The sequence below is a fragment of the Phoca vitulina genome, unplaced genomic scaffold, assembly GCF_004348235.1.
Source record: "Phoca vitulina isolate PV1807 unplaced genomic scaffold, GSC_HSeal_1.0 scaffold4, whole genome shotgun sequence".
NCBI classification, from domain to species: domain Eukaryota; kingdom Metazoa; phylum Chordata; class Mammalia; order Carnivora; family Phocidae; genus Phoca; species Phoca vitulina.
The window spans coordinates 15,270,953-15,341,507 of record NW_022589707.1 but is presented as its reverse complement, the minus strand read 5'-3'; the positions used below and the strand labels follow the sequence as shown (position 1 = coordinate 15,341,507).

Below are 70,555 nucleotides of genomic sequence, written 5' to 3'. Positions count from 1 at the left end.
CTGGGCACATGAGGATGAATTACAGCCTCTGTCTTTTGGTTTCTGTCTTCTCCCTGACACCCAAGAGAATGAAAAACCAAGTTAGTCCAGGAGTTTCTTAAACCAGAAACACCATACATGTATACCTTTCCCCTTCAAGTATGTACTTGAGAATTCTACCCCCTGGTTTTAAAGTGTATGCAGAGGAAGAATTTGACACACAGAGGACAGAAGAAAATCTCCTTGTGTCTGTTTGTGGTTGATTCTTGCTGGGCTGAACATAATGTGTGTGAATGATTAAGTGCAATAAAGTATGATTCCTAAAAATAGGTAGTTTGATCTTTCTCTTTTGCAATGAAGAACAAAGTCAGATTAATGTAGATTTATGTTTAAATCATAGGAAAGATCACTTTTGTTTTTTTTTAAGATTTTTAAAAATTTATTTGACAGAAAGAGACACAGCGAGAGAGGGAACACAAGCAGGGGGAGTGGGAGAGGGAGAGCAGGGAGCTGAGCAGGGAGCCTGATGCGGGGCTCGATCCCAGGACCCTGGGATCATGACCTGAGCCGAAGGCAGACGCTTAACGACTGACCACCCAGGCATCCCAAGATCACTTTTGTTTAAAAAACCCTTTGCTTAAAAATCAGAATACATGGTATCATCTAATCTTCAAGAAAAAGCTCTAAAACATAGAGAGAAATTTGGAAAGATATGCACCAAATGATTTTCTTTGGGTGGAGGAACTATTGGTGGTGAAATAAAATATTCCTTTTTATCCAAACCTTCTATAACAAGCAATTTCATTGTCATAATCAGAAAGACATTTTCATTTTGGGAAAAAAACACAGAAACAAGGATATCAATTTGGTACAAATGCAGATGGATCACTTTAGAAACAGTCCAAAATTGAATATTAAAAGGCCTTCTGTTTTGTTTTAATATAGAGTGAGGACAGGAATGGGCCACCTCTACAGGGAGATTCAGCAGATGTGGACTGAGTGATTGTAGTGTTTCAGGGTAAACATTATAAAAATAAACAAATGAGCAAACTAATGGAATGTGATAGGATGCTTGCATAATTACTAGACATGCTGTACCCTTTTTGTTTTTTTGTTTTTGTTTTTGTTTTTGTTTGGTCAAAGACCCAGAAAGGACTTTAACCTCAGGTCTATTAATCTGGCTTCTATCACTGGTCAGAGTTAGTGGCACTTTATGTTCTAAATCATAAATACATGATTTGCCCTTGGTATGCTCTAGCAATTCTGTTTTCTTTCCATCGAAGTTTGTTATCTCATTGCAGGAATGGAAAATGTACGGATTGGTGATATCACACAGGTGAGTGTTTACAGCCTTGAGAATCTGACATGCAGGTGGGAATTTTACCATGTGGGCATTCACTTGAGTTCTTACACCACCTCCAGATCGGCCTCAGCCGTGGGCCCTATAAATAAAGTTCAGGAGTGACCGTGAATTCTGGACTCTGGGAACACCCTTGACCATGAAGTTGATCCTGGTTTTTGGTGCCCTTCTGGGGCATATCCACTGTCGAGAAACATTTGTGGGGTAAGTTATGCTTTCTGGTGCCTGTTTGAACTTTTTTTTACCTGATTCACAGGGTCTCACTGGATTGTCACAGAATAATGGGTGCAAGTATTCAGCATTTTCAGAGAGGTTCTCTTAGATTTAGAGAGGGAATAGTGGGAATAACAGAAATGAGTGACCCAAGAAAGAGATGAATGACATCTAAAGGAAAAAACAAAGTGAAGTCTGAACACATATACCTTATATCTCTCTCCCCCGATGATCTGAATGTAGGGATGGTGGGCGTCAGTGAAAATAAAGCAGCTTGGCCGATTGTCTCAGCGCATCTCAGTAAGTGATGGGTTACTCTCCCACCACCTCCTCCTGGCCATTCTGGGCTTCGCCCTCCATGTCAGCCCTTGTCCTCCCCATCTCCAGATCTAGTGCCCAGGCCACAGAACCTCACGAGGTGGGAGGACCAGGGTGTAGATTTCAGCCCAAATCCAACTCTCGTGGCATCATAGGATTCACCTTTGCTCTAAAGTACTTTGTTTTCAAGATTCTATGAAAGGCTTCAGGCAGCATTTCTTGAAGAGTGTTCCAGGGAATTAAGGAAGTTGTCAAATAAGTTTGGCCTTAAGAAGTGGGTGGTCAAATAAATTTGGAAATCAGCGGGTTTAACAAACTATAGGCTTTCTAGTGACTTTTACTAAATTTGTGTGCATTGTAAATCTATAAGAAGGGATCTAGGTTGCTGCATTTACCCATTTTTTGGATCATCAAACTCCTCCCCACTTTTTTTTAATGTCCTGAGCAACTCAAAGGGCAACTATTCCTTAGAACACACACCAGGAAATATTAGCCCAAAGCAGTACTTTTCTCAGTGCCTTCGCATTGCAAAGGAGGGCTCCTGGGCTCTCTGTACCAAAAGGAATGAGACTCAAACGGAAGAATTTTCAGATCATGGGGCAGGTGGATACTTGTAGGTAGAAGAGCCTTGAAGATATTTTACTAACGTTCCTTGGAAGTTGCATGGCACTTGGTTTCAGAAGGTCTGGTTTCTGGTCCTTGTATATGGGTCTTTGTACCAATCCTTTCCCCACCGCACAAATGCTCAGGACAGTGACACAGGAAGTCAGCCTACTTGGAGAAAGGACAGAGGAGAAGAAATCTCTATTGTTAAGGAAGGGCTCTACGAATCCAGATCTACTCCCCAACTTTTTTCTAAGGATATATGTTTGCTTGTTTTGCAACTTCTCTTTCCTGCCAAGGTGTCCTTGATATCCTTTATTCCTCATTATGCGTGTGTGTGGTTGTGTGTGTGTGGAGAGCACACCATGATTTTTCAGGGTCCTAGTTGTCTTTGGCATACCCCAAGCTTGGGCCACATGAATGGGGTTTGGAGATGGAATCTAATACATTTCAGTTAACAACAACAACAAAACATCCTAGGTCTACCCAGATTTGAATTCAATTTCCTCTTACAAGCACCAACCTAATTATTCCACTTAAAAAAAAAACAAAACCCACCTCATTTCTGAAAAGCAGGAAGAGACAAGTTTTAAAAGCTATTGCTTTATGACCAGCAGGTGTTATTTTATAAATAATCATTAGCTAGAGGAAAGGTAACTTTAATGGCAAGCTTCCTGCTAGGTGTAGGTACACCTCTTAATTATTATCTAGATACCATTTCCTTGGGGGGAAGTAAAGCCATTCTACCAAGTCCTCATTCTGGGGAAGTGGGTCAGTATACAATTTATTAGTTTCTCAATTGTCAAAGAGATTATTAACTGCTCCATTAACCTCCTACATGCAGAGAGTAACAGGAGCAGAAAGCAATAGGAAAGAGTGTCCAGGCTTTGCTTTTAAGATCATGTCTGTGGTTAATATTCTTAGGGACCAGGTTCTTGAGATCTCACCAAGGAATGAAGAACAAGTAAAACATCTGGTGGAATTGGAAGCTGAAGAACATCTTCAGGTATCTATCCTAGAGGGAGCTTCTGTTTCCCAAAGAGACTACTCCACAGTTAGACACGATGATTGGGATCTCTCACTTTGGATTGGATCTCATCTTCTCTGACATAGTGTGGAACGCTAACTCATGGAGCTGGGATACAGAAAGCTTGGGCTCTAGTTTTGAGTCTGTGACACTGGGGAAGTCACCTACCTTCCCTGTGTCTCATTATCCCATTCAGTATAATGAGGATAAATATACCATTCTTCTATCTCACAGGTTTATCATAAGAGTGAAAAGAGAGATCAATTGTGAAAGTTACTTTGAAAGATTGCTGAACAGGGGCGCCTGGGTGGCTCAGTTGGTTAAGTGTCTGCCTTCGGCTTGGGTTGTGATCCCAGGGTCCTGGGTTTGAGCTCTACGTCGGGCTCCCTGCTCAGCGGGGAGCCTGCTTCTCCCTTTGCTTCTGCCTGCCGCTCACCCTGCTTGTGCTCTCTCTCGCTATCTCTGTCACTGTCTCTATCAAATAAATAAATAAAATCTTGAAAAAAAAAGAAAAATTGCTGAACAGCTATAATGCATTATTTCCATCCTAAAATAATTTACAGTATTAATGTTGTTATGAAATGAATTGGATTGCTTGAATGTCAACTGTTAAAAAAAACTGCCATAGTTTTAAATAATCTTTGCCTTCTGCCAGTTTTAATATCTAACCATAGGGGGGACAAACAATATGACACATAGGCCCCTGCTTGGATATTTAAAAACCCTCTTGCAATATCAGTGATTCTAGTCTTGCGGGCTGGTAAAATAGATACAAATTGATTTCTGGAAACCTGTCCATTTCCCTGGAATGACCCACTATTGCCTCGGCCTTTTACCCCTTCCAGCTTGATTTTTGGAAATTACCCACGATCCCAGGGGAGACAGCCCACGTCCGAGTTCCTTTTGTGAACGTCCAGGCAGTCAAAGTTTTCTTGGAGTCCCAGGGAATTGCTTATTCCATCATGATTGAAGATGTTCAGGTAATTATCCCATTGACCATCCTTCCAGAGTCTTGCTGGTCTACTTGAACTGACAATCCATCCTTTTTTCTCCTTGGGTACCCTCTGCCAGGGAAAAGGACCTGTGGGTGCCACTGGGGCCTTCCTGCAATCTGGGCTCCCCCTGACACTGACCCTCTCCCTTTTGCATTTGGCATAAGTGGAATATGGTAATAAAAATCTTAAGGGAAAGGGCAAAACAGAATCTCTGGCAGAAATATAAAGTACAAACTGAAGGGTGTTCGTTTAAGTAAAAGTGAAACCTTATTCATTTAGTTTTTAATTGGGGGTTAGCTCGGGCCCTGGGTTCCCAGAAAGGTAGGAGAGCTGTAACACCACCACGGGACTAACTGTCATCCTATATTTGCTGCGTCTGGCTGGCCAGAAGTCCTGTTAGCGCCTCATCCCCTTTCAGGATGCTGCCAGAATAAGGGAAAGGCATGACCCCAGAGCCCGTATGACAGGAAGAGGATGCTTGGGACTGGGGACCTGAGTGTTGGCATTTCCCTCACAATTGTAGATGCAAATGGATTGCTATGAACTGATCATAGGTGTGACTGGTTCATCCTAGGTTCTGTTGGACAAAGAGAATGAAGAAATGTTACTTAATCAGAGAAGACAACGGGATGGTAACTTCAACTTTGAGGCTTATCATACTTTGCAAGAGGTAGGTGTTTCCAAATGAACATTGGAGGAATGGGCCGTTTTCTCCTCCGATGACAAGGCTTTCACTTCTCCCTGGTGATTTAATGGGGAGTATTCTCCTATGATTTCCTAGCTTCTCCGATTTTCTCTAGGATCTCACAGCCAGCATCAGTGTCAAAGCTTTAAGGCAGGACCCTGAAGCCCACTTGCCCATCCCAGGAGCCATTCCATTATTTGAAATTGTCTAGGAGTGTCTTTTTTTTTTTTTTTTAAAGATCTTATTTATTTATTTGACAGAGAGAGAGACACAGCAAGAGAGGGAACACAAGCAGGGGGAGGGGGAGAGGGAGAAGCAGACTTCCCACCGAGCAGGGAGCCCGATGCGGGGCTCGATCCCAGGACCCCAGGATCACGACCCGAGCTGAAGGCAGATGCCCAACGACTGAGCCACCCAGGCGCCCCTGTCTAGGAGTGTCTTAAGTGAACACAAACAGCCTCTCCTGCTCATGAGCCTCTCCCCTCAAGGCCCTTCTGCCCATTTCTGACCTGTGATGCCCCCGAAGCCACTTGAGAACTGTGCTTCCTGGCTGCCATTGATGATGGGATCGGGGGAGACCCTGACACCTCTGACTTTCTGCTGAGGGTTGGGTCTCCCAACCTGACCAACACTCCCAGACCTAGTAGTAGCAAAGTCTTGTGAGGTCTCTGCTGTTTCTCTGGAGTTTTGTTGGTGTGAAGACTGCCCCCTTCCTCCAGCTGGGTCACACACTGCCACCCGCACATCTGGGCAGGGCTGTACTTGCCTCTTTGTGACACAGAGCTTTTCTTGGGGTTCACAGGGGTCCATTTGCCTAAATGACTTGGAGTGGGCGAATGGAGGGGAGAGGATGAAGAGATGGGGGTTGGAGGGTAACAGGGAGAGGTGGGGGAGTAGCACAGAGCCAGAGAGGAGGAATCTGGTGGGTACTCATCCCCTAAACTATCAATTCTAAATGCAGAGAAGTCTGAAACTCATTTTTCCCCCTGACTGATTTGGTGGCAAAAGCTGACCTGACCTAAACTCATCTGGGGGCAAACTCTGACCTGAACTGACTTGCTACTCATTTGTTTCACTGCCAGAAATATATATATTTTTAAGATTATTTATTTATTTGACAGAGAGAGATACAGCGAGAGCGGGAACACAAGCAGGGGGAGTGGGAGAGGGAGAAGCAGGCTTCCCGCGGAGCAGGGAGCCCGATGCGGGGCTCGATCCCAGGACCCTGGGATCATGACCTGAGCCGAAGGCAGACGCTTAACGACTGAGCCACCCAGGCGCCCCTCACTGCCAGATATATTAATGTCTCCGAATATGGAGCAATGCCCCATGTGTAATATACAATATAGGCTTCCTCCAACCTTTTTTTTCTTTTTTAAGATTTTTATTTATTTACTTGACAGAGAAAGAGAGAGCGAGCGAGCGAGAGAGAGCGAGCACAAGTAGGGGCAGCGGCAGGCAGTGGGAGAGGCAGAAGCAGGCTTCCCGCGGAGCCGGGAGCCCGATGCGGGGCTCGATCCCAGGACCCTGGGATCATGACCTGAGCCGAAGGCAGACGCTTAACCGACTGAGCCCCCTAGGCGCCCCCTTCCTCTGACCTTTCTAAAAAAAAAAAATTTTTTTTTTCTTAACCTGAACTATGTCTGGCCCCTATGGGTTTCAGCTAAGGGACTGTGAACCAGTACCAAGAATGAGGGGTAAAGGGCGTAAGAGAGTGAGAGGCTCGCGGACTCGCTCGCTCCTTCGCCGGGCCTCACAGACTGGTGTCCGTGTCGTCGGGGCGGAAGCGCCGGCAGCGTTTGCACGCGGGTCACTCTCAGACTCGCCCAGGCACGTCCCAGTCCCAGCCACGGACCCAGCCTGGGTGCCCCGGCTGCACAGCGTCTCCATCAGCCTCCAAGGAGGAGCCCAGGGAGCCGGTGACGGAAGTGCCCCAGAGGCCAGCGCCCCGTCGCCCCCGGCCTGAACCTGCCCCGCTGCCTTTTGTAGCGCCGGCCTCCAAGTCCACCTTTTTTTGGGGGTGCCCCTGCCATGCGTGTCCCTCTGCTAGTGAGAGAGAAGGGAAGCTGCCCCTCCGAGCGGGGATGAGGAAAGCCACAGGCAAGCCGGGGAAGTGCCATTTTGTCGGAAGCACAAAGCGGGAACGAGCCGGCTCCGCCGCCACAAAATGGCTTCCCCCTTTGCCACCGCGGCGGACGCCCGGTGACTCATCAGGTCTTCGCTTTGTGTCCAACGCCCTCAATCCCGCAGCATCTGCCGCGCTGCCCTCTCCGTTCCCCGGAGGGAATGGAAATGGAGGCGGGAGAAAAGTCACTGATGGCCGCATCACATCATTCATTTGCAAATGTCTGCTTATTCTTACACATTTCAGATTTCCCGAGAAATGGATAACATCGTTGCTCAGCACCCGGGCCTAGTGAGCAAAGTGAATATTGGCCATTCTTTTGAAAAGCGGCCCATGAACGTGCTCAAGGTACACAGGTGCAGCTGCGGGTTTTCCTCCCGAGGTTTCTAGAATCTCGCTGCTCCCGGGCGGGCCGTCAGTCCCGGCTCTGCCTGCAGAGCAGTTCCTCTTTTTTTTTTTTTTTTCCCCTTCCCTTTTCTCCTCCTAACCGGTCCTTGCTGGTTTTGAGTATCCTCCTCCCCACTACCCCCACCCCCCTTTCTTTTTCCTTTTCTCTTCCCTGCGCAAGCTGACGCAGGTCTGCAGGAGTGAATTAATGCTCTCATCTTGATAGATTCGCTCGCAGGGAACCAGAGGCGAACGCGCCAATAGGAACAGAGGAAGGGGGAGGCGGTGCGGGCCCCAGGGCGAGGGGGGCGGATGGAGGAGGTGACGGGGGTCCCAGGGCGAAGGGGGGCGATGGAGGAAATGACGAGGGCCCCAGGGTGAGGGAGGTATGGGGGTGGTGGTCCGCCGTGAGGTGGGGGCTTTGGGGGAGGTGGTGCGGGCCCCGGGGGTGAGAGGGGAGGTGGACGTGGGGGTGCGGGCCTCAGGGTGAGCAGGCAGGGGGGGTGGGGGAGGTATTCTGTAATTAATCAAGGTAGGAGTTCTATACCTTGTTTCCCTTTTCTTTTCCCTCTCTCTTTTTTAAACCAAGAGATTAAAAAAAAAAAAAGAAAAGAAAAAAAAGGCGCCAAGTACTTGCCTGAGCTGCATTTGAAAAGAGAAGCGTCCCCGCAGTGTGCGGGAGGATGACAGGGCAGCTGAACCGCACAGGCAAATGCCCAGAAAACCAAGGCATTTGTTTGCTAGTTTGAAAAAGGTTAGGGTTTTACTCCAACCTGTAACCTCTTACCGTCTTAGTGCTGATAGTTTCAAGCTTTTTTACTTTGCCCCGAAGAAGTGAAATTTATTTACCAGGTTTCCTAGAAAGAGTTTGTGAAAGAGGGAAAAAAAAAAGAGAGCGATAATGTCACAACTCCCTACTAAATTTGGAAATGTTATGGCTGAGAACCAACGGACTCATTGGGACAGATGGATTTCTCCAGAGTGTTTCTCCCGAAGCAGGCTTGAGAGAAGTGGTTTGCCTACTTTATGACACCGTGGTACATTTGCTAATATTTACTACCTTCTTAAAAAACATTTTTTTTCCCTCTTCCCTGTTTCTCCTCCCGTTGGGCCAGGAAATCCCAGATTCTCCTCCCCCTCGGATTGTCCTGGCCTTCTCTTCTCTAGGGTAGTTCGTGGGTGAGAATGTTATGTGATTTTTGAAAGTTCCCCACTTTCTACAATTGAGCCCTTTGGAGGAAAAGACATGAAACACTTATAACTAAAACTCTCGAAGCCCATGAAATGTAATTTTTAGCAAGGATTTGCATTTCTCATTTACCTTATCTGCTATGTTTAGAATGCAGCGCAGAGATAGAAGTTGATGGTGCAAAAATAATCTTTTCCTCCCCATTTACTGATCCAATTGGCAAAGCCACTCTTCCAAATAAAACTGAGACACTTAGATCATAAAATTTAAACTCTGGAAAACACCTCCAGAGCCTACCCTGCTGTTTTTATGAAGGACTCAAAAGGTTATCACAAGCGTTTTTATTACAAAAATAACACAATCATTCAAAAATTGGAAAATAGAGAAACAAAAAAGGAAAAATATCCCCGAGTTCCACGGCTATGCGGTGATAGCTGTTAATATTTTGTTGTAATACATCTTGCTATTTCTCCCTTCCTCCCCTCTTCCTTTGTCTCATATGTTTGTGTGTGTACATATATAAACATACATACATGAACTAGCCTTTTAAGAGAATCAAAAAGGCATCATACTATTCTGTAACCTGTCTTGTAAAATTTACAACAAATGATTTCATGTCCTTACATTATCTGCAACGAGTTTTTACAGACATCACAGGAGAAAAAGTCTATGCCCTCTTGTTAGCCTGCATTTAAACTTCTATTAAAAGCAGGGGATCAGAAAAATCACGTGAAATAAGAGTTAATCGACAGCATCTCTGTCTACACCTCCTCTTTCTCTCTCAATCACATCAAGTACAGAAAGAGGGACAGACAAGGCCCCAGGGGAAAAGATCGGGGACAGGAGCCGGCAGCAGTGGAGTTGTGCACATTTCCACACTGTTTTACAGTTTAGCACCGGAGGAGACAAGCCAGCCATCTGGCTGGACGCCGGGATCCATGCTCGCGAGTGGGTTACGCAAGCTACTGCACTGTGGACAGCAAATAAGGTCATTTTTCCTATAATTCCTCGATTATTTTGACTTTCTGGGGTTAGGCCCCACCTAATCACGCAATGCTCTTTGTGGTCCTCACGGCTGATGCTCTCAGCGACCTTTTCTTTGCACCGGCAGCAAATAGGCCCGTTCAACCTTTTTGGGGATTGCGGTATTGCCCCAGCTAGCACATTGGCACTGTGCCCAGGCCTGCCGGCCACTGTGTGCTCTGTTAATAGGCACAGCCAGAAGAGATTGAGAGGGTGCTAAGTAAGGACCCCAGGAGTCAGATTTCAGCATAAGAACAGGCTCGAGAAAAATTGCGTTGCTGCCTTGGGCCCTGAGGGTTGAGGGACGATGTGCTAGAAATCTATAAAATCACCAAAGGGGCTCAGATGGAAAATATAAACAGGTGCTAGAAGAGTTTACTTTGCCCCATAGATCCAAAGTGAAATTAGTTAAGGGTTTTTGGGTTTTTCTGAAAATGTTCCAAATCTGATTTTGAAGTCAGAGTGTCGCGATACCTTTCCTCCACACGTTCATTGGAATTAAGAGTCAGGACAGTGGGCTGGGTGTGACCTAGTCTAGTATTGCTTAAGTAATTCAAAAATGACACGCTATAAATCAGAATGTTAATTCATGAGCAAAGGAAATCAATCCACATCAGATCATTCAAGCATGTGCAACCACGTGTATACCGACTGATACATTTTTCCCTTCAATTAAAATGCAGTTACCTTTAGGGTATTATGAAATGGATATTTAACAGTTGAATAATAATGCCTTAGGATGGCTGAGCACAGGAAATGAATAAATTTTAATCCAGCAGAAACTTCAACTCCACTGCAATTGATCGCAAGTAGAAATTTAATTCCCCAAATGGAATTTAACTGATCCTCTGTGTCTTCAGAAAAGTCTCTACACATTTAAGTAATCTGTTGTTTGTCATGAGTACTTTTGGAAAGCTAGTCTGTGTGATGATGAAGGAAAACTGAAAAAATGTCTTTGGTTCACAGATCCCTATAAGCCACATATACCATTGCAAAATGCTTCCTCGGAATGAATAGGAAGAATTCTACTTTTGAGAGAGAATGGATAAGTGATATCTGAGTTTTACTTAAGTAGGTTATTCTGACTGGAAATAAAAGTATAGATGCTGGCATATTAAACACATGAGCATCGGGGGAGACTGGGCTGTAGTCCTGGCAGGCTCTCATTGACCAGCAGTGGTATCTAGTTCACGTTTGAAAAAAAACACATTGCCTTAATATTCCATCCTGTGTTCCCCCGTGAAAGGGGAGTGTGAAATTGACGTCTGTGTTGTCTCTGCTCAGATTGCCTCTGATTATGGAAATGATCCATCCATCACCTCCATTTTGGACACGATGGATATCTTCCTGCTGCCGGTCACAAATCCCGATGGATATGTGTTCTCTCAAACCAGAGTAAGCCTGGACCTTTTTCTTCAACAAGAATTTACGGAGATGTGTAGGAACTTAAAAAACAAAAGTAACCTTTCTGTTCTTGGTTTACCAGAAGCGGAATGCGTAATTTCTCAGTAGTGGCCCTGAATTGAGGCACATAGTGGAGTTTATAATCACCTCTTATTCTGACACACGATGTCTTTACACATTGCCTCGGTCAGAGCCCATTTCAGCTGTTAGGCTGGGCTATTAGAGCTCAGTGTTCACCGTGAGTCACCTAGGAGATTTGTTCCAATTCTCTCTGCGTTTTTTGTGGTGGGATTGATGGAAAAGAGGAGGCGGATGTTACCTGCTGACAATTAGATTGCAGTAGGATTTGGGTAGGCAGTACAATGCATTTAGCATTTTACTTACAATCTGTAGAAGAAATCCTCTGTAATATCACTAAAAGGAGTTACGTAGATTTTTTCCCCCTTTAAAATCTTATTACAGAACCCCATTGTGGCAACTGTGACCCCACATATATTCAAAGTGAATCAGAGCTTCAAGTTTATTTTTGGAGAGAGCTGACTACGCTAGTGTTTTTCAACGTGTGTTCAAAAAGAACTCGTACAAATACTAGTACTCACCTCACGAGATATCCTGTGAATGGAGGGCCGCACAGTCAGGTTTGGGAAGTACCGCCCACCATATCCCTCTCCTGGAGCGGCAGAAAAAAACACGAAAGCATTAAAAAACTCTTAGAAGCGCTGAAGTACCTTAGTGAATTTAGCTCTATATTTTCCTGAAATATTCTATCACAGAACTCTTGCTCTCTCCCCACTTTTTGTTGTTGTTGTTATTATTTTTTATTATCGATAACACTGAATAGACCTGGTGTCCTATGGAAAATGGTTTGCCAGGTATTGATTTGAGGAGATGGGGGATTATTTACTTCTCATTTTGGTGAGACGACCAAGAAGCTCCTCGCAGAACCCCGTAGAACTGTTTGACACCTTTGTGGGCCAGGGAAATTAGTGTAATTCCAAAGGGGCCTTCCCAGGAGGGAGCAAGGAAAATGAACAGGATTCTAAAGGGACCTTCTCATCAGGTCGAGTGACCGTCATTCTTTATTTCCTGTCTTCTCTTTCGGTTGGATTTTAAAGAATCGTATGTGGCGGAAGACCCGGTCCAAGGTATCAGGAAGCTCCTGTGTTGGTGTTGATCCTAACCGGAATTGGGACGCAGGTTTTGGAGGTGAGCACAGGGACTTGCCCCCAGGGATGGCCCGAAGTTGTCTGGCCAACTAGCTATTTTTGCAGGGTTCTGCAGTGCTGTCAGCCTGCTAAGCCCATTCAGGATTGAAGCCATTTAAAAACCTATTTGAAAAACACTTAAGTAAATTCCCTTCACAGGCGCGTAGCGCTGTCACAGATCTCTGAGCAGCATTGAATATATTTTGTCTCACATCTTAGTTTTCCCACAAGCTGTAGCCCAGCTCGGCTTCGCTTCTGAGTTTTCAGAGCAAGACTTGGCGCAATGGCGGGAGGCCTCACTCAGGAAGGCCTGAACCAACCGCTAGAGGGGGTTAGGATCTATTCAGAGGAGAAGCATTACATCATCTCTGGATGTTTCGAGAAAGAAAACTAAAAAGAAGTACAAATAGGATTAAGAAATTGATTTTCAAAACAGATTCAAAGAGAAAATATTGGCTTGCCGCTCGGGTTTTGTTGACTTGTGGCTCTAATTTTTTGGGGTTCAGTGGCAGCCTGGTTGGGGGGCTCCTTTATGGTTTTAGGGACCAGTTAAAACTCCTATGTTTCTCTAATCACAGAACTGAAATTTGTTTGTTTTTTCCTCACTAGGTCTGGTCACAGTGAGGTTAGAAACTGTCTTTCACTGCACTGTCGCTATCACCTAGTACAGTGACCACAACATAGAAGGCAATCACTAAGTATTTGTAAGACAAATGAATTAATGAGAGTTATTGAACCAAGAAAAGACCCACTCAGGAATTGTGACAGGATATGGATGAGTGGCAAGTTCATTCATCGCTTTTATAATGGTTTTTTTTAGCGTAGGAAAAAAAAAAAAATCAAAGCATCAGATCCAAAATACTGAACAATGCCCAGGAATTCAATGTCAGGTATTTTTTTCCTGAAATATTATGGTTCTTATTAAATAATCTTGAAATAAAGTGACAGGTTGTATTTATACTTTGTCTACATCATTTAGAGACCCTGGGGAGTCCCAGCCCCTCCTGATCCCCTCGAAGTTTCTCTAGCATCCAGAGCCCTGGCCAGGCCACAGTGGACCACTTTAGTGGTCACGAGTAACTCCAGTTGCTGAGAAAATCAAGGCCGAAGGTGGCCTTGTTGTCAAGTGCAGTTGTGCTTTCCTCACTGCAGAAAGGGTGTCAGAGGTTCCTTGCATTTGTGGCTTTGTGATTTAGAAGTACAGTGCATAGAATCTTCTACTCTTGGACGCTACGAATTGGAAGAAATCCCAGAAAAAGAGCTTGCTCAACTCCCACCCAATGCAGGAATTCCATCCATAATGTTAAATCTAGCTTTCCTTCCAACAACTCCCACAGAGAGGAGATGATCTAATTTGATAGCTCTTTCTGCCATATAGAGGAACCATCTTTCTAAAGAAGAGAGGATGCGTCCAGAATCACTTCAGTTTGGCCTCCTGTGCCCTTAGATAGCACCTCCACCTAATGCAGGGATAGTCTTGCTGACTTCCTGAGGAGGAACTTAGTGATGCACGGTAAATGTATCCACACAGCATCTCCCTGAAGCTTACTGTTCCTACTGGGCTTCTTCTGCATCCCGTCAGGACCTGGAGCCAGCAGCAACCCTTGCTCTGATTCCTACCATGGACCCCGTGCCAACTCTGAAGTTGAAGTGAAATCCATAGTGGACTTCATCAAGAGTCACGGGAAGATCAAGGCCTTCATTACCCTCCACAGCTATTCCCAGCTCCTGATGTTCCCCTATGGGTATACATGTACCAAGTCAGATAACTTTGATGAACTGGTAAGTTTCCAAAATGTCATTTCAGCTCAGCCACAAAGGTCTATTGTGTGGACAAGTAAGTTTCAGTCATAAAGTCGGGTACTGAGATGGGGGTGTATTAGTGACAGGTTACAAAGATGAATAGGTCCAACCACTGAGAAGATTGTGATACAGGCAGAGGTTTGAAAGACTGGTTGTGGACTTTCCCAAATTAAGTCTCCTTGGGAAATAGAATTCATGAAATTACTGTTGCCTTAATCTAGATGAGCAGGAGCCTCAATTTGACCATAAATTCCCAGGATGCGCTTTCTGCTGCTTAGGAAATAAACACTTGAATTTGGACGTGAGGCTCTTAGATTTGTAGTCAGATGCTGTCAGATGCTGGATGCTAAACAGTGCTGTCTCCCAGCTCTTTGCCTCATAGCTTCCTGGTGCTTTCCACTCTGTGACCGGCCCTCATGCTGCACAGGTGTGTGATGTTGGGCATTAGACACTCCCTTCCCTAACTTGCTACCTTCCATCATCTTTCCTGTTTCAGGAATGAGCAAACTGGTGGCAGCCTTAAGTCAGATGGTGACATCTCAGGGGGCTACTTTACAGTTGAGCAAGAGCTATCCCCAGCTGAAGAGAACGTGCACATACTCCCAATTTGGCTTTTAGGCTTGATTTTTGAGACCCATATGTTAGAGATAAACCCTGAGATGGGACCTTTTGGTCAATTTACTTTCAAATATGTTATTGTCAGCAGCTCCTGGCAGAAATGCAACAAATTATTCCCATTCGGGTGTATCTTTCATCTCATCCGTTGGATTTTAGCCCTGTAGGGCAGTTTTCAGGGTTTTGTTGGTGAGTATTACCACTCAAGGCCAAATCAAGGGAAGAAGAACCTTAGGATTGAAAAGAACCTAAAAGGTACTTTTAGTAGACCTAGATGACCTTAAATTATCCGAACTGGGTGCTCATATCTCTGCCACATAGTCATCCAGCCTGTGTTTGGACAGTTTCCTGCCTCCCAAGGGATTCTGTTCCATGTTGGAGCAGATTTGATTTTTTGAGTTCTTCCTCATAGAGAGCCCAAACCTTCTCCTTATGGTTTTTACCTGCCAGCCCTGGTTTATCATCTTGCTGTCTTTGAAAAGAAGCAAATCCATTAATCACTTGAAGACCAGTAACCTGGTTCTGCTAGGTTTTTCCGTATCCCTACTCCATACCCACAGCTCCTTCAAGCACTCATTTTTTTTCTTTTTTAAAGATTTTATTTATTTATTTGAGAGAGAGAATGAGAGAGAGAGAGCATGAGAGGGGGAGGGCCAGAGGGAGAAGTAGACTCCCCGCTGAGCAGGGAACCCGATGTGGGACTCGATCCCGGGACTCCAGGATCATGACCTGAGCCGAAGGCAGTCGCTTAACCAACTGAGCCACCCAGGCGCCCCCCCTTCAAGCACTCATAATATGGCCCCAAGTTCCCTCACCATTCTGGTTTGCTATTTTCCGAACATGCTTTGGATCATCTCTGTTCTTCAAGGGTAGCTCCCAGAAGTGAACATAAAACTTGTGGGTTAACCAGCGCAGAGCAGAGCGTGACCATAGCTGCCCTCCTCCAGACCGTGCACTTCTGCTTAAACAGTTGAGGGTCACATTAGTTTTTTGGCAGTAGCACCGTGCCGTTGACTCATGTTGGGCTCATTGACAACTGAAACCCCCAGGCTCTCTGAGGATTCTGCCGAGCCAGGTTCCCCCATCTGGTAATTGTACAGTTGTTTTCCTGGACCCAAGTTCAAGACCTTACATTTATCCCTAGCAAGGACAGTAAAGCCCCAATCAGTCAAAATTGGAACCCTCAAATAATGGAAAATATTTTGCTGAGCTCTACTTCTTGGAAAAAGAGACAATCGTAAGGAGGTAAGCCAATGTAGGGATCTAGCAAAAAAAAAAAAAAAAATCAACTTCCCGGGTACATCATGGGGTCAGTACGTATTCTCTTTAGCCCCTTACTCCCACCCTATTTCCACCTACAGCCCTGAACAAGGAGGGATGGTGGCAAAATAATGACCCTGGTGTATTTATTGCAAACACCTGGATGATGAAATAAACAATGAAGGTCTGTGTGTTGTATTTTCGAAGCCAACAGAAGTGAACTAGTGTTTGCTTCTCAGTGAAAATGACTGAAACGAAAGGGCGTTGTGTTTAAGCCTGAGTTAACCAGAGAGTCCAGTTAATCAGACGGCCCGATTCTACATTCTGCCCTTGGGCATTTGATCTTCAAGAAGCAAGTGTTATCCATCTACCTTTCCTTGGTTCTCTCACTCTAGAATGAAGTGGCCAAAAAGGCTGCCCAGGCTCTGGCCAGCCTGCATGGCACCAAGTACAAAGTGGGACCTATCTGCTCAGTCATCTGTAAGTATCTAATGTGTTTTTACAAATGACCCACTAAGCGGGCACCATGTGATTTTGGGCCAGAGCCTTTCAGTGCCCTGATGTGAAATGGTTAGGTCTTTGTGTGTGGCGCCCAGCCCTGCCCGGTTTCCCCCAACAAGGTACTATGTGATATCCGGAACAAAGAGCTTCCTAAATATTTGAGCTATGTGCGTTGCTCTCTGCTTGTCCTGATCCTTCCAGCTCACTCTCATTATGTGGAATCTCTTTGCCTAAAAATAAGCTTTTGTCACGACTTGGCCCTAAGTCATCACTTTTATTAATTATTCCTTTCTTGGCTCAGAGGGGTTTACACCCTGAGTAATGCCGTGGACTGGGTTGTGGGGGCAGAATGGGGGCAACTCTTTAAAAGGACCCAGATATTTCAGTGGATAGACTCTGTTGCAGCCATTTGTGCATGTAGAATTTGGGGAGACAAAGGGGAGGTAAATCAGGAATACTGCTAATGTCAGGAATAAAGCTGGGGAGCCTGCTGTCAGACTTTCTGAGACTCCCCTCTCCCACGGTGGACTGGGATAGAAACAAGAAACAGCTGCAGTGCTGTGGGAAATCCTAATGCACCCGTGCAGAGTCTGAGTTCCCCAAAGGAATCTCCCCACTTGCTTATGGGCAAACCCAGAAACTCAAGAGCCCACAGTTGAATGCTCAGGAGTCTCCCTGTACTCCCACGCCCATGGACCCTTTGGAAACAAATACCTCTTACAGGCACACACTCTGTTCAGCATACTTTTATTAAGCCTCTACTATGTGCTAATCATTATGCCAAGTACTACGGACATAGAGAACCCACAGGAAACTCACTGTTTAATGTGGGAGACAAACAGGAAGACAAATGAACCTCAGTATGCTGTGTGCAGTAGTAGGCTAGACGTGATACAAAAGTGTTAGAAAGTTGGGAGGCTTAAACAGTGGCAGAATCAGGAAAAGCTACATACGGAAGAGGGCAGGATTTTGATGGCTGCTCACCAAATAGCTAGAGGAGGGGAAAAGAATGGGCCATTCTGGCTCTTTAACAGCACGGGCAAAGGCACAGAAGTAAGAAACTGCATGATGGACTCTGCAAACCACAAGGAGGTTTGGAACCGCTGGAAGAAGGTGGGAACAAGGGGAGTGGGGGTTCAGGTTTCTGGGTGCCATGGTAAGGAGTTTAAGTCTTAACCCAAAGGATTCTAGAAGCCATTGGAGAGTTTTCAGCAGGGAGTGAGTGTGTTGAGGTACCGTGTTTTAAATAAAACACACTAGCTACCATGGGGAGGATGGAGTGTGATGGGCTGGAAGTAGGAAATTCCCACAGGAAGAGTAGGACTTGTTCAGGGGGAAGTGGTGGTCCATGCTAGAGCAGTGCCATGGAGGACCTAGGGAGACATGAAGCAGGGAAAACCAAAAGGCTTTGGTCAGTCATTAGATGTTGAAAGTTTCTCACCAAAGGTCATTGAACGGGGCCATTAATAGAGGGAGACCTCCAGGAAGGTGAAAGACGGGGTGGGGTTGGAGAGAGAATGAGTTCAGCTCCGGGCAAGTTGAGGCTGAGATAACTGTAGTGTTTTTGAGTGGGGATGTCCCATAGGCTTTGGGCCACACAGCTCTGGGCTTCTGTGGAGAGAGAGACTTAAGAGTGGTTGACATAGAGAGGATGGTTAGAACAGGAGAGCAAGGACATCACCTGGAGAGGGAAGAGCCCTGGATGGAGGAGGGAAGCAAGCTGTCAGACAGCAGAGGGGGTTTGTGAGGGAGAGCCACACAGCGGGGCTGGGCAGAGGGGCCAAGAAGCTTGTGTTTCAGAAGCCGGTGGAGGGGAGCAGTCGTCGGAAAGGAGGTAGGGGTTAACAATGATGAAAGGCTATGAGAAGGTCAACTATGACGAGGACAGAATATTTACCACTGGATTTTTATGACGAGCTTATTGGTGACCATACCCAGAAGGTTTCAGAAGCATGGTGAGGGTCACTGGAGGAGCACAGGGGATGGGGGAGCGCGGAGGTCTGGTGTGTGGACTGCTCTTTGGAGGAGCCCAGATGAGAAGGGAAGGAGAGAGAAATGGAGGGTTTCTTTTCTGAGATGAGAGACTTATTTATTGACTGTGGGAAAAGGACCAATAGGGAGGGAGAGGTGGAAGATCCAGGAGAGAGAAGAAATGAGCAAGGCAGTGATACTTCAGAGTAGGGGAGAAGAGGGACAAGAAGGAGTCAAGCAGAGGTGGGTAGATCAGGCTCGACTCAGAGGAGCAAGCCTGCAAACAGGCTGGAGGTGCCAGCCCAGCTACATGTACGAGGGTGGTGCTGGGAATCTAAGGGAAGACATGCTTGTTAGTCAAGCTTTTCTTTTCTTTCCTTTTCTTAGATTTTATTTATTTGACAGAGACAGCGAGAGAGGGAACACTAGCAGGGAGAGTGGGAGAGGGAGAAGAGGCTTCCCGCCGAGCAGGGAGCGCGATGCGGGGCTCGATCCCAGGACCCTGGGATCATGACCTGAGCCGAAGGCAGACGCTTAACGACTGAGCCACCCAGGCGCCCCTAGTCACACTTTTCTTAATGGTAGTCTTGGAGAGCGAAGGAGCAAGAGTTCACTTAGCATATCTAGGACAATTGATGGAAATCCAAAAACTGATCGTGAAAGTTTCCCCACCCCCCGATTATGGTTTTTCTTTTCTTTCATTTTCTTTTCTTTTTCTTTTCTTTTTTTTTTTTGCTATTATGAGGCATTTAAAAGACTTTATAGAACAAAGAAATCCAATAATCATCGCATTTTATGTTTCAATTTCATTCATAATTTTGTCGACGAACACAAATATAATTATCTAGTTGTAATCAGTGTCTGTGTTCTATTTTGGGTCCAGCCTTTTTCAGTTAATATTATTTTGTTATTTCCTGCACGGTTCTATGTATTTCCACTCTAGGTGTTTGTTATTCCAGTAGATTGCTATACCCTGGTTATTGGGCCTTTGTATTGTTTGCTGGATGGTGCGACTACATGTTGGTACAAACATGTTGGTACAGACTTCTTTTTCTTTCTTCTTTCTTTTTTTTTTTTTTTAAAGATTTTATTTATTTATTTGACAGAGAGAGACACAGCGAGAGAGGGAACACTAGCAGGGGGAGTGGGAGAGGGAGAAGCAGGCTTCCCAAGGAGCAGGGAGTGCGATGCAGGGCTCAATCCCAGGATCCTGAGATCATGACCTGAGCCAAAGGCAGACGCTTAACGACTGAGCCACCCAGGCACCCCCAGACTTCTTTTTCTTTTAGACGATCCTTTTGGTGTATATTCCCAATGCAAGATTACCAAGTCAAACGGAACGAACAGATTTGGAGCTCTTGTTACATATTTTTTAGGCTCTTCTCTGGGAAGACTGATCTGCTTACAGTTGCCCCGACCTTTTAAACCACGTTCCATGGGGGATTGTCCTCCCCTTTGGCAGAGGAACCCCCAGGGAGGAGGGCCCTGGGATTGTTGGCGCTGGGGAGGAAGGCCAGGATGGCCACTTAAGGCCGAGGGTTGCATGCTTTCTGTGTTGGGCAGCCTCTGAGTGGAGGCTGGAGTTGAGAATGTCAGCAGAATGGCATCCTGTGCTCTCCACATGGGGTCTCAACCATCGTATTACAAGGAATCTAGTTTTTCACTTTCTTATGTGAAAGTGAAAGGTACACCTTGGAAGGCTCAGGTTTAGTGTATTTCTCTTGGTAAGTTTACAGATATTCCTAATAAGCAAGTATCAGACATGTGTAGGGTTTGCTGTCTGATCTTTTGGAACCTGACCATTAATGGTCAAGTAAGTTCGGGCTGCATTTTGCCCAGAGCTGACTCTGGTATCCTTGATTCTGGCCTCATGCCAGCATGGGCAAGCACTGCCTCTAAGGACAGGTCCCAATTAAGTACTTTTTGCCTCCTGCCCTAGATTGGTATGTAGCTCTGGGCTGAACACCTGCTTTACTCCACCCAAGAGGTGGCTGGACTCCTGTGGCGGGCGAGACATTTCCTGGGTAATTTCTCACCTGGAAAGGGCTCTGAGGAGCTGCACTACAATAGGCGAAGTTGTCACTTGAATTCTTTCTCAGAGAGGTAGAGGGTGAAAATCCCAGACCTTGGGGATAGAGGCCTGGGTTTGAGTTATAGTTCTGCCACTTTGGAACCGAGTAATCTCGGGTGGGTCACTCATCCTCCCTTGTGTTTTTTTTATCTGTGAAATGGGTTGTTGAGAGGCTCAAAAGACAGGATGTAGAATAAAAGTGTTTGCAAACTGTAAGGCACTATATAAATGTTGCTTGTTAGTTTCCTGGTGGATTACTCCCCTCCAGGTACCTCTTATCTTTCACGTGGTCTGGCTTTTTTTGATAGGATCCTAGTCGTTTATTGATAATGGTGGTTATAATCACAACTGAAATTTATTGAATGCTTATCCTACATACTTTATCCCAGCTCCTTCCCTTAATTTCTCGGAGCCTCAGTTTCCTTATCTGTAAAATGGGAATAATACTAGTATCCGTCTTGGGACCCATGTGAGGATTAAATCAACCGATTTAGCGTAGTACCTAACATATTTAGTAAGTGCTCAACAAGTGTTGGAATCATACACATAATGTTCTCCCATTTAATTCTCCCTGTGAAATAAGTACTATAGTATTATTCCTGTTTGACAGATGAAACCTTTGGGATTCAGAGAGGTAAGTGCCTTAGGTGACCCAGCTAATGATTTGCAGAATCAGGATTCAATCTGAAGCCAGTGTTCTGTCCACCATGGACCTCTTAGTGGGATAGGCTGTAGTCAGGTAGCGTAAGTTAGTAAATTTGGTACCCAGGAAGATTCAGTTCAAGTCAGCAACCATTCGGGTGAAGGCAAAGACACAAGTCACAGGCATTTATAGTGTAAATTTATAATATTAACCACTAATCCTACTTCTTCATGGTACAACATCCTGGTCTTCCCCTCCATCCAGCCCCATTCTTAGGGACTAGGTAATTTCCTCCATCTCTGCCCCCAACCTTTCCATTTGACCTCTACCCAACTTCCCTGGGAGGGGCCTCAGAGCCTGTCCATTGCTCAGCTCTCCTGAGTCATGATTGTCATAAGTCATGACAGGTTGTAGGTTAATGCCACCTTCCTTCATTATCTGTCACGTCAGCGGCCACACGTTACACAGGTGCACATTACTTTATTGGTATAACCCATCGTGTATAAGTCCTGGGCATATTATTTGATATCAGAATAAAACCTACTCCACCCTTATGCTGAAAGTTCCCAGAGGGCAGAGTCCAAATCTCTTACTCTATTTGTAATCCCTCTTCTCCCACAAGAGAAAATAATGTCTACATCTAGCACTCCTCTAAAGAAGGAAGTGGTGTGGCCTCCTTAAGGTGTAGAAGATGCCAATTAGGAGAGCAGGCAGGATTCCAAATGGGTGGGTGAAGCCAGAGGCTCCTAAAAACACCAAAGGAAGGCTAAGTATAGCATCCTTTTGAATAACACCTTTTGCTTTTCAAATTAATCTTGTATTTTTTCATAAGCATGACCCCCTATGAAGCTATCCCTGCTCTCAAGGACCATGCAGAGGGGCCTGACTTATCTTTGGTATTGGTGAAACCTAGCATGGAGGTTATATATCTGGAGAGGCCAGAGGGAATAGCATAACCGGACTTTTTTCTCATTTGCCCTTCAGACCAAGCCAGTGGAGGAAGCATTGACTGGTCATATGACAATGGCATCAAATACTCATTTGCCTTTGAACTGAGGGACACCGGTCGATATGGCTTCCTCCTTCCGGCCAGTCAGATCTTGCCCACAGCTGAAGAGACCTGGCTTGGCTTGAAGACAATCATAGAGCATGTGCGAGACCATCCCTATTAGGGCTTTGGGGAATAGACACCATTAAAAGCTCTTTGATTTGAAGCAAAGTTGGGTTGTGATTATTCCTTTTTCTAATCCTGATCTTGGAGCACTATTTCTTTGATTTATGTTGCCCTAAAACATAACAAGCTACTGAGCTGTACCCCTTCATCTTTAAAAACAAACAAACAAACAAAACCCATCCTGAGCAAAAAGGCTCCCAACATCGTTTAAAAATTTTTTAAAAATTGTGTAAAATATATATATCATAAGATTGACCATTTTCACCATTTTTAAGTGTGCAATTCAGTGGCATTAAGTACATTCACAAGGTTGTGCAGTCATTACCATCATTCATCTCTGGAAATTTTTCATTATCCCAGACTGAAACTCTGTACCCGTTCAGCGTTAACTCCCCATTCTCCCGCCCCCCCTGCCCCCGGAAACCTCTATTCTACTTTCAGTCTCTATGAATTTGCCTATTCCAGGTACCTCATATAAATGGAATCATATAGTATTTGTCCTTTTGTGACTGGCTTGTTTTACTTAGCCTAATGTCCTCAAGGTTCATCCATGTTGTGGCATGTGTCAGCCCCTTCACCTTAATAGAGTAGCATTTTGGAGCTAGCAAGGGACTTTCGAGTTTCTTTATTCAATAAATACTGATTAAACAACTACATTGTGTCACACATTATCCTAGGTACTTACATATCTTCTGGTCCATTGTTGCCTTTGACTTTTTCCCATTTCTAGTATGCTGCGTTATAAAAACAAGTGGGAACCCAAACCAATGATACCCATCAAACCTGGGTCTCAGATTCTATATAATTTTTTTTAGACATTCACTTCCATTAGGGATTGAGATTTTCTTCCTTTTGTTGGTTTTCTCTGGGAGAAGAAGGTGGGAAGTGAATTCTGGGTCCTTGATTCTTTAGTTCACATTTCTTGCAGATTCAGCTCCCAGCTTCTCTTGTTACTAATTTCAAAGCTGAAATCTATCTCGGAGCCCAACCATTGTTATGGACCAGGGTGTGTGTAGGAGTTCCGTTTCAGTGCTCGAAGGATGAAAGAGTCCTGATAAAGCCCCCAGTTCCATAATTCCTGACAAAGACTCTCCTTGACCCAAACTTACTTCAGCTTCTCTGGGCCCTCTTTTTGATTAGGCCTTGTCCTTGGGCCCTAAGTCAGTCTTAGCAAAGAATCCTGCTAAATCATCCCCTAGTCCTTGATATCTGATTGAATTCCTCATCCTCCAACTTTGATGACTAAGTCCTTGGTCTGCCTTTGGCAAGAACCTGTGAGTCCAGTTAAACAAGAAGACCCCTATCCTTGATGTTTCCTCTTAGCAGTATTCCATCTACTGACCCCCTTCACTCTGCTCTCTTTACTGTACTTGGAGTTGAACACAATTACTCTCTTCTGTTGTGTGAGCCCTATTGTAATAATCTTGAATAAAGTCTTCCTTACAGTTTTAACAAGTCTCAGAATAATTTTTCTTTAACACCCCCCAAAATGACCATTGGTTGTATCCACCCCCCTTGAGCAAGAGCAGAAAGAATGATGTAGACCATGGGGACAGTGGGATGGGGGAGGCTTTGGGTTTGGGGCTCTGAATTTGAGGATTTGGAGCTCCCAGGACAGACTTGAAGGCCTCAGAGTCCCTAAGGAGTCATGGAGATCATGAGTGCCTTTCATTTATTCTGATGTGATTTGGTGGAAAGGACACCAGACTCAGAGTCTAGCAAATGTAAAAAAGTCTCATTATTAATAATACCATTAAGCCTTACCTTTACTCAGACCCCAAGGAAAACTGATATTTTATCCAGGCTAACACTTCTTCCTTTCCCATTGACCTCATATATTTCTACTTTTTTAGTGGAGTCATAAGAGTTAGGTGTCAGATTCATATCAGAGGTCACAAACTCTCATCATCATGACCTGCTCTGGTGAAATTCTCCGACAGGGCTTATCAAGTGTGTGGTCTTGGAGTTAGCTTGGGGTTTCTTTGATAGTCTTCACTTTTTTTTTTTTTTTTAACTCTAGAGGTAACTCCATTTCAGGTTTACAATTTGGCCTCTCAGTATAAATTCTTTCCAGCACTGTGGGACTTCCCTATTTACTGAAAAAACACTATTTAAATACCAAGCGATGAGCAATATGGCACCTCTGGCACAGACTTCCAGTCTGAGGAGCAAGTTCCTGATCTTGTAAATCAGGAGGCCTTTATCACCCAAAAGGAATGGAAGAGGCATCGGTAGGAGCCCGCTTGACGTACCATCACAGTTGCAAGGGTGCTTGGGAATCACATTAGCATTTTTGAGGACATGAGTCTGCCTCACACTTCTTATAAATACAACTTGACTCAGCCACTCCATGACTGACACCCTTGGGACATGAAGTGGATACTGTTCTTTGGGGCCCTTATTGGGCTCAGCATCTGTGGCCGAGAAAAGTTTTTTGGGTAAGTTCCTTTTTTTTTTTTATTTGAGAGAGAGAATGAGACAGAGAGAGAGAGAGAGCATGAGAGGGGGGAGGATCAGAGGGAGAAGCAGACTCCCTGCTGAGCAGGGAGCCTGATGCGGGACTCGATCCCGGGACTCCAGGATCATGACCTGAGCCAAAGGCAGTTGCTTAACCAACTGAGCCACCCAGGCGCCCTGGGTAAGTTCCTTTTGGATTTATTATTATTACTTGGTTGGCTCACTGATATGGGAACCAAATGGATTTGAAAATGAATGGCTGATTATATCTCAAGTGGAGTTGGCATTGGGAAAGAAGACATGAGCTCATATCCCAATTCTGCCCTGTGTCATCCTGGGCAAGCTCCTTCTCTCTTAGGCTTAATCCTATCTGTGAAATCAAGACGAGGTGGCCTCTACAGTCCCTCCCTGGCTCCCTAATCTCCTGCCAGTTCTTTTCCTTCCCAGTTCTTATTTCTAAAGTCAGTTTCAGTCCTCTTCTCCTTTCTTACTTCCATATTATGAAGTACCAAGAACTCCCAGAAATTGTTTCTAATTTCTGCCATGCTTAGGGGAAAACCGGGGTCTTAGGCTCTTTGGTTTCACCTCTCTGTTAGCGGGGAAGGCTTTGTAGAACCGGGGCTTTCTCCTCAGCGCCTGGGACACGGAGATTCACTAGCTCTTGCCTAGCCACAGTGGTGAGACTTGACATGTAAGGGCACCCCTGTGCACTGTGTGTGCGTGCATGTCGCTCCATGCAGAATGCTTTGCGGCTTGCGGAGGAGAGGACATTTGGGAGGTAGGAGAGATGAAAGGATGCCATGGTCCCCTGGTAGAAGATGGAATTCTAATAACTCATTACTGCCTAATGCTTTGCCATTTGCAAAGAGCTTTCATGTGCATTATCTTTTGGATCACGCAACAACTCTGCCGGGCAGGGGTGTTATTTTCCTCCATTTGAACATGAAAAAACTCAGCCTTAGAAAGGTTAGGGAACCTGCCCAGTGCTACTCAGCTGGTAAGCAGGGGAGCTGGAACTCCGAAGGCAAAACCCATACCCTTTTGCTGTAACACAAGTTAATCTCCAGATAGAATCCTCTATCTCACAGATATATCTGTATCTGTTAGTTTCCTCTCTAATATGCTAGCTGGCTAAAGGGACTTGGGGGCTGTTTATTGAGGTAATTACTTATATGAGATTGAGTAATTTTTATGGTGATGACTTCTTTTCACACCTGGTGTCTGCTGTCAAATAGCTCAGAGGGGTTAGGCACAGCAGGTGGCCAGAGAAGGAGATTTTTCCACGGGCAGCTCAGCAGGAGGTATGTAATAACTACGCCTGCCGCCGTGTGGGCTGACGCATGGAGCTGTCAGGCTCTCACTGCTGCTATTCACATGGCTGGAAAATCTTTATTTCTCAGGATGCAGACTTCGCTTACAATGTAGCGGACACCTGAGCTGAGACAGCTGGGCCTGGCCGCTGGAGTGCCCACCATGGGAGCTTACACAGAAAGGGCTGCGTGTCTGAGCTCATTGCAGATGGTTTTAACCGATGGTGTCATCCTCACCCCAAAATCTGTTCTCCCCCTATAGTAGGGAACCCAGCAAAGGTGGTGGGATCCTTCCAGGGGCTCATAGACATGTCCCACACACCCAGCTCAGTGAACGTTTCTAGCAAGGGGAAGCTGGCCTCTCTGAGCTTTCAAGTGGTGGGAAGCCAGAGCACAGGTTGGCTAGGAGGGGGGACAGTACCAGTGGAGATGGAGATGATGGGTTTTCTCCCCCACTCTCACCCCCCAGCTTTTGTTCCTTCCACCTAATGCCCTACTGCCCTCCCCCCCTCCCAAGTGTCCAGTGTCTCGCTCTGCTGGTGTCTTCTGTCCTGCCCTTTGGTCATCTTAAGGATGGGCCGGTGGCCAGGATGCCTAGAGGTACAGGGCAGGCAGAGAACAGGAACGTAGTTGCAGAACCGGTTGGAGCATCAGCAGTAGTTGGCAGGCATTTAAGAGTTCCGTGAAACCAACTCTTGTGGTGGCTGCTAAGCCTGGCCGGGGATATGGGCAAGAGAGGCACAAAGAACAGGCCCCTTGGCTTGCCTGCATGGAAACGAGGGAGGGATAGAAGCTCAGCACCAGGGGGGCTATTGACTGTCAGAACGTGGGATGAGGGGCGCCTGGGTGGCTCGGTCGTTAAGCATCTGCCTTCAGCTCAGGTCATGATCCCAGGGTCCTGGGATCGAGCCCTGCATCGGGCTCCCTGCTCAGCTCCCTGCTCTCTCTCTCCCACTCCCCCTGCTTGTGTTCCCTCTCTCGCTGTGTCTCTCTCTGTCAAAAAAGTAAATAAAATCTTTAAAAAAAAAAAAAAAAGAATGTGGGATGAGTGTGAGGGTGAATGAGAGGAGGGCGCCAGGAGCACCAAGAACACCTGGGTGGAGTAGCAGGGGTAGACATGGCAACTTGCAAATCCCAATATATGCCCTCTACCAGACCAACCTTCATTTGCAGAGAGTTTGAGATCTTTGCATGGATTTCCAGACGGCAGAGATAGGTTGTGTTCAGCTCTCTGCACTCTCAGGACTGGGAAAGAGCATTTTTCAAATAGAGACAAGGATGATTAGGGCAAGAAAATGGCTGCCCTTCACCGGCACCTACTTAACGTTCTCTCTGCTTCTGTGTTTTGATGGACTTATGCTCATGAGAATGGTGTTAGATCTGCCAACCACCCCCCTGCCCCCCTTTTAGTGCCCTCTGAAGGCTGTCCCTAATGTTGCCTCCGGGTTAGGGAGAACCTCATGGGTGATGACAGTTGGTTCTAAAGCCTGGACATGAGGTTGCCAGGCAGATAAGGAAAAGGGCTGGGCATCCGGGCAGAGGGAACAGCATGTGCACAGGCATGGAAGGGCAAAAGACATGGTGAATTTGGGATTTCAATAAGGTTGGAGCTGAGAGGGTGGAGGAGGGAGAGGTGGAGGAGAAACAGATGGAGAAGGGCTCCACTTTGCACCAGCCCTTCCACTCTGCCTCTCTGTACTCCAGTTGTGTCTTTGTCCTCTGTAGCTTGGCTGATAGGGCATGATGAAATGTGCTGTGGATTTACTCATGCTCAGGGCCAGGTAGATCCACTGTCATGGACTGTGCCCAGGAGTATGGAAGTTCTGCTGTGAAGTCACCACTCCGGGAAAAATAAAGTGCATGCTCTGGGTGCCTGTGTAACATGATCTTCATACTCTTGAGAGCCCCTTATTCTTAGGTTCCTCTTTTCTTCCTGTTCCTTCTCCCTCCCCTCCTTCCTTGTCATTGTTCTAGTCAGTGCTGTATTTTACAGATGCCTCATTTTGCCGATAGAGATGTCAGTGCACAGGTGCTTTCTAGAACACTCATTTTAAAGACTCCTCTTTTTCTGGAGTGTTGGGGGTGGGTTGTGACAGAGCGTAACTTCGGCAGATGGGCCCTGGTACTTAGCCAGAAGTAAGGATTTCCCTTCTGTTTTAAACCTGTTCCTTTTTTGGGAGGCTGCTTGCCTGTGTCGGGGAAATGGTGGTTTGACTCCCCATCTTCACAGGGCTGTGGTTCAACTCCTAGCAAGCCTGTTGGGTTCCGACTGAGACCTGCCAGGCCTCAGCAGCTCCCAGGGGTTGTGCTTGGCGGCCCACCTCCAAGGACCCTGTGGAGACTGGTTGAGCCGGGAGAAAGTGAGCCCTTCGGCGCTGGCATTTCCTCCAGGCCTGCCACCCGCAGTGGCAGCAGCTCTGCGGTGGACCTTGCCTCTTTGAGGCTGGACTAGACCCCCTGGAGATTCTCCAGAACCTCCCGGAACAAAGTGAAACCCTGAGAGTCCCATCTGGATTGAGCCGGTTTTCTGATGAGAAGATGCAGATCTGCCACGTGAGGCTGCACATTTAGCTCCCTGTGACAGAACCATTTTCCCTGTCAACAGGTCCTTCAGCCCACAGCCCTCTCCAGCAGCTCTTCCCGCATTCATTCGTGTAAAGGGATGACGCATGTGACAGCGTCGAGTGCGGATTCATTCGGGCCGTCACCTAGCAACGGCCTAATGGCTCCCCTGGCTCCCTGAGCCGGCTGAGAGCACAAAGGCAGCTTTTCAGGCTCGGCCTTCTCCCACCCACACACAGGACTTCAGGGGCCTCGGCCCCTGCCGCTGCTGCGGAAGCTAAATGGTGTAGATGAAGCAAGTTCAGGACAAACAACAAAGGGGGGCTCGGGACTGGCCGGCGCCCTTCTGGGCCCTTCTCAGGGCCCCCTTGGGAGGACTGAATCCCAAGTCAGCCCCAGCACCCTAGCCCGTATTGTACTTCGCATTTGTATGGAGTTCTGGAGCTGGACAGGATTGAGAGACCACCCAGCAAATAGCTAACCCTCCGAGGATGGAAGGTCTTTTCTCTTTTCCAGCTCTTTCCAGCGTGGACCTTCAGCCAGAGTTTCAGTCCTCGCCCCTGACAGTGAAGAAGTGCTTCTTTATGTCTTGAGTTAGCTTTGCGTGTAACTCAGGAACATTCCTTTCTGCAAAATATATATGTTTTTCATTATAAAGTAATATGACCACATTACAGAAAACAGATACAAGGGTAAAAAAAGTCAGTCATCCATAATCCCACGACCCGGACATAAGCACTGTCAGCATTTGCTATATTTCCGTTGTCTGTTTTTCTTCCAATGCATCTGCTTTTTCCATACTTGTAATCATGGCATACATACAATTTTGTGTCCTGCTCTTTCACTTAATATTTCCCTTCAAGTTATACTATAAGCGCTTTTTCATATTTGCCACGTAGTCTTATTTTTAATGGCTATACATTATAACCAAAGACTAGACCATTTCCTCTCATTCGGCCCAGTTATGTCTGGGACATAGGCTTGGGGTTTATTTGCCAGCTGAAAGCTCACCATTATCTTTTGCTTTTTTTTTTTCCCTCCAGGGACCAAGTTTTTAGGATTAACGTCAGAAGTGGAGACGAGATCAGCAAACTAAGTCAGCTAGTGAATTCAGACAACCTTAAGGTACCTAGTTCTTAGTCCTCTTGGGTATCTCTGACTTTGGTGAGAGGAGACTCTTGCACCACTGACATTGTTACTCCTGGAGAGTTTTTGTTAGTATAGTCCTGTATTAGTCAACGGGCCCTCACACGATTGCGAGGGTTGATGGGGAGAAGCGCTGTAGATCACAGCACTGCTGTCCTGGGAGCTGGGCAGCCTCAATGGTGGGCTCCATCTTTCTATCTGCCATTGACTTACTACTTCTTGGATTTTGCCAGGTATTGCCTTCTGGGTAGGCCTGACCAGACACAGCTATGAAATGGGCAAAGTTTACCCTTGGGCAGAACCCAGCTCCTCAGGGATCACCCTTGCTTTTGGCAGTTGTTCTAGAAGAATGAGCTCATTGTGCCTTTTACCTGAACTGTCCTTTAATCTGGTTTTATTTCCATTCTCTTCAGCTCAACGTCTGGAAATCTCCCTCCACCTTCAGTCATCCCATGGATGTCCTGGTCCCATCTGTCAGTCTGCAGCTAGTGAAATCCTTCTTGAAGTCCCAGGGCTTAGAGTACTCGGTGACAATTGAAGACCTGCAGGTGGGTAGGGCGAGGTCCCTAACTGGTCTTGCATAGGACAAAGCACCCAGAGTGGACCCGAGACATGTGCAAGTCATGGTCTTATCCTTCTCCATTTTATAGATGAACTCATTGAGGTCCATGGAAGTAAAATGCAGTGACTTGTTAGTGGGAACATGTTGTAGTAGAAAGGGCATACATAGGTTAGGGAACTGGACAGATCTGTATCCAAATCCTGATTTTGCTAACTATCAGCTGTGTGACTTTGGACAAGCTATTAACGTCTTGAGCCTCTGTTTCTTCATCAGTAAAATGGTAACAGCGATGCCTACTTCATACAATTTATCGAGAAGATTAAATGTATTAAGTGTATGTGAAATGCCCAATGGTACTTGGTCTGTCATAGATGCCCCACAAGTATGAAGCTTCTCTCCCTTATTGTATTTGAAGTCAAGAGGGAAGAAAAGTGTGTGTATGTGGGCGGGGGGGCCTGGGCGTGTTGGAGACCAGTCATAAAAGGCATCTTTTGAGAAAGAGGGAACGTCACCAATAGTTCTCAGCAGAGGGAACATCACCACCCAAGCCAGACGCAAGCCTCACAACCTGTATCTGAACAGCAGGACAGTGTCTGGCTCATGTTCTCTCCCTCACCGAGGTGGGTTATGGACTAATTGGTGATTTGGCCCGGGAGTTTCCTGATGGCGTGAGCAGCTGTGAGCTTATTAATCATCCTCACATGTCACGGACATCTGCCAGGAGCCTTCAAAGTATGAGTGGTTATAAGAATTTCTTTGTTTCTGAATGGTTTCCCAAGCTGTGTATTTCAGAGACACTGGATACCAGATGCGGGCTGATGTCTAGAGAATTCATAGTATAGAATAACCAAATAGCACATATGTTGCTTTTGGGGAGTAAGTGGGTTTTGAATGGGGTGATGTATGTTGGGTGCCAAGAAATAAGCTTTTATAGATATGTGGAAGAAATCTGACCGCCTTTCACACCTTGATGTTTGTGTGCCAAGGGTGCCGCCATCTTGGCCAGCTCGTGCCAAAATATGGCAGAAACAACATGAACCTCCATCTCCAGTGGGTCACATCACAGCGTTGCCGTGTCTGTTTTAGGCCCTTTTAGATAATGAAGATGAAGAAATGCAACACAATGAAGGACAAGAGCGGAGCAATAATAGCTTCAACTATGGGGCCTACCATTCCCTGGAAGCTGTAAGTGTCTCAGAGCAGGTTAAGATCAAGGTCATTGACATCCTGGGTTTTGTAACCCCTTTCCTTACTTCCAGGAGGCATTAGTCCTTAGCACAGTACCCCTTCCCTAAGGGGCTAAAATGTGAACACTTCAGTTTGTTTTGTAATTCTTGGGTTGTTTATCTCCCACCAGCACCTAAGAGCATAGTGAAACACAACTGAACATTTTCTCCCACATGCATCCTTCTTTTCTAAGGCAACCCCTGAAAGAAAACCATGAAATAATTACAATCATTTCCATCCTTGTAATTCAACCTTCTTATACCCCACCATAATCCGTGTATTTTACTCACCCAGATTAAAATGTTACTTATTCCAGGCAAGTAGACAAGTGGTTATTTCCAAGGTTAACCAAATATTTCCACGCATTTATCATGATTACTTATAATGCATATTTGTTCTATAATGTGTTTTGGTGCTGTGTTTAGTTAAAAACCACTTTATATAGATGACTGACTTTCAAGGTAAGCCAACCCTTCCAATAAAAAACGTGGAGCAGAACCACTTAATATGATATTAGAACTTGAGGAATCAAGAGGGGCTATAGAATGGGACTGCATCACGTATCCTACAGTTTCCTTATGACCCCTAATGTCTTCTACATTAGTCTGGACATTCTCTACTAGCTCAGAACAACACCTCAAAATGAAATTGTTTTTCTCCTTCCCATACCTGCATACACGTTGTTCTTTATATCCAAAGATGGGGTTCCTGGCATGCTTTTTGTGAGGCATGTACTTTGAGTTGTTTCTCTTCTAGATGAGGGATTATTTCCAAGGTTGACCAACTGTTTTCACTTCTTTCCCATGATTGTCAGTAGCTTTGTTTATTGTGTATACTTCCAACTGCACTGCCCCTTGATCCCTTTTGTGACCAATGACATACATCTGCAAAACAGCTGGATAAAGTTAGGAGTTCAGTCCAGGGCCATGGACAAAAGCAGAGCTCAGGGCACACACAGGGCTCAGACCCATGACGTGAGCCTCGTTAACGTGGCGCACTCCCTAGCTGAGCTAAGTGTTTGCAAATGTCACCCAAGACCCCAGGAACTCCATCGCCTCACCTGCCTGCTATGGGAACCACACTTTCTCATGCACTTGCTTTTGCTCTCTGGCTTTAGGGGTCACTGCCATCTGATTGCAGCTTCCCCCATGCCCCCCCCATGAGGCCTTCTGCTGTGCCTCAGTGTACCGTCTCCCCCTTGGCTCGATCACATGCAGTTCTTTCTAAAAACAGCTTTGAAAAGCTCTCATCCTGTAACCGCTTAGGCCTGGTTGGGTCTCTGGTGGGAGTCTTATGTCTGTCTCAGCCAGGGTTTCCAATTTCAGATTTTCTGTGTGTTGTTGTGGTTGTCATTGTTTCTGTTAGTTTCCCGGCTGAGTGTCCCCCTCATGTTGGCAGTGTGAATTTGGACCCCTCCCTCCCGATACAGCTTGGTATTTTAACTTCTCATGGGGGACTCTCTTGTCCCTCATGGCTCAGGGTGGGCATCCAGCTTTTGCTTCACTTTCTAGGGTCAGTAGGTAGAGCTTCCAGGCCCTTTTCATGGCTGGAATGGATGGTTCTCAGCTCTCAGGTTCCAGCTTCTTGGCCCACCCTGGGTCCTGTGCCCTTGATCACTATTCCTGACTTGCTGTAAACCCTCAATGCCTAAGGCAGATATCTGGTCCCGAGGCTCCATTTTCTGCCCTCAACTCAGCTGGTTAGGTCCCTTCTCACTTCTGACCCCTACAATGTCTCCTTTCTTGATTTTTAAGCTTGGCTGTGAATTATTTTTATTGTAGTTTATCTGGCTTGAGTATATATTTGGGGGGGTGGTTTCTTGCTGCTGCTCAGTCTGCCATATTGACTGCCACTCTGATAAACCACTGAAGCTGGAGTTTTATTCAATATTGATTGCGTATTTTTCTCCTCTGTAAATCTCCCTCTTCCACTTTTAAGATCTAAATAGAAATTTCTTTATTTCCTTCTTTTGCCCTCAGAAGTTTTGAGCAACTAAGATGGATGAACTCTATTTAAATCAAGTTTTTTTAGAAATTGAAACCAAATGGAAGCATTTGTAGCCATGATTTACAGCTCTTCACTCCTTCTCTTAAGGCCGTTAGAGGAATCTCCGAAGTGGTGTGCTTGTACTACAAGGTGTGAGCAAGGTGCTTCACTGGGATGGAGGAAGAAACTATTACAACTTCTATTTACGTCCCACATACGTTTATATTTATTATTAATGCCACCATTTTGCTTCTTTTTTCTTGTTTTATAATGTACATAACATATTTGGTACATTATTCCAGTGGTATACATAATGTATTGTATATATGTAATAGACATAGCATATGTATATTAAAAAACAAATATATATATATATATATATATATATGGTGTATGCTAATTAAAAAAACACTGGTGGAGGAAGTGATGAAAAGGTTTGGAGAGGACCGTTTTCAAGAACCTTGGCTAAATGGGGCGATGGCTGATTATCCAGTCTGGTGCGGCGTGAAGGACTGCACTGTGCACAAGTCTCTCTCATTTAGTGGCCTATAATTTTATGGACAGATAAAATGTGTTATTCTCTAGAATGTTGTAGAAAAGGACTCTTTAGGCAGTTCTTCAAGAATAAGTATTCCATGGCAATAATACTGTCAACCCTGAGATCACAGGGCTGGATCTAATCATTGATCAAATCAATGAAGAAGTCATCGGGATCAGTAAGATGAAGTTCACAGATACCTACCCAGAGCTGAACAAAATTCTCAAATGCCCCTGAGTTCACCTTTTCATGCTTCAGATTTACCGTGAGATGGACAGCATTGCCGGAGATTTTCCTGAGTTGGCGAGCAGGGTGAAGATTGGGCATTCGTTTGAAAACCGGCCCATGTATGTACTAAAGGTGAGACCCCAGGCTCTTCAAGAGGCCTGACTGGACTCAGGCTCCTGGTCCCTTGTGTCCAGGACCCAGCCCTCAGACTTCTGAAGAAGGCAGGTTTTTAGGCTCTCCTTGACTTCAGGGACGTGGGGAGACATCTACTGAGGTTCAAATTTGGTGTGACCGAGAGTCCCCTGTTTTTGCCTAACATGGAAGGAGTTAGAACTTAGAAGGAGTCCATCCCATTGCAAGTTTTGACTGAAAGGCAGGATCAACCAGGTGGGGTAGTGGTGGTGGATGGGTGAGGGGTAGTGGGGATGGGGGTAGGGTGGGTCGGTTAGCCTTCCAGAAAGCGCTCAGATGGGCCACAATCTTTTGCCTTCATTCTTACCTCTAAAAAGTAAGTCAAATTGGGATAGTTCTACAAATTCTATTCTGCTTTTAGGGGTACTTATTGGAAAAGCAATCTAGGAAGCTAATTTTAGGGTTGATGTAATTTTAAGCCCAGCCTATGATCCTTGGCTGCACAAAGCCTAATTTCTAGATATTTCTAACAGATTCAGGTCTATATTGGCAAAAGAGGTAGAGAATTTATGGCAGGGACATAAATTACATAAATAATCCAGCCAAATGAATAAAAAGGAATTTGGAGATATGAACCACGGAACAACTGAAGGTGCTAAGAATTTGTCAGATCCTTAGCTTCATATAAGCCCTGAAGAACCCAGGCTCATGGCTTGAATTACCAGCCAGAGGAGATTTGCCACTGAGCCGGTCGCTCTAAAATAATCCACATAAATTGAGATTATTTGCCAACCTGATGGAGACTCTGGCTTCATTCGCACCACGCTTTGACCCAAGGCGGCCCGGCCCCACCCTTAAATAAGGCAGGAGCCAGAATTCATTTAATGCCATTTGCAAAGAGCTATAGTGAACCTCTCTCTTCCTCCTTTTAAGATCAAATTCATTTATTGCATCAGCTAGAACAGGCTGGTTCCTGCACTCTTGTGTCTCTCTCTGTTGGGATGCCCTTCGAGGTCTTTCAAGAGACGTAATATTATCTCTGATCACACTGGTATTCTCATTCACAATAGCAATAGTTTCCCCTTCCCATTTGCTTCCAACCCCAGAGCGGCTCGAGCGGCCCGGGGCTGCGGCTGGGCCTGCCACCCAATTAAGCTCCTTCGTCACGGATAAGCCTGATAAATAGATGGTGCCCTCAGGAACATTTGGTCTCTGAATTATCCTAAATGGATTAAATGAATAGGGGTGAGCTGGGGAGAGGAGAGGTGAGTGGATACACGGGCAGGAGGGTCATTTTCTGGCCTCTTTGTCCTCCCACAGTTCAGCACTGCAGAAGGCAGGCGGCGGCGGCCGGCGATTTGGCTGAACGCAGGCATCCACTCCCGGGAGTGGATCTCGCAGGCCACGGCGATCTGGACTGCGAGGAAGGTCATGTCGCCCAGTATTAGCTGAGAATTCTGGTGGGCCCAGGGTGCCTCCGCAGGGCCCCAGGGGGCTGGGCCTGGGGGGACGAGGTGGGAAGGCACTCTGCACAGACACAGTAGGCTGGGGGGCCTTTCCCGATTGGAGAAGCAAAAGGTCAGAGCCCTTTGGTCAAGCCACTGTGGCTAAATGACAAAGTCCCTTCGTGGCAGCAAGCAAGCTAATGAGCTGCAGAGGTGGCCCCGAAACACTGACCCATAGTCAGCCCCGCAGAAAGGGAGCAGAGTCTTCTCAGCAGCAAAACTCAGATGAACTTTGCCGTCAGACCCCCCCTAGCCCTCCAGACCCTCAGGGACCTCATGCTGCCTCCATGTCACCCCCCTGCACCCGCTCCGAGAGTCTGCTTTAAGGCAGCACTAGGAAGAGGAGGGGTGCTGTGTGTGCAGGATTTATTTTCCCCGCCCGTTAGCATGGGGGCCCGGATTTCCCCAAACTATGATGATGTGTGGCTCTTCCCTCCCTGGTTGCCACCCCCTGGAAGGAGTGAGTCAACCAGGCAGGCCCGGCCTCGTCGCAGTTGATGGCATCATGACGCCATGTTCCCCCAGGTTTTGAGGTGCTCCAAGAGCTTTGCCGAGAGCTGTCTATGAGGGTGGCAGGGGGCTGCAGGGGGGCATCTGGGGGAGACACACGGGCTTAGACTGGGCACCCCAGCTGGCCATGGTGTAGCTGACAAGCTTCCTGTCTCTGCTTAGATTGTATCTGATTACGGCAAGGATCCAGCCATCACCTCCATTTTGGAGAAAATGGATATTTTCTTGTTGCCTGTGGCCAATCCTGACGGATATGTGTACACACAAACTCAAGTGAGTAATACCGAATGAGCTGGGCTTGAAGTTAAGAAGAGTCTGTTGAATTCCTCACCGCAGCACCTGAACAGTTGTAGGAACGTGGGGAGAACTCCCACACGCGTGCATGTTACGGGCTTCCTTGGGCTCCCATTTTTCACTCGTTCCCTGAGCCGAGAGTCACCAGAGGATATTTTTTCTTAGAATAGTCTAATGAACTCCCTATCATGGATCTTGAACAATTACCAACACTTTACCAATCTTCTTTTCATTTCTTCCCCTCCCACACATTTTTTTTTTCCTTTTGTTTAAAAGCACATCCCTGACATCAGGTTATTTTACCCCAAATTTCTTTAGTATGCATCTCTGGTTGATGATAATTAAAACAACAACAAAAAAAATCCAAACAATACACTGCTGTCACTTTAAAAAAAATTAATGGAATTTATTTAATATCATCTAATTCCCCCAGTTATCTTTTAAATGTCTTCTGAGTCAGTTTGTTGAAATCAGTACCCAAATAAGGTTTGCACCCGTATTTGGTTGTTGTGGTTCTGCAGCCTTTTCAGATCTATGGCAGTTTCCCGCCCCCACCCCTGCCACACACACCTCTTTTAAAAATGTCATTCATTTGTTGGAGAATCGGAGTAAATTGTCCTGTAGAATGTCTCACGTTCTCAATTTGGCTGATGGCTACTTTGTTGTGTTTCATTCGTTCCTGTACCCCCGTATTCCCTTCCTATTCACTAGTAGTCAGAGCTTGAAGTTTGATTGGATTCAGGTGAGTTTTTAGGCAAGAATAAAGCAGCTGCTGTGCATTTCCAGTCCCACCAGTGATCGTTTGGGCATACGATGTCTGTCTGTCCTCCTTCTGCCAAAGCCAAAAATCATTCAGTGGGTTCAGGTGGCATCAGGCTGGTTCTTGCGTTACAAAGTTCTCATCGGGGCATTTTGGGGGCGTCCTTCTTTCTGAGCCCGAAGGGTTGAACCTCCTTTCTCCGGGAGACGAGAGGAGACTGCTCAGTCCGTGAGGACTGGAGCCCCGATGATCCTCCAGGCAGAGCTGCAGGCAGCTTGCTCCATCATAGAGCCCCAGAGAACACGTTCACTTCTCCTGTGCCCTGACCATCTCTGAATGCTTGTTCCTTCCTTGGTGGACTTTTCAGAACCGACTGTGGAGGAAGACACGGTCCCACAATCCTGGAAGCCCTTGCGTTGGCGCTGATCCAAATAGAAATTGGAATGCTAGTTTTGCAGGTAGGCTGGGGAGGTGGTTTTCCCTCCCTGCTGCCCCTGGGGAGCCTGGTCCATGGGGCCCTGGCTGGCTCCATTCCTGCTTCACTGAGAGACTTGGGCCAATCCCTTACACTCTGTCTCGGGTTGGTTTTTTTTTAAGCATTTTTTGGGGTAGGTAATTTTGAAAGGAAATGACTCAGCAATTCTTGTTCTCCTGAAAGAACACTTTTTATTTTTTTAAGGATTTTATTTATTTATTTGACAGAGAGACAGAGAGAGAGAGAGCACCAGTAGGCAGAGCGGCAGGCAAAGGGAGAAGCAGACTCCCCGCTGAGCGAGGAGCCCAACGCAGGGCTCCATCCCAGGACCCTGGCAGACGCTTAACCGACTGAGCCACTCAGGTGTCCCAGAACACTATTTTAAAAACGGCTCTAGTCTTAGATGTACAGATCCACCCCCTGTGCCCTGGTCATCCCCGTTTCTCCCGAGCGAGTGACTGGGTGGGTGGAAGGGCTCTTGGTGGTAACTGGGAAGAGAGCCGTTAGCACCGTTGCCCTAACAGACCAGATTGTGGGACATAGTGAGGCCTCAACTCTAGCAGTTGACCCTTAGATGCGTCAGTGTGACGCGCAGCCCTTTGGTGTCATGGGAAGGGCACGAGGCTTAGGAGACCCGGATTCTGAGTTCCAGCTCTTGAAAAATCATCCCTGCAGTCGTGCCCACTGGCTGCCAGGTATTTTCCTGTGTGTTAACTTATTTATTCGCCTGACCCAGTGAGTGAGTTTTGTTATCTGAAAGGAGACAGTCGAAGCTCAGAGACAGTCTCAGGAGCATGTGGTCAAGAGTTAGAGTCGAGCCTCACCTTGCAGCTCCAGAGCCCAGTAGTGCTCTCTCTGGCTCTTCCACAGCTGTGCTGATGTCCTGTGCTCAGTGTACTTCTTGCACTTGCACACTTGCCTGCCACACACACCGTGGCGGGGAGAATCATGGGCCTGTGGGAAAGGAGCTGATAGAAATGTGGGAACCGAGGGCATCAAAGTTAAGTCAGATCTTCCCACAAGTGGGGTGGTTTCACACACATGCCAAGTACCTCAGGGAGCTATGTCGTGAAGTAGTACAGAAGGCAATATTTCTAAATACCTGTCAAATGCAAGGCTTTAGCTACAACAATAGATTATTTTTGGCAGCACTTGGCCATTAAGATCTGAACCAAGAGAATGAGTTGACACCAGAATAAATGGAGTCATTTTCATTATTAATTGGTATTCATATTAATTATCTAGAATACTTATTAATTACAACTCACTGTCAAGTATGATATGAATTATTTATGACAACTGTTAGTGATGCAATACAAGGTCAACTCTATCCATTTAAAGGAGTCCTTCCACTTTTTCCTCCTCAGCTGTGGCAGATCCAGTACCCTCCCACATCTGCGCCCCCCGCCACGCAACACGTATTGCGGACTAGGCTCCTGGGGGGCTCCTCACATTGACCTGTTCACGGCCAGCCCCTTCTGCCCTTCCTCCGGGTTGAGTGTCCTGCATTTCTGTGTTCTTGCCTATGGGTTCATGTTTCTGCTTGGGCCACTCCCCCCATAGGAGAGGGAACCAGTGACAACCCTTGCTCTGAAGTATACCACGGACACCATGCCAACTCGGAAGTGGAGGTGAAGTCGGTGGTAGATTTCATCCAAGAACATGGGAATTTCAAATGCTTTATTGACTTGCACAGCTACTCACAGCTGCTGATGTATCCATATGGGTACACGGTCAAGAAGGCCCCAGATGCTGATGAACTGGTGAGTGATGGGACACCTTCCACCTAGACCTGGGCCTGCTTGACCCCGGGGTGCTGCCACAGTAGTCCTTCTACAGCTTATAGGGAAAGTCCGGGAGCCTGGACTTATTTCATTAAGGGCCTGGTCTCTCTCCCTGCCCTTTGGAATGTGCCACAGACCTACTGGGGACAGGAAGAAGACCGTTTCCTTGTTTCTGTGTTTGCTGTGAGTTTCAAGAACCACACCTGACCCCTGCCTTTCCTTCTCAATTGTTTTTCTGACCAAAATGTATGACGGACCCACTGCTTGCCAAGAACTGTGGGTGGCCCTGTGGTGCGTAAGGGGGAGGTGCTCCTCATTCCAGTCAAGGTAGAGTTTAAGTAGGGTGCAGGCTACAGCCTAGGGGTGCTCTGCGTTGCATATAATGACTCGCCCTAGGATGTGAACAGGCACTTAGGGTGGACTGATGAGCAGGGCTGGCATCTGTAGGGTGACTGCAGGCTTCTCCCTCTGTGCTGGTCAGCTCGAGAGCACCCCCCTGCCCAGGGCCACAGCTAGCCTCTAAACCTCCCAGCAGATGCAGGGCTCATGCTAGGTGTGGGCTAGATTCTGGTCTCAAACAGCCAGAGGCACATCCATATATGGTGGCCCTGTCTCCACCTCCACTCTGGGAATACCCAACTCTTAGAAGGTTTTCTCTGGAACATACTTGGCCTTCCCGCATGTTCATGAACATGACATTCCCGTCCCTCAGGATAGGTGAAGATGGTGGTGTATTTACTAGATTGGGTTGGTGAGCAGCCCTCCACATCTCATGTATCAGGCTTCGGCTCTGGCTGGATGGAAAAGAAGGAGACTGGAAGGGAAACTTGAGGGAAGGGCCGAGAATCTTCCACACCATCGCAGTGCAGAACAGCTGAGGGATGTCAGGCTGTGGGATCCATTCTTTCTCACTCCACTGGTTCCCCCTCCTAGGACAAGGTGGCGAGGTGTGCGGCCAAAGCTCTGGCTTCCCTGTCGGGCACTACATACCAAGTGGGTCCTACCTGCACCACTGTCTGTAAGTACTCGCTGTCTTAGTTATTCAGAAAATGCTTGGAGGGGAAACCTGCAATAAATTGGGAGAAGAGCCGCAAGTTAGACTTACTATGTTGTAGCCTGATTATTTTTGTTGTTGGCGATAGACTGAATTTGCGTCAAGCTTATGGGATGATGGCTGCTGTAGGGGGTCATCTTCATCAGTACCACCACCACGGTCATGCTATCTGTCATGTGCCCATGGTGAGCTTAGTCCTTCTAGTGTGCTAGAGTCTGTGTCCCTTCTAGTCCATGAAAGATCCTGTCATAGTTTATCAAAAATTCCTCAGGCCCATCATTCCATTTTCAAAGGAAACCCACTTTTGGAGAGGCAGACCGAGGTGGCGGGAGTGGGGCTGGAAGAGATTCCCTCACTTTCCCGTCAGAAATGACCACGTGGTGGAGCACAGCATGCTGGGAGCTGGGGTCTTCTTTGCAATGGTTAGCATCAAGCCAAAAACAAACAAACAAACCACCAAACAAACTACCAAGACTCCAAACCTGAGATGGTCTTCAGGCTCATTACCTACAGCTTCAGCCTCATTTTGAGGAAATACCTTTGTTTTGGTTTCTCACTGAAGTGTTTCATCTGAGCATTTCACTCTGTTCCTACTGAGATCCTTCCAGTTCCCTCATTCCGTGAGCCTGAGCTTTAAACTTAAAGATCAAATTGAAGAATATTATCATTCTCTGAGAGTCTAGCTATCAATGGGAAATAAAAATACGAACATGAGGAGCAAGGTTCTGACACCTTTAAAGCTAGTGCCCTTCTTTTCCCCTCTAGTGTCTCTAAGAGTTGGTCCACCCTCAGACCCCCTGCAAACTCGCTGATATTTCTGTCCTCTTCCATACTGTAACTCTCCCATCCAATTGCTCCACCCTCAGCTAGCTGTTCCCTTCAGTCTTCCTCTTCTGGGAAGTTTCTCCATCCCCCCTCCTGGGTTCTCCTCTGTACTCCGACCTCAGCACTCTTGTCTGTGTTTCATATGCCACCTTGCTGCATAAAGCAATTAGCCTGATGTTGGTGTTTGTGTGGCTTAATTGCAGCAACCATCCATTAATTATTCATGGTTGATTATTATTAGTGTTGTTAAATGGGAACTCCTCAGAGAAGAAACACATCAGGAGAGTTTCTCCATCCTCTGCTTAATTAGTGAGAACTGAGTTTAGGACTGCAGAGAGGTGAAGAGACTTGGTAGGAGTCCTTTGACGAGGCCCTCTCAAAAGAGCTTTGTGGGTCACCACAGTCCTGGCTTTTGGGTCAAACACCAATTTAAAGGATGGCCTTGTAATCCCACATCAAACACATTCTTCCCAGAGTATGCTATGCCAAAATCAAGAGATACTCATCGGATTCCTCCAGAACAAGAGGAGGAAGGCTCTCCTGAGTGCTGTCCAAAAGACATAATTATTTCCTAAGTCTTTCAAGAGCACATCTTCTGTATTGTTTAAAGGCTTTGCCTACCCTCCTTGCTTTCCAAAAATGTAGTCAATTTTTGTATAATAACACTCCGATCCCATGGGTTATTGCATGTGCTACATGAATAGTCGACGTTTGTCCCTTCAAGTGCCAGACCTTTTCTTAGATTAACCATTTTAGCTGAAAATAATTCTCAAATAAATTTCACACTTTCTTGCCTTTTTAAACAGAGCATGTACAAGGGATTTAAGCTCCTTTCTTCGTGACGGAATGGCCTTCTGAACATCAGTTGTAATGTCCTGAAGGCCTTCTGTGCCATATTGTATTTTCAATCCCTGTGCTGGACAGCCCCAAGTCCATTTTGCTTCTTTAATTCTTGTGTCTGCTTTTTTAGAGTTTTCATGTTTCCTTCCCCTGGTCAGACTGTACTGCTTTTAGGCCACCTGCCTCTAGGAACCTTCTCCCCTTCTCTTCACTACTAAAGGCTGGGACACAAGTTCTTTGGGCTCATTTGACTCGTGGATAGATTGTGAGTAAGAAGGATGTTCATGACAGCGTTGTTTATAGTCATAGCAGCCTGGTGAGCACCTAAATGTCCGTCAGTACAGTCCACGTAAACCACATTTGGTGCAGGCACTCAATGAGACAGTGTGCCCCCCTTCAATGAATGAGGTATGTCTGTATGTGCTAATAGGGAATAATCTTTAAATGTTAATTGAAAAATATAGTGTGGTTTTTATTTTATTTATTTAAATATTTATTTAAATATTTATTTAAATTTTTAAATTTTTAATTTATCTTATTATTTTTTAAAGGATTTTATTTATTTATTTGAGAGAGAGAGAGCGCGCATGAGAGAGAGTGAGCACAAGGCGGGGAGGGGCAGAGGCAGAGGGAGAAGCAGACTCTCTGCTGAGCGAGGAGCCCGAAATACAGTGTGTTTTTAATCTTATGTTCCCATTAATGTTAAAAGAGTAGATAGACTGGGGCACCTGGGTGGCTCAGTTGGTTAAGTGTCTGCCTTCGGCTCAGGTCATGATCTAGCCCCGCATCTTGGGGTCCTGGGATCGAGCCCCACATCGGGCTCCATGCTCAGCGGGGAGTCTGCTTCTCCCTCTCCCTCTGCCCCTCACTCCCACTCGTGATCTCTTTCTCTCAAATAAATAAATAAAATCTTAAAAGAAAAGAGTAGATAGACTTTGAGCAGGGACCCAAATAAAGTGAAGTGCATGCACTTGATCACTTTGCTCTGCAGAGGACTTCTTGCCTCCTTCCTGAATTTAATATGTGTTCTGAAATACTTGAGCTTACCATATAAACAACCTCTAGAAACTTCTGGTGCCATCATCTGTTTTTTATTCAGCATTTTCTCAGGGTAGAGAAGGAAGGATTTCAGAGACTATAGGAGAGCCTGTTTCATAACCTCAGGGGGCGTGTCATCACAGTAGAAGCAGCATCTCTAGAAAAATCACAAGTGGTATCATGAGAAACAACCCTCGAGAATGATGGAAAAACAAAAGGACCCGTGTTTTCATTTAACAGACATGTACTATACTAAATGGACTGGAAGGAGGTTGAGGAAAGCATGGGCTTTTTTTCAGCGGATGGCCTTGGGTTTCAATTCCAGTCCTGCCATTTTCCGTCAATATTTCCTTAGATAAATTCCTCATTCTGAGCCTGGATTTCCTCCTCTGAAAAACAAGGACAGTGATACCCACCTCACTGGATTTTTGAAGATTAATGAGGTCATAAATGTAAACTTTCCAATATAGATGACCGGCTCATGGGAGATGTTCAATAAATGATAGCTGCTATTGACATCACTATTTTATTATTCAGTGTCATCCACACTTTGCACTTTTAGCCAGTTTCTGCTCTAGTAGAGTTTGGCTGGGAAGAAGCAGGAAAACGGGCCTCTTTCCTTTCCCCAGCCTTTTGGCAAAGGGAAGTCCCAAGGGCTGTGCTTCGTTCTCTCTGTGTATCAGTTATCTCTTGCTATGTAAAAAGTTATCCTAAAACTTAGCAGCTTAAAATAATAAACATTTATTTTCTTCCACTGTTTCCCTGGGGTAGGAATTCAAAAATGGCTTAGCTGGGTGGCTCTGGCTCAGGGCCTCTCCCAAGATCGCAGTCAAGGTGTCTTCCAGGGCTAGAGTCCTTTAAAGGCTTGACTGGGCTGGAGGGGTCTGCTTCTCAGGTGGCTCACTCAGGTGCTGAGTACCGGCAGGAGGCCTCCAATCCTTACCACCAAGACCTGTCTATAGGACACTCTCTCACCGTCCACACACTCTGATACGTGGCTTTCCCCAGATCAAATGATCCAAGAGAGAGCAAGGTGGAAGCCATAGTATTTATGATCTAGCCTTGAAGGTCACACACCATCATTTCTGCAATCTCCTGTTAGTTACCCAGGTCAGGGCAGCCCCACTCAGTGTCGGAGGGGACTACCCAAGGATGTGAAGACCAGGAGACAAGGATCATTGGGGCTGTCTTGGAGGCTACCTATCACACTCTGTGAAGATTGATTTTGAGTGACCAGAAGGAGTCTGCACAGTGAGTTAGTGACAAGGTGGGCACGAAGATTTAAAATCTCTTGGTTTGTGAGGAATGAAGACGTTCGTCGTATAGGACAGCCTGAGACATACGGATCAGGCCAGTGTTTGTGTGTTGGTGGCCTGATGACCTTCAGAAAGAATTCTACATCCCTCAGGAACCACAGGCAGGCAGAACTCCTGAGGCCCGCTCATCTAACCCTGAAAGGAACTGGGGTTCCAAGGTGCTTTCTTTTCTGACTTACAGATCCAGCTAGCGGGAGCAGCGTTGACTGGGCGTATGATAATGGCATCAAGTATGCATTCACGTTTGAGTTGAGAGATACTGGGCACTATGGCTTCCTCCTGCCAGCCAACCAGATCATCCCCACTGCAGAGGAGACCTGGTTGGGCCTGAAGACCATCATGGAGCATGTGCGGGACAACCTCTACTAGATGAGGAGCCCAACTCAGTCTCCAGTTATTTCTCCCCGTGTATGTGTGCTCGCTGAAGCCACGATTAAAGGGAGCTTGTTCTTCCATGTGTGACTCAGAGCCCTCTGGTTTTGTGGGGGGCACAGGTCAGCCCCTCCCCAGCCCTCATCCTTGAAGTTCATGCATGCTGGTGGTGCACCTCAAGAGAGGCGCTCTTGCCACCCTGCTGTGCTTCGGTCCTGCTATTTCCTGAGCCCTTTGTGTGCCCTTCCTTTCACATAATTGGTTGGGCAGGCCACACTTAGCATCATTCCGTACTGGGTGGCACGGCTCTACCTCATTTTAAGAACAAAAAAGACATCTAAGATGGTTCCCTGGCCTTGTCCAATCTAGCCAGGCTGGTGACCTTGCTCTGCTGGGGCCCCAAGGGAGACACTGTGGGCGACAATGCCTGTCTTTGAGATCAGTCTCAGAGGTGACATAGAACTTCCTTTAATTTATCGCACTCCTTGAACATATTTGTCTTTGAAAAATAAATCTTGTAGGGTTATCAGTAGAGGCCATCTTCCTTTTTTTTTTTTTTTTGGTTTTTGTTTGGGGTCTGAATATGAAATAGTGGATCACTTCCCATCACTGGGCCCCAAATTCCCAGATATAACAGTTCTGATCACGTTCTTCCCTTTTTACACATTGTAACTGGGGTCCCAGAAGGGGATCTGTGTCACCATAGGTACTGCTCACCCAGGAACCCTTAATGAAGTGGTGATCTAATAGTAGGATTGCTAAATTATCCCCATCTATTCTAATGGGCTCACCTCTATTTTGCCTTTTGAACTCACTTCAAAGATCTTGCCCTCACCCTACGGGTCCTAAATCACTCCTCTGGCCTGGATAATCTCACTGCCCTGGCACATTCCTGTTTGCAGTCTGGTGTACCTTGTGTTTCCTTCTCCTGGCTTTTCTTTTGGTCTTTAAAGACAACTTCTATTTTGCATCCTGGACCATGAGCGTCAAGGTGGAGCAAGGATTCATCAGTCAGGCTTCTCTTGTTCCATTCCTCCTCAGCACATACCATCTGCCCCCCCCCCCTTTTTTCCTTTTTTCAAACATGTCCGTAAATCTTATCCTCCTGCCTAGGATTTGTGCGGCATCTGGTGTGTGCTCATAAGCCAATAAATATTCAATATGAGTCTCATGATCATCTCCTATTCTTCACCTTCACCTGAATGGAACCAAGCAATGGTTTTGAATATGCAGCTCTTTCTAATGTCAAAAGTCAATTTTAATCCCTGTCTGTATCGCATGACATGTAGGAGGGCCTTCTCCCCGTCAGGCCCAGGGGCCTCCAGGGCACAGTGTTACCTTGGTGATTGTACTCTGGTCCTGGGTCTAGTTCTTAGTTTTTCAGCTCAGGAGCTTGATAGTCTCAGTGTCCACGTTGATTAGACTCGGGGATGCTGACTCACGCCCACAGAGCTCAGATGAGGCAGATGATAAAATCAGAATACGGATTTATTAATTTACATCATGGCATGTAACTGTTTAGTGGATTGGATCCTCACGTTGGTCTGCACAGTACATTCTCTCCCTGTAGGCAAGATACATGGGGAAGCCAAATTATAATCAGAAGGTTGTTTAGTGAGCAGGGCGTCAGAGCAAGGAAAGTTAATTACAGTCTATGATTAGAATTTTTAATGGTATCCAGCTCTAATAGCATGATATATCCAATTCTATAAGCAGAACACACCTGTCAGCCAGCCAGTTGGTCACTGGTGCTGGCTAGTCAGGGTTGCCTTGGACCAGGCAATGCCCCAGGAGGCCTGGCCTGTAACCTGGCTCTATGTGTAGACTCCTCACCCCCAAGACTGAGAGTGTCCTTTAGATCCCTTGAGGGAAAGAGTTCTTCAACAATACATAAAAAGCCATAAAGAGAATACCTGTGACTATAATCAAATTAAGAGCTTCTGTTCGGTAAAAGACACATAAAGAAAGTGAGGAGTAAAGTTATAAACTAGAAGATGTTCACTATATTCATATACACACAACAAAGGGCATATGAAGAACTCCTACAGATCAATAAGCACAAAGAACCACGAGAAAATGGACAAAAGCTGTGAGCAAGCATTTCGCAGAAGAGGAAACAGGTGTATTTGATCGAGGACCTATGAGTCAAGACTGCAATGAGATGCCATTTTATACTCTTTCAATTTACAAAAATCAAAATGTTGGAGAGGAGGTGGATGATAGGATCTCTATTATCGGTGGGCATATGAATTCGTAAAACCACTTCGGAAAATAGTTTGGCATTACCTTCTAAAGTTCACCCCTTATGGTCCAGCTATTCTACCCCAGGCGTAAACCCAAGAAATTCTCGCACATATACAACAGGAGACATAATGAGAATGTTCACAGCAACACTGTTCATAATAGCAAAAACCTAAAAACAACTAGCAAGTCCACCAGTGGGAGAATGGGTGAATAAAGTATGGTATTTTCACATACTGAAATATTATACAACAGAAGAAAATTTAGTATGATTTTCTTTCTAGAAAGTTCCAAATAACTGAACAAAATGCAAGTAGTAATTCCTTTTCAGGAAGACATACAAAACTTGATAAAATTGTAGAGAAAGGGAAGAAAGATAGGATACATGCTCAGACCCCTTTTCCTGTTCAAGTGTCCCGATTCCCAGCTGCTATGAGTGTTGGCTGCCAACAGCTCAAGGCTCCCTCCCTCTCTGGAGAATTGCTGTTAGCCAAATAGGGGCTGACTCACACAGGAAGCTATGCACTTGTTTTCCCTATATCACCTCCCCAAATGTCAGCCAATGACTGACTAACTTGGGGGCACAAACAGCTAATCTTTTGCCTCAACGTAGGGTCACACTGTGGTGCAATGTGGGCTCCAGAACTCTGAATACATTTTCCAGCTGATTCCACATCCTTCCTTAGCTTCCCCCCTGCCCGCCATCCTGTCCTGCTTCCCAAACTCCCCTTCTCCTGAGAATTCCTTCAAAAAAAAATCACCTAAACAAGAATCTCATCTCAAACTCTGCTTCTAGGGAAATGGACTTAAGACAACAGGAAGTGAAGAGCCTGGCATTCTGAGTGATGATTACCTTGGATGGGGAGAGGCGGGGGATGAGATAGGGGCCAGGGCCCTATGGTTAGATTCAGGTTCTGTTTTTTTTCAGGTATTTTTACCTAATTTAGAAAGAAACAAACCCTAATTCAATAGCTAAATAAATCATAAAAGAGGGCCATGCATGGATCAATGATGAGCACGCCATTAGCCAAGGATTATGATTAATCTATTTCTATGGACCTGAAATCCAGTTTTAAAAATGTTTATAAAGGTGCAGATTTTAACACAAAAATGTTTTCCTATTCAATATGCATTTATTGAGTGTCTAGTGTGCCAGCGACAGTTTTAGATGCTGGCGAGGCACTAGCAAACAAGAAGACAAAATTCCTTCTTGCATGGAATTTCATTGTCGTTGGAGAGACAGAAAGTACTCAAGAAAACAAATTAAAAATTTTAATTTGGTTAATGAGAGCTGCCATAAATAACAGAAAACTGGCTGCTGGAAGGAGAGAGATGTATGGTGGTGGGGCCTCTTGATTGGGAAAGTTAGAGAAGACGGGGTTTGGGCTTGTGGTATAAAATTTTTCTTAACTCTCTTCTTTGTATCCTTTTTGTACTCCCCAAACCGTATGAAAAATGTAGGCTAGATGTTATCATCCACATTTTACAGGTGGAAAATCTCAAGAGGAGTGTGTCTCTTGCCTGAGACAAGTAATTAATATTTTCTGTTCTCTAAGTGAAGACCCCACCGAAAAAGAGAAAACTTGAGCCATAAACATTCGTGGACACAACTTAAATTTCTGAAACACACTTAAGCTTGGAAGGCTTTCGTGCCTCATCAAATGAGTCTCTATGGAATTTTCCACTATTAAGGACAACAATGAGGATGGAAAAGGGACAGTCCATTGATAATGGAAAAAAGTATTTTGAGTTCTTTTTTTGCAGTACTGGGGGTGGAGTGGGGTTTGTTGAGCCATCCCCAAGTCTTACACCCAGTCTTGTGGGGGTCCAAAAGAAGACCTCGGTGACATGGCTGAGGATGAGGGATATAGTCCATGGCTGTTGATGGGACTAGCTGTCACCTCTGTGCTGCCCACTTGAAACCAGAGCCACCCATGGAACTGCAGCCACCTGGGGACTGACACACAGACCACATCCACTTCTGTCTTCTGGGTTACAGATGGTGAGGAGCGTTAGGATAGCCCAGCTCCTTCACTTGGCCATGTGTCCTCGGGCCTTGATGGAATCTCTGGGAGCTCCAGTTTCCTCATATTTAAAATGAGAATAATGATAGTATTTAGAATAATGTCTCAAGAGTATTCAGGAAGCTGATGTATTAAAGTATGAAGCACCTTATCCGGCAGCAGCAGTTCTCAGTGTGTGTTAGCTTGAATCATTATTCTCACCAAGAGGTGGACATCCATTTATGAATCAGATGACTGGCATTTCCCCTAAATTCCTTTAGATTTTTCATGAGGCTTAATGACAAAGATCTCAACAGTTCGCAGAAAAGCGCTCGTTGGATGCTAAGTCATTTTTAGTATTATTTGGGTTTTGAAATATTGGGGTTCTTTGGGAGCTTTCCCATGTTAAATAGATATTGATGCCCCTTTACTGGGTTAATACAAAGGATTATTGCCTGAAGCCTTCACAGGTCCAGCTTTCACGAACAACCATGCCAAGTCTATGGGGTCACCTCTGATTTTTACAGGTGCCGGGAAGACCCCACTGTAAATTTCTTGCGAATGAAGTTGAGGGTATGTTCCAGCCCTGGAACGTCCTACGGAGGTTGCCCTTCTTTTATGTCACTACTAGGACCAACGATGAAGAATCATTTATATCGTCATCATCATCATCCTTATCTTTCTGTTTGACGAATTCTGGACTTTTGCCAAACCAGACAGCTTGTAAAATAAATCCACTCTACTATTTGTATTGAGCCTTAAATCATGAGCACCAGCTGTTTCTTGTATTTGAAGTAAAGCTCCAGGTGTACTGGGAGCACGGTTTTTTCCTCCTCTACGATGTATGCGTACTGTGGTGTAGCTGGGCAACTTGCTCCTTTAATGCAAAAAGTGAATCGCATGGTTTTGTGTGATTGATTAATTAATTAATTAATTATTTTTTTGTATCTCCTACAAGGTCGAGCTCAGCAGCTAGTAAATATTTGTTGATTTGATTTGCTGCAGGGGCAGCGAGTTAACAATTGCATAAGCCATACTCTCAACAAGTTAGGGCAGCAGGAAAAGGGTACTTTTCCCAACCAATTGGTGGAATTCTGGAAAACAGCTTGGAATGCATGTGCCTAAGTTCTAAGAGAGAGCATAAATTAAACCTTAAAGATAAGAAAGACTTGATACTGGTCACATTGCTTGCATTTTTGTAATGATGTATAGTTTTAAAATGCTTTTATAGATACTGGATAATTAAATTATCACAACCACCGGGTGATATATGCAGGATGGCTATTACTACTATCCCTGCTTGACTGATGAGGAATCCGAGTTTTAAAGAGGTGAAGTAGCATGCCCAAACATACACAGATGGAAATGATGAAGCAGATTTTCAAGACCAGTCTCATAGGTTGTTGCTCAGGAAGCAATTTGAATACCTTTAAAACGCACTGAGTTCCTCCAGCCCCTCTGGTCTCACAGCCCTATATCATCCGCCTGGCTCCTGGAACCTTTGTTTCCAGTTTTGCAGTGATGAGAGGGGATGTAGGGAGGAAACAGGAGCCCAGGTCTCCCTCTCTGGCTGCCACTGCTGGCCGATGATGACCACAATTGAGGGGTGTTTTGTGTGGTTCCTGTGGGTCTGCCCTTCCTGTGCCTGAGCCCAAGATTGCCATCCAGGGAGAACTTGGAATTAATGAATTAATGTTTTACTTCTTATGAAACATCTGGAATGAACCCCAAACACTATTTCCATCCTTTAGGCCTTTACGCCCTTTCATAGGGATTAGACGACCCAGAGAACCACCAAACCCCATCTTTAACTGTTAGCTTCTCAAAATTTGGATGACAAAATGTCCCCTTCTCTCAACAAGCAAATAGATATATTTATTCTTCTTGAGTATTTAAACAACTTGGACTAACCTTCGGAAACCATTCACCTGGATTTGGGGCTTATAATTTTCTCAAGGGCAGAGCCAAGGTTTTATTTCGGACCCCCAGCACCTGAGCATACGCTGGTGCCTCCTAAAGATACATTGACTGAATACCTGTGGTGGTGTCAGTTTCACGTCTGATCTAGAAGCAGCCCCGGGTCTTCTTTCTACTTCGTTAACTGTCTGAGGCCGTCTGCCTTCCTCAGCTCTTGAGTACATTGCCATGGCATTGTTCTTTTCTGATGGATGTGGGAAACACAGAGGTCAGAGAAAGCAAAGCCCTTCTGCTCCAATTTCAGCACATCTCTGTTAGAAAACTCAGAGACGCCAGGCCCAGTGGAAAGGAAGGATGATGACCTATCTCACATTGTGAAGTGGTATTTCTAAAGCTCTTTCAGAGGCAGCTGTTGGTGGACAGGTATTAACTTGTTAAGGAGGCATGTCAAAGAAGAATGCACCAGATCTTCTTCCCTCCCTCCCTCTTGCCCCAGGGCCATCGGTAGGATCAATACTTAAGGGGCATGTTTCTCTGTGTCCTCAGGCTCCCTGGTGCCTGGCAGGTCTAGGGACCTTCCATTTGCTCTGGAAAATAAGTGAGGGACTTGTGGAGCCGGAAAGATATTTGATCAAGTTGGATAGTGGACACGTTGCTAGGTTGGGGAAGGCCTGGTAAGGAATAGCACTGGCCCTGGGAGAGGGTGTTTCCCCTCCTTGCCAGGACTACAGGATGGCGGAAGGGTATAGGTGCCCGCTCCGAGGTCTCAGAGGTCAATGGCATCACGACCTTCAGAAATGAAACCAGGAGGGGCGCCTGGGTAGTATAGTCGGTTAAATGTCTGACTCTTGGTTTCTGCTTGGGTCATGATCTTGGGGTCTTGAGATCAAGCCCCGTGTGGGGTTCCATGCGCAGCATGGAGTCTGCTTGAGACTCTTTCCCCACCTCTCTTTTCACCTCCCCCAATGCTCTCTCTCTCTTCAATAAATAATCTTAAAAAAAAAAAAAAAGAACGGAATGAAACCAGGAGATTAGGAAAAGGCAGTCCATAGATATTTCCCTTACTCCCAGGAGGAAGAGAAATAATAACAAGTTGATCAATGTTTTCCTGAGTTGCTCAAACATGATGGGGCTTTTGCTCCAGCAATATCAGGTTTTTACTTTTTATTTCTCTGACACTTGGGTCCGAATTTGTGGACCCTTCCCTAACTGTTACCTTCATCAATATATGAGCAACATAAGGTTCACAGTGAAGTTGTTGCTTAGGATTTAATGGCCTGCCCTGTGTTCTTTTTTTTAAAGATTTTATTTATTTATTTGTCAGAGAGAGAGAGAGCACAAGCTGGGGAAGTGGCAGGCAGAGGGAGAAGCAGGCTTCCCGCTGAGCCCGATGTGGGGCTTGATTCCAGGATCCTTGGATCATGACCTGAGCCGAAGGCAAACACTTAACTGACTGAGCCACCCAGGCGTCCTACCTGCTGTGTTCTCAATCTCCGTTTTTCAGGTGTCTGTCAAACAGTTTCTCATGATCTCAACACCCAGAATATTTCTGTGGTCCCGAGGAAGGATAGGCTTTATTCTTATTGCAAGACCCACTTCTAGAGGCAGGCTGCCTTCTCCTTTCATATGTGATAAATTCCTGAACACGTATGGACATAAAGCCTAAAGTGTGAAAGTCTAGCAGTAGACAGATTGTGATGAGAAGTATATTCCCAGCGAGCCAGAACCTTTCTACTCAGAGTTGAATGCCAACATCAGGCTGCCGGGGAGCTTGTCAGCATCTTTGGCCTTGCTCTGACCCACTGAATCAGAATCAGCATTGCACAGGATTCCCAGGTCATTCATATACCCAGCAAAGTTTGGGAAGTGCTGAACTAAACATAAATACGACTAATTACTCCTCACCTCATAATCTTCTGGACAGGTGGACTCCACCCTGCCCATATAGGAGAATCACCTGGGGGCTTTTGTGAACTCAGATCAGGTAAAACAATCTCTGGACCTTGGTTCTGTAAAAATCTGCCCAGGTGCTGCTAATGGACAGCCGAGGCTGAGGACTACTGTTTTAAACCCAATTTCCAGTGCCATCTCCCCAGTGTTTTATACATCAGTAGGGAGATGATTCTCCATGGATCTCTTACATTTCTGCATGTCCAGATCATACCAGATTAGAAGACTAGAAATCATAAGAGGTTTCAGGTTCCCTTCACTCACGGTTCCTCTTCTGTAATCCCGCCTATTGCCCGTGCAGGCGTCATCTGACCCCCTTTGTGGAAAATGGGGCCCAAGGTACAAATACGGATTTTGCCATGAATAACAAAGTCCTTTTGTCTCTGGCCTGGGATTTTTGTTTCTTCCACCAGCAACCATGAAATAGTGGCAAGCTAACATATTAACTTGAAGGTATGGCGGAATCTTCAAGCGTTCACAGTTCTTGACAACATCTTTTATAGTTGTGTTCTTCTCCTGCCATAATCAATACCTCGCACCTGGGTTGATCCAGCGAATGTCCGAGTGAGGCTATTTCCTTCCAGAATGTCTACCTCCATCTTTAGCTCAGCTGCATCAAGTTTATCTCAATTATTTAATCACAGGCACTAATAATTTTAGATTACATTTTCCACTAATTTTTACGAAATATGGGCAAAATGCAAAAAACACTGCTGTTTAGATGAGACCAAATGAGGTGAGAAGCTACATTGGCAAGCAGTCCTCCCACCCCTCGCCTGCAGTCCTATTGTTGTGCAAAAGTCTGTTATGGTAGAAGAGACTGTGTGCAGTATACACGGGGCATGTCCCCGTGTAATTGATGTCAGTCAGAGAGAGCCTGAAGTTCACATGGACCCAAGCATTCGTTTTAAAATTCTTGATCCCAACGGCCCGTCAGAGGAAGAAGGTTTTGACTCTTTGTGATAAAAAGGAACAGCAAAGATTAAAATCCCCACCAGACATCAGATTCCCAAAAGAGAACCTTGATCGTAGCAGTGCTCAAAAAAATAGCTTTTCCTCCCCCACAATACATTGATTTCAAAGGTAGTGAAATTCTTCAATATCTGTCAACATTGATTTAAATAAATTTCAATTAAAAACTCAGATTTTGCCATCTGACACAATGTGAGAGGAGAAGCACTTTTCGAAGCAAAAGCATGAGAGTGTGAGGCTTTTTTCAAAATAAATCAGTCCCTGAGCATTAGGCCAGCATTCTTCAGATGGTTTTTCATCCTGCACCCCTATAATGAAAAAACTGTTAACATGTCACACCCAACATACATCATTACCTATTTATAAATTTTTTGCAAATACCATTGTACTCATTATGTAATTTTAAAACACAAACAAAAGTTGAAATAAAAAAAGGGTGAGATAAAAGTACACAGACGTCTTAATAATTTCTTCCTTCACCCCCAATAGGAGTGAATGTCTGATTTTGGAGATCATTGGATTGATTGGAATGCTTCTAACATCTGTCTCTGATTTACTTGAGCTATATTTTTATTTTTTAAAAGATTTATTTATTTATTTTAGAGAGAGAGAGAGTGTGAGAGTGTGGGGGTGGGGCAGAGGGAGAGAGATGATCCTCAAGCAGATTCCCTGCTGATCGCAGAGCCCTACATGGGGCTTGATGCTATGACCCCGAGATCACCACCTGAGCGGAAATCGAGTTGGACACACAACCGACTAAGCCACCCAGGTGCCCCAATGAGCTATATTTTTAAATGTAAAGAAGACAGGGACGCCTGGGTGGCTCAGTTGGTTAAGTGACTGCCTTCGGCTCAGGTCATGATCCCAGGCTCCTGGGATCGAGCCCCGCATCGGGCTCTCTGCTCAGCGGGAAGCCTGCTTCTCCCTCTCCCACTCCCCCTGCTTATGTTCCCTCTCTCGCTGTGTCTCTCTCTGTCAAATAAATAAATAAAATCTTAAAAAAAAAAAAATGTAAAAAAGACAATTCAGTGAGAACTCTTGCTCTATCGTACCTTGTGGTCCCCAAACCTATTATTATTTATTATTGGCCCTTTCCAGAAAAATTTTGCCGTCCCTTGACAGGGAAAGTGTCTGGGTCACATTCGCTTTCTTCCATGTGGTCAGGACTTCATAAGCTCCATATATAGGTGTATATATGTATAGGTGGCTCTCCAGTCCCAGGGGCTGGTCCTGGTTAGCTGCACCCCTTGGCCTGCAGACACCCTTCCTCCAAAGAGTAAGAAGTGGCTTCTTGGGTGGTGGCGGCCAACCCTCTGTGTTGCTGGGGACAGGCTCTTGGGCTATGGTCTTGGGCACCTCACAGTGGTCATTAGCTGGGTTCTGGTGGCCAGGCCCTCAGCCACAGGGTGGTGAGAACTATGGGCTGGGAGCCAGAGCATGTCACCGTGCAAACCCTTGGCCCTGTAGAGACTAGGTGGAAGCAGGCAGGAGCTCGGAGTTCCCCTGGTGGGTGGCTGGACCAATGGGGAAGAGAGTGGGTATAGTACAGTTGGGAGGAGGCCAGCTGGGTGCCCAGCTGAAGGCAGCCATGTAGCAGAGGGTGGCCGAAGAAGCTGTCACCAACGGCTTGGCCTAGGTTTGGGGATGGACACCAGTCCGGTGGGGAAGGCAAGACCCTGGTATTGGAAAGCTGCCCTTAAGGATGACACCAAGTGAGGTCTCTGGCTGTGGGTGGTAGGAATGGGGTCCAGTAACTGAAAATGGGAGCAGAACAGAGCAAAGGTTTGGGAGCTCTGAGTGGATGGATACTGAGCTGGTGGTATAGGCAGGGGTGAAGGCCTAGGAGGCAGGCTCCCCAAGCTCCCCAATCTCCCCAAACTTTGGGCAGTCATTGGAATGAGGGAATCAGCAAATCGATCAATAGGTAGGTAGGTCGTGGGCAGTGATCTGGGCTGTATGCGGGGATCCTGGGTCACATGGGTGAAGATGACACAGCCCCAGCCCACAGGGGGATTGTTTGATGGTTAGACTGATGCTTGCAAACAAGCAGAATCTACAGTGTGTGATGGGGGAGGGAGGCACAAGGCATGATCAACTAAATTGAAGATATGGTCGGTCGGCTATGGCTTCCCCTGGGGGGTGGCCCCAGTGTGGGATTTTGAACGATGAAGTGGATTTGGAAACTCCAGAGCAGCATTAACCACCTTTTGGTGGGTTATTGTTTTCTTGGATTTTCATTACTCCCTGTCTGGCATATTTCTGGAAGGTGGGATAAGCCTGTTTTTTTGTTAATTAAATCACATTTTGAGTGTAGTGGGGGGAGCTGGCTATGTTAAGAAACTGTGGTAAATCCTCTTGTTAACCAAAGAATCCTTTTGTAATGTGAATGATGACACTCTTGTTTCTCTCTGTTTTAAAATTACATTTGATATATTTATTTCCATTAAACACCCAAAGGGGACTTTTGGAAATCAAACATAATTTAGTTTGGGGGTTTTATTTGTAAATATTGGAGCACCTCATGCCGTCTCTGGAGACCCTCAGGGAGGTCCCCAAACAAAGTGGGAATTAATACCTTTAATGAAGAGGGATTCAGGGCAAGAATCAGATTTCCTGCAACCTCCACGCCTGCTTTGGCTAGTTAACTCCTTCGTATCTTTACCTAACTCAGCTCAAATCGCACCTTTTTTGTGGGGTAACATAGGCATCACGTTAAATTGACCACTTTGTCATTTTTTTTTTTTTAAAGATTTTATTTATTTATTTGACAGAGAGAGACACAGCGAGAGAGGGAACACGAGCAGGGGGAGTGGGAGAGGGAGAAGCAGGCTCCCCACCGAGCAGGGAGCCCGATGCGGGGCTCGATCCCAGGACCCTGAGATCACGACCTGAGCCAAAGGCAGATGCTTAACGGCTGAGCCACCCAGGCGCCCCCACTTTGTCATTTTTAAGTGTACAGTTTAGCAGCATCAAGTACATTCACATTGTTGTGCGACCCTCAGTTCTGTCCACCTCCAGAATTTCTTCATCTTCCTCAACGAAACTGTCCCAGTGAAACATTAATTCCTTGGTTGCCCCCACCAGCCCCTGGAAACCAACCTTCTGTTTTCTGTCTCTGTGCATTTGACTGCTCTAGGTATCAAACACTGCCATTTATTTGTTTCTTTATTTATTCATTCATTCATTCATTTAGAAAGGACGATGGGGGAGGGGCCAAGGGAAAGGGAGAGAGAGAATCTCAAGCAGGCTCCTCTCCCAGCGCGGGGCTCAATCTCATGACCCTGAGATCATGACTTGAGCCGAAATCAAAAGTCGGACGCTTAACTGACTGAGCCACCCAGGCTCCCTAAACTTCACTTTTATTTTAACCGGTTATATAGTACAGTGTTTAAAGAGTCAAATAGTTTTATAAGACTTGTTATAAAAAGCAGCCAAGTCCTCGTTCCTCCTTCCCATGTCTTGTTCTCCAGCGACAACCATATTGAATTCTTTTAGTCTTGACGTTCACATCCATAAACCTAGGGAAGGTGTTTCTATTGCTACTTTTTGATTTTTCTGTTTTAGGCATTTTCTATTGATTTCTCACTATGAAAAATAAGAATTTAGCTTTCCCATAATTCCTTTGAAATGTGTTTTATTGTCAAGTATATCATACATACGAGAGTCTTCCATAGCCTGCTAAAAATAAAATACTATTATTTGTTCAGCTGAAGAACAAGACCGGACACTGTTAGAAGCCTGCATGTGCCCCTCATTGTGCTCCCTTCTCTTTTCCAGATGAAAGCACTAATCTGTGCTAATAATTTCCTTCCTTTTCCTTATAATTATCCTGTGTGTACATATTCCTAAACAATCCATTGTTGAGTGTTACCTGTTTGTGAATATAATATAAATGGAGACATATGGTATGTTCTGATTTTGCTCCTTTCACTCAGCTTTATGGTTCTGAGGTTTGTCCACTGAATGCATGCACTGAATACAGCTGGTTCATTTTTCTCTACTCTGTTGTGTTCGGTATGAATACAACTATACCTCCATTTGTTCGGTCTTGTCCATATAGCTGGTGCCCCTGAGCAAGAGTTTCTCCAGGCCGCATAGGTGGGAGTGGAATTGTCAGGGCATAGGGCATGTGGTACCTTTTCAAGTTCACTAGGTAACAACTGTTGGTGGTAATCTCACCAATTTAAACTTCCACCAGGAGTGGTTGAGAGAGATCACTTGTGAGTGCTCTTCTATGAAATGGCCTTGCATATGTTTTACTCGTTAAAAAAAATTAATGTACAGATGTTCTTTATATATCATGGTTATCAATAGTTTACTGGTTTTATGTATTGTAAATATATCTTCTCAGTTTGAAGTCAGCTTTCGTTTTTTTTTTTTTTTTAAGATTTTATTTATTTATTTGACAGAAAGAGAGAGAGAACACAAGCAGGGGGAGCGGCAGTGGGAGAGGGAGAAGCAGGCTCCCCGCTGAGCAGGGAGCCTGACATGGGGCTGGATCCCAGGACCCTGGGATCATGACCTGAGCTGAAGGCAGACGCTTAACTGACTGAGCCACCCAGGCGTCCCTGAAGTCGGCTTTCTATTCTCTGTCAAGGATCTTAAGAACAGAAGTTCTTAAAATTTAATTTAATTTTGTTGATTTTATCCATCTTGCCCTTTATGGGAATCTTTATGTTCTTTTTTTCCTTATGTCTTATTTACCAAAATTATTCCCCCCCCAACTTCAGAAAATATTCTCTATGTTGTCTTCCAAATGTGTTACAGTTTTGCCTTATACATGTGAGCATTTTAATCTACCTGGAATTGATTTTTATGTGTGGTGCAATAGGGATTTAATTCCATTTTTTCCATCTACATCTACAATCATCCCAGAAACATATATTGAATAGTCTGTCTATTTCACAGTGATCTGCTATGCCAAGTCTGCAAAAAAGGAAGTTTCCAAATATGCTTGGGTTTGTTTCTGCGCTCTATTTATCTGTGCCAATACTACAGTGTCTTAATTACTATAGCTTTATAATATGTTTTAATGTGTCATGTAAAAAGTCCTCCCACTTTGTTTTCAGGATTATCTTGACTCTTAGGATTATGTTTGTTTGTGTTTTTTTGTATACATTTTTATCAGCTTGTGAAGTTTTGTGGAACTGTTGGGCTTTTGACTGCAATTACTTTGCATCTCTAGATCTATTTGGGATAGTTGAAGAATAAGTACATGAAGATAAACTGCAGAACATCCAAGACAAGAAGATCTTCAAAGCAACCAGGGATAAGAAAAGATTACCTGCTAAAGAACAGTGACTAGACTAATCAATTACATTTTAACAGTGAAAATGGAAGCCAGAAGACTGTGGAAGATGTTTCCAATGTGCTGAGAGTAAAACAATAATCAACCTGGAATGGATACCCAGTTACACTATTTTAAGAATGAAAGCAAAATAAAGGTGCCTGGGTGGTGTGGTAGGTTAAATGTCCCGCTCTTGGTTTTGGCTCAGGTCATGATCTCAGGGTCATGAGATCGAGTGAGCCCCACTTCGGGCTTTGAGCTCAGCACGGAGTCTGCTTGAGATTCTGTCTCCCTCTCCCTACCCCTCCCGCTTGTGTTCTCTCCCTGCCTCCCACCAAATAAATAAATAAATCTTAAAAAAAAAAAAAAGAATGAGGGACGCCTGGGTGGCTCAGTCGGTTAAGCGTCTGCCTTTGGCTCAGGTCATGATCCCAGGGTCCTGGGATTGAGCCCCACATCAGGCTCCTTGTTCATCAGGGAGTCTGCTTCTCCCTATGTCTGCCGCTCCCCCTGCTTGTGCTCTCTCTGACAAATTAAATAAATAAATAAATAAATAAATAAATAAATAAATAAAATGAAAGCAAAATAAAACTTCCAAACAAATAAAAACAGAGAACATCACTAAAGGAAAGTTTCAAAAGATCTACTTCGAGCAGAAGGAAAATGACCCTAGATACTAGGTATATTCTCCGAGGAGGAAGATCAGGAACTGGGCTTGAGAGAACTCTTCCAGGGGAAAATCTGTCTACCGTTGAGGCGTCTGGCTTTTACTCCTTTTTGAGATCTGTAGATTCTTACTCTCATGCCAACTCAGTGATACATTTTAAAAGTTATTAAAAATAGGTTATCCAGCATTTTAGTTGTTTCACGTGGGCAGGATTGTTTGGGCATCTAAACCCCCCACCTGCAGGAGATAAAAGTCCTCCAACAGAACTTCTTTCAGAATACTCTGTCTCCTCAGTCTGTATGGAGTCCACGGTACTTCTCCTCATGGCATACTGTGGCACACACACCAGCTATATTTTTACAATTATTTGCATGCTCTTTAAATTAATTGTCTACTTACCCCATTAGAAATCTAAGGGCCGGGCGCCTGGGTGGCTCAGTTGGTTAAGCAACTGCCTTCGGCTCAGGTCATGATCCTGGAGTCCCGGGATCGAGTCCCGCATCGGGCTCCCTGCTCAGCGGGGAGCCTGCTTCTCCCTCTGACCCTCCCCCCTCTCATGCTCTCTCTCTCTATCTCATTCTCTCTCTCAAATAAATAAATAAAATCTTTAAAAAAAAAAAAAAAAGAAATCTAAGGGCCAGGTCTGTTATTGCTCTCTGTTTTATTCCCACACCTTGGCAAGTGCCTGGCACATAGCAGATATTCAGTAGACGTTTATTGAGTAAATGATTAGATGAATAATTAATTTTGAGTGAGAAGCCAATATTAGGTATTAAGTCAAGCAGAGCTGTGTGTCTCTGCTTCTAGTCCAGCCATTGGAGGCGACTGCTGTAGGGCTGGTGAATTCCCACAGAACTACGCTGTGTAATGTGATAACCATTAGCTGCATGTGGCTATTTAAATTATTGAAATTAATTAAAATTAAATAAAATAAGAAATTCAATTCCTTAGTCACACTGGCCACATTTCAAGTGGCTAGTGGCTATCCCATTGGACAGTGCAGACATAGAACATTTCCATTATCACAGAAAGTTCTATTGGAAGGGCTGCCAGAGAGTTCTCAAGAATTCTGAAGTGCCCTTCTCTCTTTCTCTCTCTTTCTCTTTTGCCCTTGCTCTCGATCTTTCTCTCTCTCTCCCTCTCTCCCCACCCCTAAACCAAAAAGACAGGGATAGTTGTCTTATTATTAGTGACTTAAATGATGCTTTTGAACAAGAAGATGCTGGGTACTTTTGGTGACTAGCACCATCCCACTTTTTTTTCTTTTAAATTCCTGAGCTATTGTTTACTAGTACACTCTTTTATTCCTATGTCTACTAAAGCTGAATGTTACTTGGGTGGAAAGCCTAATTGCTTTCTTTTCTAGGTCCTTAAACCCTTTGCTAATGTTTCTGTCTGAGAGTTCCCAAAGCCAGGGTTCTAGGAGAGTTTGGCACGTCTGAACAGCTGAACCACGAAATAATGGAGTAGGTCCGGCGGGGTGTGGGAGCAGGGCATTCTGTCAATAAAAGAGCTCCCCTCTCTGCACACATGGCCAGTTAATTGGCCATTCTGGGAAAGGATGGATGGGGAGGGGGGCTTCTGAGAATCGCCGGTGACAGTTAAGTGGCCTTTTGTTGACGTCCTCTGCTGAACAACTTTGTTGGATTTAGTCTCTGCTTTTCCTTGGCCTCCTGTGGATTTTCTGTTAGATTCATTTACCATTCAGGCATCATCTTTCACTCTCTCCTTCCAATATGACTGCTTTGTGTGCTGGCCTCGGCTTTATTCCCGCTCTTCCCAGACCATAAAGGGGGCTGTGTGGGGCTTCGGCAGGACCGAGAAATTGACTCTGCTGTCTGTCGAGAACCATGATGCTCGCAGTGACCTTGGTGTCTAGCAGACAATGCACTACCTGCACCTGCCTACCGGCGACCGGCTGAAGATAGAGGAAAGGGCGGCTTCCCCGAATTCCTCCTCATGCTATGTGTCTCTTTCCTTGGTTCCCCTCTCCGTTCCCTTCCGTCCCCCCTCTGCCTGCTGCAACTCACGTCCTGACCTAAGACGCAGCTGTGACTAAGCGTTAATGCTCTTGAAATAATAATACGTTCTATTTTGCAGGCTTGGCCAAGCCAGTTCACCCAAGTTGTCTCATCTAATACCCCCCCAAACCCCTGTGAGGTAGGGAGGGGAGGTATTATTAACCCTATTTTCCTGATGAGCAAACTGAGATTTAGAGAGATTAGGGCAGTTGCCCTCAGTCTTTTAGACAGGAAGTGAGCACGAGGCCTCTGTCTCTAAACCCAGCGTTCTTTCCGTGGCGTCCACACCCTTATCTGTGAGGAGGACGTGGCCCAGGGGAAGTGTGAGTGGATGGGGAGGGAGAAGGAGAGCAAAAGGAAAACGTTCCATGAAGAGGGAGGAAAGGAGTGATTTCCTTGGGCCTCTAGCTGTTCTCATCTTTCTGCGGAGATGGAGGATTTGATGTTCACCAGAGGCTGGCCCAGCAAACCTCCAGGGAGGAAAGAAAGCCAAGAGCCTTGTCTTCTCTTTCCCTCTTTCCTCTTCCCAGGAGGGGATTTGCCTGGCAGTGGGGAGGGGTGGCCCTAGCTCTCCCCAGGTCCTGCGCGTGGGAGTCACACGCTGGGTCTCCCCCGAGAGAACCTAATGCCCGTTCTCAGGCCGGGCCTGCCGGCCTTTAGGTGCCGCGTGGTCTGGAGGCCTTGGCCATGGCTGCCCACGAGGAAGGCCCCTGAAGCTCGCCTGAAGGAAGAAGCATGCAGGGCGCCCCTGGAGGAGGTGTGGGCCCTGGCCCGTCCCCTGTGGACAGGTGGACACTCCTGGTCTTCAGCTTTATTCTGGCAGCAGCTTTGGGCCAAATGAATTTCACAGGGTGAGTGGCTGTTCCACCGTGTGGGGGGTGGTGGCTGTGGAGAGCTTGGGGACCAGGTGTGTGGGGGGGGGGGCGGGGGGAGGTGGCTGTCCTACTGAGACCTGGCCAAAGCGGAGGGAGTCGGGCCCTCAGTTCCATTCAGGTCCATAATCTCCCATGCCCATGCTCAAGGGCAGGACAAGCAGCTGTGTTATTGTCCCTCCCCACGTGAGTTCTTAATCGGTGGCCCATGGGGAAGCTTTCAGGGCTCCACGAATCCCCTGATTCTTGATTATATGTAAAATTATTGGCCTATCTACTTTTTTTCCTGGGGGGAAGGTTTATAACTTTCCTCTGATTCTTAAAGAAGTTAGTAACCGCCAGAAGACTATGTCTCCTTGCCCTAGGGATGCAGTATTGTCCTCCTGTGAATAACAAGAAGCCCTAGTGTCTCACACCAGGCCCTCTAGGGACCTGTTTCTCAGCCTCCCAAAGATCATGCAAGGTGACTACTCCATGGTATGTCCATGGTGGTGATCAGAGAGGGGGTTAGTGAGGGCCTTCATCCTCCCTGATATCCGAGCCAGCCAGGGAGGGAGCCGGCGCCATCCCAGGCGGCAGACCCCGGAGGTCACAGCTCCTCCAGCAGGATGGGAAGGGGCTCAGCTTCCTCCCAAAAGGTAGCGTGAGGCTGATCTCCCCTTCTGTGTCCTCAAGCTCTTGAGAGAAGGCCTGAGAGGGCCCAGGGTTTGGACAGACCACGGCCCCGTGCCCTTGTATGAAGAGCACTTGGGGCCACAGTTGGTCTCCCCTGTCCCCTGGATCTATGCCTTTCTCCCCTTCATTCCTTTTGTTCTCCAGCCCTCCTCCATTCCCCGCAGTTCCTTTCCTGTACTTCCTCCCCCGTCTTGGCGCTGGGTTCATCAGGAGCTCTGCCAGGCTTTCTTTAGTCCCTTAGGTGGTCTGTCCTCAGGCTGGAGCGGCCCCTATCCCAGGCTGAAGGACTTGTGTGCTTCCCAGAGCTACGCGTCCTTCTGCTCAGGGTCCTCTGACCTCCCAGCCTTCCCGCCAGGTGCCCTCGGCCTGGTGTCTTCTCACTCCACCTCCTCCAAGCAGCCCAGCCTTCCAGGAAGCCCTCTCCGCAGCTCCCTCTGCCCTCCCTGTGTCTTTCCAGAGACCAGGTTCTTCGAGTCCTGGCTAAAAATGAGAAGCAGCTTTCAGTTCTCAGGGATCTGGAGGGCCTGAAGCCCCAGAAGGTGAGGACTCCTCAGAGCTGAGGAACACGTGGTGCACTCTCTTATAGTGGCTTGCACTATATGTAAAATTATTGGCATATCTACTTTTTCTCCGGGGGGAGGGTTTATAACTTCGGCCCCCTCGCCTGCTCCCCCCACCCCAAGCCTGCCCGCCGGACAGCTCTGCCGAAGAGCACAACACTGTGGAAAATCACATGCGGCTCCTCTTCAGGAAAGGTTGGGAACACTCGCCCAGAAGGTTGGGTGGCCCTTCTTGGCTTTCTCCTCTGTCCTAGATGGGGGGCTGTTGAGCAGACCCCGTCAGGGGCCACTTCGCAAATGACTGGGATGTCCCAAAGCCACACGGGAGGCACATAGGTCCCTGGGTGGGACGCCATGCCGAGTGCAGCCTGGACACATCTGTTTCCCAACTGAAATGGCTTAGCTTGGCAAACCTGTGTTTTATTTGGGTTCGTCCCTGTCAGGCTGAGCATTTGTTTCCAAGAACATTGTCCTCTGCAAGTATTCCACGATGGAAAACATTTTCTTCAACTGTTAGAATAGAAGGGTTTTGTTGGAGGGCCGTTGAAACAACCAGATATTTCTGGAGGTGGCCCGCAGCCCTTGTCCCTATTTGTTTGAGTACCCCTCTCTCCCAGGACGCACAGCACTTTATAACAGTTCTCTCCGTTTTACAAACTGGGAAATTTGGATGACATGGGAATCCAGATTGGGTGCCTCCCACCTCTCCAGGGCTTGGGGGCAGTGATGCCTCCCTCTTCTGACCAGCGTTCTTGTCCATGTTCATGTCCCATATGATGAGCTGTCTCACTTTTAGCAACTGTGTAGGGCTCTTGGGGTCCAGGTGAAGTTGCAGTGTGTGGGGGAGGCTGAGAGATGAAGGTGCTTGGAATTATGGAGGGGAGCTCAGCTCGGGGATTTGGTTTGTTTGCCCCTGTCTTTCTGCTTGGCCTTAGGGTTTTGATTTTGGAACTGGGGCCCTTTTAACCGTGTAAGAGAAGATGATCACCTGGCTCCCTAAGGTGCCTAGAGGATGGTGAGTAAGGACGCGCGATAAATGGGTCTATTTTCCTTTCCTTTGTGACCAAGGTGGACTTCTGGCGTAGCCCAGCCAGGCCCAGCCTCCCTGTGGATATGAGAGTTCCTTTCTCGGAACTGAAAGACATCAAAGCTTACCTGGAGTCTCACGGCCTTGCTTACAGCATCATGATAAAGGACATCCAGGTGAGGTCCTGCCCCAGGGCTGCGGCTAGGGGCCCCCTTTCCACATGCCTTTCTGGTTTGGGCCCAACACGGAGGAAAACAAGCCAGGGCTAACAGTGGACATCTTGTTTCTAGAGTTCCATCTGCATTCTTGTGAAGTGGCTGCGGAAGGAATGAAAGCTCACACTTCTCAGAGAATATTTAAATCTAGGACAGAGTCCACAGGGGGAGGGTCTCCTAGTGTGGTAATGGCGGCCACTTGTGGGCGAGTCCTCTTGGGGAGGGATTCGCAGCTCACAGCCAAGGAGGAGAGCCAGGAGGAGGGGAGCAGGAGGAGGTAGCTCAGGTCTTCCTAGGCACGAGGAGAAGGCAGCTCTGGATGCCTCCCCTGGCTTTTCTGACTGTCCCTCCTGTCCTTGCGGTGTCTCAGCCATCCAGTACCAGAGAGTTCCTTCACTCCAGAGAAGTGGCAAGAGGTGAAAGAAACTTAACTGTGGGCCCTCTGTGGTTTCCCTCCCAACACCGGTACCGCAATGCTCTCAGTCCTGGGCACCTCTCCCAGGCAGGACGCTCCCAGGGCAATAGCTTTGGGAGAGGTGGCCGCAGACCCGCCCTCGGGTAGCGCAGAGGGAGCCTCCCTCCCGGCCATGCCAAGCTCCCCACCCCCGCTGGTCAGTGCACCTTACAGTGTCTTTTCTGAACGTCATGACATTTTATTTCCACTGTTCTGTCTTCACAGATATCCCAGGGAGCCTCCTTCCTACAGCAGTTCTTGGGGGCGCCACGTGCTGGTTAGGCCTCTCTGGCCGCACCCCTTTGCAGATGCTGTTGGGGGCCTGTAGATTCGTAGCCACCTAGATTCCTCCGCAGCCACACTGTGATACAGCTCATCTCTGAGGGCTGGGGGTGTGGGAGCCCAGTCTCCCTGCCGCATACACTTGACACCACATGCCGGGGGATAAACGCATTAGGAACATTCCTTTCCCAGGCGACCACAGGGCTGGGCCACTTAGGTCCATTCAAAGACCTTTATCCCTCATCAGGCACATGTGTTTGCTGCTCAGTGTGGAGGGGTGGGCTCTTTCTCTAATTAATCCCCCACAAACCAAAATGGGGAACTCCCGCAGACGAGACAGGGTGCCGCATCAAAGGAAATAGCACTCACTTCTCATCTTTAGCCCAAGCCTGAATTTTGAAGTTTGCGTTTCCCTGCTTTCTGCCGCGCCCTGGAAACCCCGCAGCATTTGGCAAACAGATATGAAGAGGTCTCTCAAAATTTTCTGTTGATTTCTGCACATCAGGAATGGCCCCAGAGGCACCTTTGAGCCTGCCCACTGGTTCCTTTGGAGCTGTCGTCCCCATTGTCCTCAGCCTGTCCTCTCCTGTCATCCTGGGCCTGGAATCCCTCGGGGGGGGGGATGGGAGGGGGATAATGCTTTTTACTCCCTTTTAGTAAGATGCCCTGGACTCTCAGCCCTCACCCAGCCAGGCAGGATTTTCACCAACAACTCCCTCTGTCTGCACTGCCTCAAGCTCTGATGGTCATACTTAAGATCCCATTTTGGATTAGAGGGAGCAGGGGGCCCCTGGGGGAGGCTGCTGTGTCGAGTTGATTTGTGGTGATGAGGGGGAGAGTGTCCAGGAGGAGCAAAGCTCAGAGGTGCTAACAGGAGGGGAAGGCTTTGCACCACTCAGGTTGTTGGCCTCCAGCCTTATGTTTCAGTTATTGATGCACAGGCCGAATTTCTTCCGAATCTTCCGAACCTTCTCAGCCGCGGTGTTTGGCATAGTGTGTCTTGCACGGTGGGCCCTCAACTGTCGCAGCAATTACTCTATTGGCAGGTTCAGAAAGAGCATGCCCAGACAGAGACCTTGCTATTCTGTTGGTCTTTGTCTCCAGAGCCCCCTCTCCTGAGCCCCTCAAGGTCCAGGATCAGGCCCCTGTCTGTCTTTATACCCTAGCACCTACGAGAGCACCTGCCACTCGGTTGGGGCTTAATAAATTTTAGCTGAATTAATGGATGCGGGGGAAGGAAAGAAGTGGAGGTATGTTTGCTGGACAGCACCAGGCTGAGAGGGAGAGGGAAAAACCTTGGTGCGGGCTTTTGCTTTGGCCAGAGGCCCTGGAGATTTTTGAGGAAGGGAAGTGCCCCCCTCCCGCCCCCCCGCTGTGATCAGGGGGCTGTGAGAGGTAGAAGAGGTGGGTGCATTCGTTCCACCCACTGGTGCAGATACCTACTGTGTGCGAGGGGCAGGAAATACAAAGATAAGAACTCTGGTCCTGTATCCAGGGGCGCCGGTGTCATGGGGGTGGGGAGTGGAGGGGAGTAAATCAGTGATTACAATGGAGTGGATGAGTGTGCTGATGGAGTGCAGCAGGTTGCTATGGGAGCGAGGACACGCGGCTCTCAGAAGGCAGTAATTACGGTGCGGCTGAAGAGCAGGCGAGGGGGGGACCGGGAGGGGAAGGGGGCCCCCGATTGGCGATAAGGCCCGACCAGATCACAAAGGGCATCCTCTGCTGGGTGATGAGGTCGAGATTTTATCCCAAAAATCGTGGGGGAGCCATCGGAGGGCTCTGACATGATCAGATTTGCATTTAAGAAAAATCCCTCTGACAGTGACAATGTTGAGTTGGGGACAGGAGCAGGGAGAGACTGACAGGAAGGAGGGTGCTGAGGAAATTGCAGTGGGCCAGGAAAGAAATTATCTGATTCCGAGTGAGCTCTATTTGCATTTAATTTTTCTTCACCTCCCCCTTTTTTTCAGCCCTTTGGTTTTGGTGTAGTTTTTTTTTTTTTTTTCTCTCTAGGATGAGTCACCATGGAAAAGCTTCACATGAGCAATCAGCTCTGTGGATTTTAATGGCTTTTTTCTGATTACAAAATTAATAAATATTCATGTTAGATAATTTGGAAAATAGGGGAAAGCACAAAGGAGAAAACAAAAACCACCCGTGCTCTGAGCATCTAGAGCAAAACACAGTTTAGTGTAAATATTGCTTTGCCAATCCCCCCCCCCCACACCGGATCATTCTCATTAGCATACAAATATAGAGTTATTTCTTCTGCCCTAAAAAAAAATCTACTCTTCATCCCTTCCCTCCACCTCCAGCTATCTATCACCCCATTTCTCTGCTTCCCCATACAGCAAAACTCCTGGAAATATATATACTTGCCATCTCCATCCCTCTCTTTGGGCAGACCGTCCACCCCTCATGTCACCAAAACTGTGTCATCACCCACAACTCCTAGGTCCAACTCAGTGGTCAACTTTGAGTGCCCTTTGTTCTTTCACCTTTCAGCACAACTGGTCACTCTCTCCTCTTTTGAAACATGTCCTGTCTTGGCTTCCAGGACACTGCCCTCTCTTGTCTTACCCATCTTACTGGCTGCTCCTTTTCATGTTGTTTTCCTGTTTCCCAGCTCTGTCCTTTGACCTCTCTTCTATCCCTTCATCCAGGGTCATGGTGTTGAATACCTTTAGCCCCCTGAATATTCCCATACTTAGAGCTCCAGCCTGACTCCTACATTCAACCTGATTTCTAGACTCCTATATCCCACCACCTCCTCCTCATTACCACCTGCCTGCTTAGCTAATGGGCATCTCAGACTTTACTGTTCCAAACTGAGTGCCACCCCCTGCCCAACCCGCTCCTCCACAGCCTTCTCCGTCTCAGGAAATGGCAACGCCAATCCTTCTGGTCACTCAGACAAGAAGCCTGGAGTCATCCTTGACTCCTTTCTCACATCCCACATTCAGTTCGTCAGCAAATCCCATCAGCTCTCCCTTTAAAATGTATCTGACCCATCTAAAACTAATGATGTAATGTATGGGGATTAACATAACAATTAAAAAATGTATCTGACCATTCTATGCTGCCACCCCAGGCCAGTGCGCCATCAGCCCCACCCCTGGATTATTCCAGGAGTTTTCTTCTGCTCTTCCCAACTCCACCCTTGCCTCCTTGTTGCCCAGTCTCAAACCAGCATTCAGAGGGGTCCTTTAAAATTATTAGTATTACATATTATATTCAATGATGTCACTTCTCTGCCTAAAACCCTTAATGACTTCCCAACTCAGAGTAAAAGCCAAAGTCCTTAAAATGGCTACAAGGCGCCACATGATCTATGCCCCACTCCCACATCACCGACTGCTCTCCCCTTGCTCACTCTGCTCCAGGCACCTGGACCTCCTTAATGTTCCTTGAACTTACCTGACCCATTCCTGGCTCAGAGCCCTTGACTAGATTCATACCTCAGGGCCCTTTGCCCTTCCTGGTCCTTACGACTGGAATGCTGTTTCTGCAGGTATCTGCATGACCTATTCCCTCACTGCTTTCAAAACCTTATTCACAGGTCACCTTTTCACCTTGTTTTAAGTTGTACCCTTCGCCTACATTCCCCAATTCCCTCCCTCCTTCCACTGCCTCACTTTTCTCCTTGGCACTTACCACCTTCTAATATCCTATCTAATTTATGTAATTATGCTGTTTATTGTCTGTCTCCCCTGCCAGACTGTAAGCTCCAGGAAGGCAGGCAGTTTTGTTTCCTCGGCTGCCATATCTTTAGTACCCAGTGTGTGCTCAACAAACACCTGTTCACTGAAAAGAAGAGATTAAAAAGTGGCCATGATGGTGGCTGGGGTGGGGTTGGGCAGCAGCTCTTAAAAGGGGAGGAGGCCAGGCAGGGATGAGCAGAAGGCAAGGGGGGAAAGCAGCAGTCACGGGCAAGGGC

General features: G+C 46.3%; 3 protein-coding genes across 3 annotated transcripts in view; all 3 read left to right on the top strand.

Moving 5' to 3' along the window:
* CPA2 (carboxypeptidase A2) overlaps positions 1–22,686 on the top strand; it is a 44,403-nt gene extending 21,717 nt beyond the window's left edge. Inside the window, exons 2-12 of the mRNA XM_032401566.1 lie at positions 1,402–1,543; positions 3,398–3,479; positions 4,346–4,480; positions 5,070–5,165; positions 7,552–7,653; positions 9,771–9,869; positions 11,189–11,299; positions 12,424–12,514; positions 14,096–14,295; positions 16,587–16,671; positions 22,362–22,686. Of these exons, the coding sequence (XP_032257457.1) occupies positions 1,479–1,543; positions 3,398–3,479; positions 4,346–4,480; positions 5,070–5,165; positions 7,552–7,653; positions 9,771–9,869; positions 11,189–11,299; positions 12,424–12,514; positions 14,096–14,295; positions 16,587–16,671; positions 22,362–22,549 (1,254 nt within the window). The 5' untranslated portion in view covers positions 1,402–1,478 and the 3' untranslated portion in view covers positions 22,550–22,686. The remainder of the gene's footprint in view (positions 1–1,401; positions 1,544–3,397; positions 3,480–4,345; positions 4,481–5,069; positions 5,166–7,551; positions 7,654–9,770; positions 9,870–11,188; positions 11,300–12,423; positions 12,515–14,095; positions 14,296–16,586; positions 16,672–22,361) is intronic.
* Positions 22,687–31,476: 8,790 nt separating this feature from the next.
* Positions 31,477–45,684, top strand: CPA4 (carboxypeptidase A4). Its single transcript, XM_032401567.1, has 8 exons — positions 31,477–31,773; positions 34,598–34,699; positions 36,020–36,127; positions 36,877–36,987; positions 38,136–38,226; positions 39,807–40,006; positions 40,961–41,045; positions 45,282–45,684. The coding sequence occupies exons 1-8, from the start codon at positions 31,702–31,704 to the stop codon at positions 45,467–45,469; spliced, it is 957 nt and encodes a 318-aa protein (XP_032257458.1). The 5' UTR covers positions 31,477–31,701; the 3' UTR covers positions 45,470–45,684.
* Positions 45,685–63,265: 17,581 nt separating this feature from the next.
* Positions 63,266–70,555, top strand: part of CPA5 (carboxypeptidase A5) — a 20,383-nt gene continuing 13,093 nt past the window's right edge. Inside the window, exons 1-3 of the mRNA XM_032401170.1 lie at positions 63,266–63,381; positions 64,535–64,616; positions 65,706–65,840. Coding sequence (XP_032257061.1) covers positions 63,266–63,381; positions 64,535–64,616; positions 65,706–65,840 — 333 coding nt within the window. The remainder of the gene's footprint in view (positions 63,382–64,534; positions 64,617–65,705; positions 65,841–70,555) is intronic.

Bases quoted from the DNA above. Each gene is read 5' to 3' on its own strand.
- CPA4 (XM_032401567.1), top strand. From the start codon at position 31,702: ATGCAACACAATGAAGGACAAGAGCGGAGCAATAATAGCTTCAACTAT. The intron at 36,128-36,876 runs GTCATGTCGCCC...GTCTCTGCTTAG, and splicing joins CGATCTGGACTGCGAGGAAG to ATTGTATCTGATTACGGCAA. The intron at 36,988-38,135 runs GTGAGTAATACC...TGGACTTTTCAG, and splicing joins ATGTGTACACACAAACTCAA to AACCGACTGTGGAGGAAGAC.